Genomic DNA, 72089 nt, shown 5'->3' with positions numbered 1-72089 from the left:
CCAATGGATCATGGAAGAAATCAAAGAGGAAATTAAAAGATACTTAGAGACAAATGGCAATGAAGCTACGACAATCCAAAACCTATGGGGCACAGCAAAAGCAGTTTTGAGAGGGAAGTTTGTAGCAATACAATCTTATCACAGGAAAGAAGAAAAAACTCAAACAATGTAACCTTACACCTTTAACATCTATAGAAGGAAGAACAGACAAAGCCTGAAATTAGTAGAAGGAAAGAAATCGTAAAGATGAGTGCAGAAATTAAGACACAGAAACAGAGAAAACAATAGAGAAGATCAATGAAACCAAAAGGTGGTTCTTCGAAAAGATCAACAGAATTGATAAACCCTTAGGCAGACTCATCAAGAAAAAAGAGAGGGTTCAAAACAATAAAATTAGAAATGAAAAAGAAGTTACAACTGAGACTGCAGAAATACAAAGGATTTTGAGAGGCTACTGTGAGCAACTGTATGCCAATAAAATGGACAACCTAGAAGAAATGGACAGATTCTTACAAGATTCTTACAAGATTCTTACAGATTCCACCACGACTGAACTAGGAAGAGATAGAAAATATGAATAGACTAATCACAAGTGCTGAAATTGAAAATGTGATTTATTTAAAAACTTCCAAAAAACAAGTCCAGGACCTGATGGCTTCACTGCTGAATTCTATCATACATTCAGAGAAGAATTAACACCTCTTCTTCTGAAACTCCTCCAAAAAATTTCAGAGGAAGGAACACTCCCAAGCTCATTCTATGAAGCCACAATCACCCTGACACCAAAACCAGAAAAAGATACCACAAAAAAAGAAATTTACAGGCCAATATCGCTGATGAACATAGATGCAAAAATCCTCAGCAACATATTAGGAAATTATATACAAATATATACTAAAAAAAGATCATGATCCAGCAGGATTTATCCCAGGGATGCAAAGACTCTTCAATATCTGCAAATCTATGTGATACATCGTATCAACAAACTGAAAAATAAAAACAATAAAAAAAACTGTATTAACTTCTCAATGGTGCAAAAAAGCTTTGCATCTATTGAAATGCAAAATCCAACACCCATTCCTGATAAAAACTCTCCAGAGAGTGGGCATAGAGGGGAACTCCCTCAATACAATAAAAGCTGTTTATGACAAAGCCACAGCTAACATCATTCTTAAAGGTGAAAAACTGAAAGTATTTCCACTTTTTTACTTCCCAATCTCTTGAAAATTTGAGCAGAGACAGGATACCTGATTCATGACAGCCACCAGCTAACCTTGGAACCTTTCCTCTGTGGCCTTTGAATCGAACACAGAGATGCCTTCAGGTTGTGATGAACCCAGTCAGCACCCTCCGTGACATGTAATTCTGTACTTCTTGCTCTAGACTGACAGGTCTCTGCCTCTGTCTGTCTTCTCCCTCTGCTTTTACAATGTACACAAACTATACTTGATACTGTGAATCAGAGAGGCAAAATGAGATGTCTGGAATTGTAGAGCAAGTTGATAGTAGGCACAGGAATGGGAGACAGATTCCAACTCGATGAGCATCACCTCTGCACATATAATGAATCTTCAAGTGTCCCCAAATTGGCTCACGCTCTTTAATCTACCAGGAATGTCCTTCCCTGCATCCTTCCGGGCTCGTTATAAAGACCACCTCCTCAAAAGGCTTCTCAGATCTCCCCATCCCCTCCACCCCTTGCCCCACTGTACCAATCCCAGGAAGGATTAACCTCTTGCTTACTCTGTGCTCTTTAGAGTTTGTTGAGGCATCTCTTTTAGACTTTATCTCTCAGAGTTACACTTGTGTGATATTGAAACTATAAAAGGCTGTAAAGACTGGAACTCTCCCTTAGTTATATTGGTATCCTTGGCACATAGTAGGTCTTTAAGGAATCTTGCTAGATGATTCAACAAACAAATCTCAGCAACTCCTTGTCTTATTTGAGTCAAGGTACCTAACAGTTTAAAGCCCTCTGCAATATATATATATATATATATATATATATATATATATATATATATATATATATAATTTTTAAACCCTAGAGAAGGTCAGATCCCTTCTAAACAAGCCTTGACAGTGCTCATGGAGTCGGTTAGTCATGTGGACCTGGCTGCTGGGCAACTTGCAAACAGAAAACTCTGGTGATGGATGGGTGCTAGATTGCCATCAAGTACACAGACTTGATAAACCAGTATTTTTACAGAAGCAAATACAAACCATGGTTACCCAAGCAGATAAATCCAGGGAATCCTTCCCCTGCCTTAAGCAAGACTTCCTGTGTGAATTCTTTTGTCTTGCAAATATCACTGTGTTCTTGGCTGCTTTCAATTGCAGTTTTCAAATCCAGGGGTCTAAGTCTGGGTCCATGTAGCTCAGAGTCTGCAGTGGCTCAGGTCGCTGCCGTGGCTTGGGTTCGATCCCTGGCCCAGGAACTTCCACATGCCACAGGCGTGCCCCTCTCCCCCCCAAAAAAAAATCAGTATAGCAAAGCTTGTGGCTTCAGAACTGGATCCTATTCATGGCTCCACTATGGCAACTTTGGTCAAGTCACGTTTCTCATCTAGGCTTTCGTTTTTATATCTGCCAAGTGGGATGTTTTCCTGGAAGGGTTTTGGAGGTTAACTGTGCTGACATAGGGAGGGAATAAGATAAACCAGGTGTATACGTGGCACTTGATACAAAGCTGAGTTCCCTCTTCTTCTAGGGAAGTGAGGATGCTGAGGCAGACAAGAGATCGTGTGATTAAACCCTTTGAGAGTGCTCAGAGCTGCTAAAGGAAGGAGCACTGTACACCAAAGATCACTGGTTTGCACCTTTTTTTTTTTCCCTTTTTTGGATAGAGGCAAGGGTCAGTGTCCACCCCCGCCCCCTTGGTTCTCTCATTTCCCGCCCCCTCTCACCTCAGCTGCCCGAAACCACCAATTGTTCTTTTTCTGAATGGAGTCCCCACGGGGCCCCCCATCCCACCACCGTGGTTCTTTGGGCCCTCCCCGCAACTGTTGCACCACGCTGGGGGCTGTTCAGTGACCATTTCCCAAATACCGGGAACTCGGAGGGAGTACTGCGAACAGCGACCTTGCTATTACTCTGACCCAGGGTTTTGACCCCAGCAGCACATCCTGTTAGAAAAAAAATAGGTACCGAAAGCAGTAATTATAACACCGAACACCCCTCCCTGTCACATCCCCCACCTGTGAAATTCCCCAAGAGGTGTTAGAGGGGTGAGACTGATGGGAGGACCCTACTGGGGGGCCAGGAGGGGGCCCTCAGAGCACATGCCTTCCCCTGTCCCCACTCCTTGTTGGTGTGTGAAAACAGGACCGTTGTCCATATCTTCGAACTGGCCGTCTCTGCACAGAGATCAAAATGGAAAGGGGAGACATGGGATCCAAAGAAAATCTCCCTCCCACTCCTGTTTTCCACCCTCAATTCTCCACCACAGAAACAGTTTCCTGGTACCAGTTTCTTGTGTCTCACTGCAGTCGGGATTCTAAGCACATAGGTATTTACACTTTTTTCACATACACGTAGCACGATGTATACATGGTTTTGCACTTTCCTTTTTGCACTCAGTCCTGTATGCTGAAGCTCACCCCCGCATCAGCCCTCTCTTTTTCTTTTTTCCATTTTTTGTTATGGTTGATTTAGTGTTATGCCAATTTCTACTGTATAGCATAGTGACGCAGTCATATATATATGCATATATGTACAAATATATGTATATATGCATATATGTACAAATATATATGTGTATATATATATATATATATACACACACACTAGGATTCATTGCTTACCCATTCTAAATATAACAGTTTGCATCTACTAACCCCAAACTCCCAGTCCATCCCACTCCCTCCCTTTCCCACCCCCTGGCAAACATAATTCTGTTATCCATGTCTGCGAGTCTGTTTCTGTTCTGTAGATAGGTTCATTTGTGCCAGATTTTAAATTTCACATATACACGATAGCCTACTCTTTATGGCTTACTTCACTTAGTATAAGAATCTTTAGTTGCTGCCATGTTGCTGCAAATGCCATTATTTCGTTCTTATTTATGGCTGAATGGTATTCTGTTGTGTATATCTACCACATCTTAATTCATTCATCTGTTGATGAAAATTAGGGTGTTTCCATGTCTTGGCTATTGGGAATAGTGCTGCAGTGAATGGAGGGATAGTCATATACATTTATACGTATGACTCAGAGCTTACTCAAGAAGTCATCTGCTGATGAGCAGTTAAATTGTTTTCAAAACACAATGAATAATTGTGCATAAATTATTTATCCTGACGTAGTTCTTAAGTTCATTGAGAAAATGTAAAGTTGGCGGTACTGTTAGCTGGCTCAGAAGTGCACAACACCTAGAATTCCTGGAATATTCTTCTCCAGCTCCTCTGCTTCTCCTCCCAGAGAACTCACTCTCCTTTAAACACCCAGCTCATTTACTGTCTCCAGTTTTCTAGACTGGCACTAGCCAAGGAAAGTTGCTGCCAGATCTTTTGTGCTTCTAGACAGGGGTTCCCAAACTGTAGCTGTGTAAGGATGGGACCGAGGACTTGTGAAGAGCCAGACTGTGGGCTTTACCCAGCTCCAAGTTTTCTCTGCACGAGGTAGGTGGGGTCTGAGAAGGTGCACTTCCTACAAATTGCCAGGTGATGCTGTTGCTGCTAGTCGGTACCACTTGAGAGAACCACTGCTTCAGTGACTTCTCTGCCTCTGTAACCACTACTTAGTGCATCTTTCTACAGAGAAGCACCCCCCCCCCCACCGGACCCTACACTCTTAACATCTCTTACCTTTCTTTGCCAGGTGGACTGGCCATGTGTTTACTCCACACTGAATCTTCAGGGCTCTTTGGCAAAGCCCCCAAGGATACGGTACATGGACAATGTACATGTGTGTTAAATAAATGAATGCCTTGATATGATTATTGTGCCTCTCTTACTATGTTAACTTTCCAGGGACCAGGGCCTCCAGGTCCTTGAATATCTTTCTTCTCTGTCTCCTTTGCCACCAGCTGGTCTCTTAGCTGGTCTCTTTCTTGGTAACGAGTCTTCCCAGTTTTACCCTCACCCTTCTTCTGATGCCTTCTTCCTAAGGCAGACACACTGATATTTTCATAATGTTGATGGGAAATATTGGTACCAACCCTTATTTTCATCAATAGGGGGCTAGTTAAATAAATGAAATGATTTCTTAATTCTTTACTATTGTTGCATACCCTCTCTTACCAATGTCATTCAATTAGTTAAATGCTATGATTCTGGAGGGCAGGGTAGTTTGATATGACTAAGTCATGGGTTCCAAATTTCTATTTCATAGACCACACTTCCACCAAAGTTTTTTTTTTAAATTACCAGTTTTCTATTGACGTAAATTGTGTCCAGATCTTAGGTAAAGAAATTGAAGATATCAAGGTGCTTCCTGGTGGAGGATTTCTTGTGGAAACAGATGAAGGGACTTCAGAGTCAGGTCCAGGAGAACTTGGTTGGCCAGGCTGAAGAGCTTGAACTTTATCCTGCCAGCAACAGGAGATGTGGGAATGTACCAAGTGGGAGAACTATGGCTGATTTGCATTGGAGAGATAGGCTCCTGGTTATAAAATGGAGCTTGGATTGAAGGAAGGAGAGGGAACAGTCAGGGAACTCTCTCAATCGTCAGGTGAGCAATGATGAGGGCCTCAGCTCCAGGGCAATGGTAGAGAGGTTGGGGATATGGATGGATACAGACTGAAGTCAATTTGACAGGATTTAGCCTTTGACTGTGTACGGGGTTTATGTGTATGGGTGTGTACCTGTGTGCATGTACATGTGTGTGTAAAACAGAAAGCCTATGGGTGGTTGTGCATGTGTGTGCATGCATGATGCATGTGTGTGTTCTAAGTGTGCATGCATATGTGCACCTGTGTGTAAGAGAGAAAGCATATGTGTGGTTTGTGTGTATATGTTTGTGGGGTGTGTGTGTTTTGGAAGTGATGCTTGTGAGAATCAGCAAGGATTAACAAGGACTCTCTAGTTCCTGGCTTGAGTAAGGAGATAGTTACTCATCCCAGAGGAGCATGGACAGAAATCCCAAGGATTTGGAGATGCAAAGGGTTTTGTGGTCACCAGTGTTTGGGAGGCAGGCAGAGGATGTAGATTCCAAGAGAAGACACAGAAGGAAGAATGAAAAAGGAAGGAAACACTAGAGTGAAGGCAAAAGGAGGATTCAAATCCAGTGGATGGTTGACTAGGAGACCGGTATTTGCCAGATAGAAATTGCAGTGTTATGGAGCAGAAACTCAAATAGAACATGGAGAGGAAGGTGAAGCTGGGGTGAGAAGTGGGTGAGTTATATCAGTAAATTCAGATGCAGAAGAATAAAGGCAGCAACAAGCTGTTTCCACTCTGGATTAACTGAACATTACTCAGGTTTTGTTTATTATGAAAACCGAAGCCATTTTTGTAAGTCCTTTGATCATATCTCTTTATCATTTTACCATTGCAAAACATGGTTCGCTTTGTGGCTCAGCTGTAACGAACCCGACTAGTATCCTTGAGGATGCGGGTTCCATCCCTAGGCTCTCTCAGTGGATTAAGGATCTGGCATTGCTGTGAACTGAGGTGTAGATCGCAGATGAGGCTTGCATCTGGCGTTGCTGTGGCTGTGGTGTAGGCCAGCAGCTGCAGCTCTGATTCAACCCGCAGCCTGGGAACTTCCATATGTGATGCACTCCCCCATCACCACCAACGACAAAAAAAAAGCAAAAGAATCTTGAAAACATTAAAAAAGCGACAAACCCAAAGCTTAAAAATAGAAGGGAATAAACCTACTCTAAGGCTGTTCTTTGGTTTTTCGTGGCATTTTTCTTCCAAGCTGTGTGATGATCCTTGAAGGGAGGCAGGATGTGTGATCACTTTCAGCATTGCTGGCAGCATCTCCGGAAACCACTTGGCAGTCAGACTCATTCATTATCGCTGCAAAAAGGGACGGCATGGATTGCCTCCCTCACCTCACTCTGCAGCTGGGTCACCTTGGGCAAGTCATTTTACCTCTGAGGAAGCTGGTGTGGTTTCCCATCAGTATGAGGCCCCTGAAGGAGAACACATCTGACAAGGCTTATTCTGCCTTGACAGCTGGGGGTGGGGTGGGGGGCACCCTACTTCCTTCAACCTCAGCTGGGCACAGCTCGAGAAAGGACGAGAACTTGAGAAACCCTCTCCTAACCCACCCCCCTACTTATTGCAGCAACCTGCTCTTCTGGGCCAGATACCGAATGCAAGCAGATCTCAAGTTGTGTGGCTGGTTAGATTTCTGAAAGTTTGCTGGCATCTTACTTTTGCAACTATTTTCTCCAAGGCCAGAAGAAAATTGCATTCAGAATATTTGTAGTCCAAAGCAGCAGAAATTTAGAATAGATGGTTTCCAATATATAGATGAATTTTTTTTTTTTTTTTTGTTAATGAAAACCACCATAAAGCAATGGTTCTTAATCTTTAGCTGCATCAGAGTCACCAGGAGGGTTTGTTAAAATCTGGAATGCTGGGCCCCAACATCAAAGTTTCTAATTCAGTGTGCTTGAGATGGAGTTTGAAAATTTGCATTTCCCATCAGTTCCTAGGTAAGTGATGCTGATGCTGGTAGCCCAGGGACCACACCTTGAAAAACACTGGTGTAGAAGAAAGATCCTTGGCCCTTAGATCACAGATGACTCAGTGTCTCTGAGCCTCAACTTCCTCATCTGTGAAATGGGGACACATAGGCCCAAGAAACCCACTGCTTAGATTCAAAAGAAGGAAAGAAAACCAAGACTACCATTTGGGTTTTTGTTGTTGTTGTTGTTGTTGGTTTATTTGAAGCATTTTCTTCCAGGCTGTGCTCAGTAGGGTAGGGAGAATGATCTTTTCAAATGCTATTTCAAACATCTTCTAAGTGACCTGGCAGTTACAATTCCTTAAATCTCTGTGCTCAAATGAACTCAATGGATTTGCTTGCTTCAACCTTAATCTACAGCCAGATGACTCTGGGAAGCCCTTCACTCCCTTAGAAAGCTCTTCTACTTGCATCTCATTGGGCAGAAATGGATCATGTTGCTGCCCCTAGAACCACGTCCATTTAAGGAATCTGCCTTTTTGTCCTTAAGACTTTATGAAAGTGGAGGACTGGGACAGCCTTTTATCCATTTGGGGGTGTGGGCACAGGAATATGGAAGCACAGAGGTCAGAAATCAGACAGAACAAGGTTCAAATCTTGGCTATGCCACTTATTTGCTCTTGAACTCATTGAGACCCAGCATCTCATCCCTAAATTGGAAATAAAAAATACAATTCACCTTCCAGGGTGGCTGTGGGAGTTAATGAGATTAGGGATATACATGCTTGACAAGCTTTTGACCACATAGTAAAGGACCAATAAATGATAGCTACTGTGGACTAGGAACTGCCCAGAACAATGAAGTAGCAACACGGTAAGTCTGGAACCCACCAGAACTGAATGATGGCCAAGCAGACAGAGTACTACGGAAATAACCCAAACCATCGAGAAAAACAAAAACAAAACAGCCCATCTTTCTCTAAATAGAACCTCCTAAATGTTCTCTTGTGGGCAGCCATGCGTGGGTACCGTGCGGGTCCAGGAAGATGAGAAGAAACAGCAGGGGAAGCACCAGCCAAAGCTGTCTGGTCCACCTGCAGCCGCAGTCACTGCAGCTCCTCCTTTGCCAGATTCTAGAGGCAGAAAAAATTCAGAGAAGCTGAGAAGGGAGGGGGAGCCAGGAGAGGGCAAAGCAGACTTTGCAATTATCTCCCCGAGACTGTTTGGAATGTAATGTTCCTCTCCACCCCCTTTCCTTTTCGCCTTGTAATTTTCTTCACAGAAAGAACACAATGGAGAACATATCCCAGACTCTCCAGAGCTTGTTACTAACCCCAGCAGCCAGACACAGGAATAGATTGGGGCGGGGGGGAGAAGAAGCAATTTTTTTCCCCCGCGGCAGAGATTTCAGAGATGGAAGCTCAGAAATCCAGTTACGTTTGGACATTGCATGATGCTTCGTGGTTTCGGTATGATCTGTCCTGGATGCTCAGAGCTCAGCAAGTTTCAACAGCTGTTTTCCTTGCCAGGCGGTTGGGGCTCTACCATGGGATTCGCCCTCCACCTCCATCCACTGGAGACGATGGAGGAGTCAGCCTGGGTGTGTACCACCTGGATTCCTAACCGAAGAGTTTAATTGCCCACATTTTCTTCTCTCTGGGAAGTGAGGACAGACTCATGGCTCAGGTTTAGAATGACACGTGTCTTTGGAGGAGCTCAGGAAGGGGGCTTAGAGGGGTAGGAGGAGGCAAGATGCCTTCCCACATTTCTGCCTCCCCCCCACTGCGTATCCCCCATCTCTGCTCCCAAGCCTCTCCTCTTTTCATTCTCTCCCTGCCGCACTCTGCCTAGTCTAATTTCCCCCAGCCTTGCACCATAAGCTCAAAGGAGAAGCCAGGCTGCATTTTGACACACCTCACCTAGTTGCCCTGTAGAAAAGTTGTATATTTCCTCCATTGGAACATAGAGGAATGTGGAACCAGAACATCCATTTTCTTTGTAGTCCTGTGGTCCTGATGGAGGTTTTCCCAGGATAGCTGTCAGTGCTGTTCAATATGTTCTAGACTGCCCTGCTAAACCTTTGTTTTTATTATTTTTTTTAACCTAATTTTTAGGGCCACACCTTAAAAAGCTATACTTTCGTCTTTTTTTTTTTTTTTAGGGCTGCAACCACAGCATATGGACGTTCCCAGGCTAATGGTTGAATTGGAACTGCAGTTGCCAGCCTATGCCACAGCCACAGCAACATCAGATTTGTGCCACATCTGTGACCTATACCACAGCTCACAGCAAACTTAACCCACTGGGCAAGGCCAGGGATCAAACCCACATCCTCATGGATACTACTTGGGTTTGTTACTGCTGAGCTGCAAGGGGAACCCCCAACCTTTCTTTCTTAGCATCATCTCAGAGCAAACTGCAGTCATCTGAGCTGAGGGCCTCCTGGACCAAACAGTCCCCAGTCGACTCACTAGCTGATTAGTGATGTGTGCTTGGGTTCAGTCAAGAAGAGCTGAGCCCAGACTATGTTAGAACAGTACATCCAACTTTCTGGCTCAGGAGAAATAAGAAATGTTTGTTGTTTATGCCATTGTCATGTATTGACCATGTACTATGTTCCAGAAATCACTAAATGCAGAGAACACGATGAATAAAATATGATCCCTGCTTTTGAATGGGTCACAAGCATTCACGGTGAGGTTAAGATGGGAAAATACCAGTGTCTATTTTACCGATGGGAAAAGTGGGCTTGATAAAGTTCTGTGGTTTGCTGAAATGGGCACCGTGATATTTTGGCTATGCTAAAAGAAGAATCCTAGATCTTGACCACCTTTAATTAAGCATTTATTTACCGGGAAATTGTTAATCAAAGGAAAAGTGGAAAGGACCCTTCCTTTCCAATCCCCACCTTTCTTTTCAAATCATGTAAAAATTTGCTTTTATTTTTCAACGTGGAAAGTATAAAAAAATTGCCATAGCTTAGCTTACAGTTTATTTGGAGAGAGGAGAAAAATGCCCAGACTTTCAATAGCAATGCAAAAATTTAAGGGCAACGTTCATCAGCTAAAGTGCAATTATACTTTCAAATTAATGGTATCTCTTATTGATCATAATCATACCTACTAGACTTCAAGCTCCTTGAGCCTAGAGCCTGTGCTTACTCAAAACTGCATCTCCACACCTAGCAGATAAATAAGTAGTCCAGGGGAGTTCCCACTGTGGCTCAGGTGAAACAAATCTGATTAGCATCCATGAGGATCCCTGGCCTCACTCAGTGGGTTAAGGATCCGGCGTTGCTGTGAGCTCTCGTCTAGGTTGCAGACACGGCTCAGATCCCGCATTGCTGTGGTTGTGGCGTAGGCCGGAGGCTACAGCTCTGATTCGACCTCTAGCCTGGGAACCTCCATATGCTGAGGATGAGGCCCTAAAAAAGACAAAAAAAAAAAAAAAAAAGCAGTCTAGGTAATTAGGTATATCATTTGCTTTTGCTTGTACTTTAGGATCATTTCTGAAGGGCATTCCTTTACATTTTTCTTTTGAGTTATTGGTTTGTTTTATTTTAACTCTATATGATTAGAAAAATCAGAGCACTTCCTATCTATAAAGGAGGGCAGGACTGATATCTGTCCAGTACTTGTCATACTCCAGGAACCATCCTAGACCTGCTGTATTCCTAAGACAGTGACCATACAAGGCAGAATTTGTTACTAATGTTGTATAGCTATAGACACTGGGGCTCAGAGAGGCTAAGTAGCCTGCAAAAGATCACACAGCCAGTCTGCAAAATAGAGTTTTTGCATTTACAACTTTCTCTTCCCCTGACTCCCAGTGCCAACTTTCAACTTTTAATATCATCCAGATCAACCCCTTTCCCACTGACTTGTACATTTTCACTGTGGTGATTATTTCCAAAGGTCTTCCATGGAGGGAGGGAGGAGGGAAGCCCTGGTCCAGAAGACTCATGCATTTTCAGCTGGAGAACAGTTAGAGTCACACAGTTTATGGAGTCTAGTAGGATAGATTAGCACGCGGGGTATCTAATGACAGGGTCCACGAGCATTCCTAGATTGAAGAGTTTATGTGTGTCTTCCTACTTTCACCAGCTGTATTGGCCTCTGATTTAATTATATGCTCAGGGTACAGATTCTTCTAGAATTGCAGGCCATATCTTGCTTCCCAGGAAGGGTTACGGGTTAGATGACACTCAGCTCTTGGAATGCAGGAGAGAAATGTTGTTGGCTTGTCCCTTACCAGTGCAGATCTATTTGAATCATTGTGAGCCAAGATTCATTCATTCATTCATTCACAAATATTTGTTAATTACTCTAACGGACATTTATTGTCTTTGTTCATCTTAAAGAGAAGGTAGACAATCAGAGGACTTTATTTTCCTGGGCAGAATAATTAGCTCAGGGTTTAGCAGATAATCTAAGCTGAACACAAGTCCAATATCCAGCATTAACATGGACAGCCAGAGAGGATATGGCTCTTGGATCTTGAGCTCAAAGGCTCTTGAAAGTCTTGGGTTGCCAGGGGCCATTTTCTCCAACTTGCTGAGACAGGCCATCTGATACAGAAGCCAAGACACAGGAAAGCAGAACTGAGATATGGAGAGAGAGGAAATAGTTGAACATCTGGATTGTGCCATACCTAAATCCCAGGACGTTTTGTAGCTTCATTGAGTAGATGCTCTTATGCCCTCATGCCCTCAACTCTAGAGCTGGGAGCTGGCTGCGTGAGGGATGTGAATTCCTTCCCTTTCCCTGACTTTGACTTGTGTAGGGCAAATCCAGAGTAGTCTTTCGGAGGCAGGGTTGATATTATAGAGCAGGCTTGGAGTCAAGCTGTGGGTTTGAGGCCCAGTCCTTGTCTTGGTTCCTTTAACATCTAATTAGAGTATCCACTTCTCTGGTCCCAAGATGCCTGCTATCTTCTCATCCCACAGTGAACTCCCAGTCTAGTGGGGCATGCAAGCTGACTAACTAGTTGCATAATTTTAGAAAATGAGTTGACCTTTCGGACCCTCAGTTTCCTTATCTGTAAATTAGGGCTACTGTGAATGCCCTCCTTCAGAGGTTGCAAGAATGAAGTGAACTAGTAAACGAATCGAAAGCACTTTGTAAATTGTGATGGGACCACACCCCAAAGTTCTGAGGCAGGGCCTGTCCTGGTCACCACAGACCAAGTCCTCATCCTGAATTTAGCACTAAGGGCCTAGTCTCCACATGGTTAGCACTCAACATGCTTGTTGAAAGAATAAAATTAGTCGTCTGGCAAATCTCTTCAGCTAGATGCTCAAAAATCCTTTTTCTTTTTATGACATGGTTGACAGTGTATTCACTGGACAGGCTCTGACTTCCTTGACCATGAGAAACTCTGATCTAGAGGTGCCCTGTGTCAGTTAACTCTCGCTGCCTAGCAAACCACGACAACTTTCACACTAAATAAAAAATATCCCAACCATTTATTATTATTTTTGAATCTATGTGTCAGCCGGGCAATTCTGTTTATCTGGGCTGGTCTGGCCTGGCCTGATCTGTTCTCACGCCGTGGATGCCAGCTAGGGGGTTAGCTGGTGTAGGATGCCATTGGATGGGATGTATTCCGTTCGATTCTTCAGCTGGCTATCCTGGGCTTCTGTTCATGGTGGTGGCATGTTTCTAAAAGTCTGCAGAATTGCTCAAGGCCTCTGAAAGTCCAGATCTAACACTGGTTCACTTCCTCTACCTTCTACATAATATCTCAAATCAGCTTGGAGCTAAGCTAGGAAAATCATTTAATGCTGAAAACCAAGAAAAGGAAAAACGTGGATTCTCTCCTCTCTTATCTCTTTGCCCCCTGACGCTGCCTCAAGGAAGCCTTTCATGATCCCTGCTGCCTAGAAAATTATGGTAGCTCCGAACTGATCCACCTGCCTTCAAATCACTTTGGCACACATTTGTTTAATGCCTTTTGTCCTCACCCCCCCCACCCCCCAGTGCTATGCTAAGCTCAGAAGAAGAAACAGGCATTCCAAGAATATCATCCTTCTCTCTGGAACCTCATCCTTGAGGGAGATACAGATCTATCCTGCCTGTAAGGATGATTGATAAAGGCTTTTACATCTCATCACTGTAAATTCCTCTCCATCTAGTCACCAAGGTTATTTTAATAAAGTTCTCTGTATTGCCTACACACTAATGTCCCCTTTTCTTGGCCTGGCATTCAAGGCATTCGCGAATGGCTCCCAATCTCTCTTCCCAAGCTCTTGCCCCGTTATTTCTGGGAAAGAAACCAACTCCTCCATTACATCAGAATCTTCAGCACTTCCTAGTTTCCTGAGCATTTCTTTGCAGATAACATTTTTCCTGTCTGTGTGCAGCGGAAACGAATCTGACTAGGAACCATGAGGTTGCGGGTTTGATCCCTGGCCTTGCTCAGTGGGTTAAGGATCCAGCATTGTGGTGAGCTGTGGTGTAGATCACAGATGCGGCTTGGATCTGGTGTTGCTGTGGCTGTGGCGTTGGCTGCAGCTCCGATTAGCTCCCTAGCCTGGAAACCTCCACAGGCCATGGGTGCAGCCCCAAAAAGACGACAACAACAACAACAACAAAAACAACAACAAAAACCAAACCAAAAGAGACCCCCCAAAACCCTACTCAATTGTCAACCTCCTCCATAGAACCTTTCCTTCCTAACCTATTTAAAAATCAATCTCTTAAAAGGGAAGTATATATATATATATATATGACCGAGTCAATTTGCTAGAGAGTAGAAATTGACAGAACCTTGTAAATCAATCAGACTTCAATAAAAAAAAAAATCAATCTTTTATTTTCCTCTGTTTCCCTAATCATTTTTTTTTTTTCTGCCATGATGCCATATTCTTGTGTTTTGTACTACCCTGGATTGCAGTCCCCTGAGGGTGGGCCTCGATATTCTTGTCTCATGCTAGGTGCTGAGCCGATGCGCTTGCCCTGACTTGAACCACTTTGCATTTCCCTCCCCAGGCTCAGCATCTCTGCTTTGAATCTCAGAGCTGCTGAGGGTCCCGGTCAGCTGCCTCGATTTAGCCAGTCGTGGAAGCTGAACTTCAGCTGGGCTACGTCCTAGGCCACTGAGTTGGCATGTGCTACGGGCCTAAAAAAAGTCCTGCTCTGTAACAGGGTGTCAGGTTCTAATTGTAATTCCTCCTCTGGCCACTTTTCTGAGGCTTGAACTCACATTGCTCGAGGACTTTATTTTTAGGCATCTGGCAGTTTAAAAGAGGGCTACAACTGTCTTGGGTTTATTATTATCTTATGAATGGCCCTGGGAAACCCAGAGCCCTGGTGATGATAATAGGACCAGCTCTGATGAGGACTTTTCTTTACTCTAAGTTAAAACCTCTTGTTTTAGACCAATGGCTTTCAGACATCAGTGTGAGTAAGGACCTTTGGAAGCATATGAATTCCTGGGCGTTATCTCCAAAACTTTCTGAATTCCTAAGCCTGGGCTGGGCCTGGGAGTATGTCATTTTCTCAGGCTCCTCAGAGAATTCTGCTGCTGGCTGGCAATTACTTTGAGAAAAACTACCGTAGCATCAGAAGCATCAGACGATGACGACAAACGTTAGCTGCGATTGGGCAGCTGTGGGGATGCCAAAGTGATCATTATCTCAGGTCCCAGGGACCAGGGAGGTCTCTACATATCTGTCCTTTGGCCTTGCTCCTCCTCTGCTCAAAACTCCAAAGGGGGCGTTCCTCCTATGACACAGTGGGTTAAGAACTCAACAAGTATCCCTGAGGATGCGGGTTCGATCCCTGGCCTAGCTCAGTGGGGCGTAGGTCGCAGATGTGGCTGGGATCTAGTGTTGCTGTGGCTGTGTAGTTGCAGCTCTGATTTGCCCCCTAGCCTGGGGAACTTCCATATGTTGCAGACGATGCCGAAAAAAAAAACCTTTGCAAGGGAGTGTTCCCACTGTGGCACAGTGGGTTAAGAATCAGACTACAGGAGCTCAGTCACTCCAGAGGCATGGGTTTAATCCCTGGCCCAGCACAGTGTGTTAAAGCATCTGCTGCTGCTGCAGCTGTGGCTTGGATGCAGTCCCTGGCCTGGGAACTTCAACATGCCCAGGATGTGGCCATTCAAAACAAACAAACTTGCAAGGGCTCCCTCTCCTCTTTCTGTCAAGCCCAGACTCCTCCCCTCTTGATTCTAGTCCCTGCTGCTCAGCTGCTCCTTCTGCAGGCGATGCATTATTCCATCTCCCCTGCTTGGCTTTCTGCTTGTTTTGTGTCTCATCTCTTCCCCGTTAGGCTTCACCAAACTTTTCTTGAGTGTCTTCAATACATCAAAAAATCTCCTGTATATCGGTTTAGTCAATATTCAGATGCCTGGAATAAAGGTGATATAGTCCCCATTGCTGCTGCAGTGAGGGTGTTTCTGAGACTTGCCCTGGGTCACACAGCTGACAAGTGGATTTCCAACCTAGAGGGACTGATCTAAGGGCCATTGCCCATCCCCTTACACGATGCCATGCTATGTAGGGGAAGGCTGTTTAAGTTGCGTTCTTCCTTTGAAACTCCAGTCAAGTCCCCTCTTCTAAACACAGAGGTAAACCCTCCTTCCCTCCTCTGTGAATTGGTTGTGCCTGCCTTGCTCTAAGGCCATTGTGAGGATAAAGGCTGATAAGCTCTCTGATGCACCGTGCTGGGCATCTGGCACCATCTCGGTGATTAGTGGTCCTACCAGCTGGACACCGCTAGCCTAGAAACTCACACCACGTCTCTGGAGGCAGGAAAGGTGAAAATCACATGACTGATGTGGAATGTTGAGATGGAATGACTGGAGTAAACTTTCTGGCATCACTGCTTGATTTACCCATTTACCTGCAGATCAGGGGTTTCCTTCAAGAATGAAATTATTAGGAACCCTTCTTCCTGTTGGAATGCTTTTAAAAAATCTCCTCTTCAAAGAGTGAGTTCGGGGCAGCCACTGCCATGGCAACAGGATGTGGCAGGTGTAGTCATGCTCTGGATTAGAACCTCGTGTTCCCTGGTGGGGAGGAGAAAGGCTATGGTCGGAGATGATCAGTGGACGTGGCTGTTTTGCCACGGTCTGCAGAGTGCACCTTCTCCCCATGCCTCCATCAATCTGGCCCTCGTAGGGAAGACCCTCTGCTCTCACGTCTGAGTGACTCGCAGCCCTTTTGTGTCATCCACGAGGAACTTCTCATCTGCTTAGGTGACCCGAAAGTATGATGCAGACTGCAGCAGGCCCACAAGAAAGAGTAGATGTATCTGTCTCTTTGTTTCTCCGTGGTGGCTGGAAGCAAAGGGTATTTGGAGTTTTCCCTAAGAAGAGCCCTCGTTCCTGCTCTTTCAGTTTCCGAGATTGGTCAAGTGTGGACGCAGTTGTTACTTAGGGCCTTCCTTCCACAAGGAAAGGATGAGATGCAATGTGGGGAGATGCCGCGTGCCGACTTGACCAGCCCTCATTGCTGGAGGGTAAGTGGTAGGCTTTGAAGTCAAGTCAGTGGGGATTCAGACCCTGGCTCAGTGAAAAACTGCTCTCCTCCTCAGTTTTCCTATGATACTTGGGAGATTATGGGTACATCACGAGGGTGTGGCGAGGATAAACAATCGTTACCAAAAATGTCGGATGTGCAGTGAGATTATCGTAGGTCGGGAAAGAACAAAAACCAGATTCAGAGAGTTCCCATTGTGGCTCAGTGGGTTAAGAACCCAGCATAGTGTCCATGAAGCTGTGGGTTCGATCCCTGGCCTTGCTCGGTGGGTTAAGGGTCTGGTGTTGCCGTGAGCTGTGGTGTAGTTCACAAATGTGGCTTGGATCCAGCATTGCCATGGCTTTGGCGTAGCCTGGCAGCTGCAACTCCCATGTGACCCCCAGCCTGGGAACTCCCATATGCCCCAGGCGTGACCCCCAAAATAACAAAAAAACTGGCTTCAGGATCTCTTGGCATTCACAATGCTGTGCAAGCCTAAGGTGGCTGGTCCTTCACTTTAGTTCAACCAACATTTATTTTTTACCGAGAGTCTTGGGTGCGTTAGGATATTAGGTTTGCTCCCGAGGACATAAAATAAGATGGAGATCTGATTCTCGTGTGGGGTTTACGGTGAATCTATGACAGGTGTTTAGACAGCACCTGTGTGTCGGTAGAAACCAGAGCCCAGATAATTCAGGGGACACACGTGGAGTCCCAGAGCCAGTTTTATGTGTCTGCATATGTATATAACTTACCCATAACCAGGCCTCCTGATAGACTGTACCTCCAAGGCTTTGTCCCTGGACCGGCAGCTCTTGTTTTAAGAAAAGAACAGGGCCAGTTACATCATTTCAGAACAAAGGCTACCCAGAGACCAGACCGGAGGGGATTATTGAATATAACTAACCAAATAAAAGCTAACTGGAGGACTAAATCTGATCACATTGAGAATGGAGTCATCGTTTGCCAGGGCTGAGCTTCTCATTTGCTGGCTTGGGGAGCTCTTGGCTGCTTCTTCTCCCTTCAGGCCCGAAAAACAGGTCACTCTAATGATCCAGGAAGATGAGCCTCTGGTGATGTCAGCCTCCCCCTGGGCACGCGGGCCCATCATCACATGCACTTGACTTTCACTCCCTGATGCCGCTGGGTCAGGAGTGAGCTCAGGAGTGACTCAGCAAGGGTGAGACACTGCTCCTCCTTCAGAGAGGGGCCTGGTTCTCTGGGGACAAATGTTCCTGCCGCATCCCTTTGCTGATCCAGGCGCATAAAGTCACACCTTTCAGCTGTTTCTGACCCAATTTAAAATTCTGTTTCCTTAAGAGAACTAGGATGAGAATTTATCTTTGCATCTGTGGATTTACTTTTTGCCCCACTAAATTTCATTATGAAAATGGGCATAGCTACAGAAACGTTGAAAGCACTCACACACCATACACCCTGGTCCTACCACAATCATCTTATATTACTGGCTTGCATTTATCCAGTCATTTCATTGATCTAGGCACTTATTAATCTATCTTTTTTAAAAATAAAATTAATGGTAAATTGCAGCTATCAGAACACTTCCCCGTTAATACATCAGCATTTTAGTTATTGTCTAGAGTTCAATATCTGCTGCATTTAAAAAATGTGATAAAATGCACAGCTCTTTGGTCAACGATTGATGATTTAGACTAACGTATATAATGCGAACCCCTTAGGAGATCAAGAACTTTACTGAGACTCCAAAAAAGTTCTTTCAAATCTGTCCATCCCTGCACCCACCTGTACTCCCCATCAGAAGAGACCACTGTTTTGGTGTTTTTTACTATATAAAGGAGTTATTCCTATTCAAACCTTCATACAAATTGAATCAGACTGTATGTTCTTTTTTATATAAGGTTCCTTCAGTCAGGAAAGTGTTTTGAGATTTGATTTCTATGCATTTCAAATAGAGCCCATGAAGATGACAGCGACGACTGAAGAAAATATGACAGGTAAAGTGATTAAAAACAATGCTTAGCACGTAATAAGTATGCCATAAGTGTTAACTATTGCCACCATAGTTCCTATTTATTATTGTTTATTATTCCTATTTTTATTTCATCACACGTGTTTATGTTGGCTTTAGTATGGATGCCGTCACCAAAGCAAGGCTTTTAATCTCTTTATTCAGGAAATTGACTTCAGAGCATATTCTAGATCTTAAGATTCTATTGTTCAGAGCTCTTTGGGATTATTCTAGAGCAACTTTCTCATCTAGATTGTAAGATTTTCAGTGGCAACCTCCACTGTGAGTGCTCCATTTAAAAAATTCATTTTAGTGCCTTGTAACAAACCAGGCATGCAGGTGATAATTGATCTATGCATTCAATATCATGTCAAAACCAAGGCTCCACCACACAGCTGTCACGTGCTTGGGAAAGGACGAGGAGGCCCTGGAAATGCGTTAGTTCTGGAGGAGGTACCCTGCTCAGGTACACACCACTGATTTGGGCAGCAAGATTCTTGAATTCTGGTTCTGCGTGTGAGCCTGTCCTTAGTGGGATGGTTTACATAGGGCTTATGTTTGATTCCTATCACAGCTATTCCAGAGCTGTAGATATTACAATTTCCTTTTTACAGATGAGGGACTAAGACTGACAGTAGTAACCCATCAGTGATCGAACTTGGATTTGAACCCAGGTCTGACTTAGAAATTGCATGTTCTATTCTTGGACTACGGTTTTTCTGACTTATTTTAGGTGTATATGGAGGTGAGAAGTAAAGGCCAAAGAGTTGATGAAGCTGCTGGTGGGAACAGTGAATGGGACTTTTTTTTTTTTTTAAACAAGTATGTGTCCTTTTTTTTTTTTTTTTTTTTTCCAAACAGCGAACGCAATGATAAATAGCTCCAACAGGTATGCCCAGTATGACTGACATGTATCTAGCATCATCACCTTGAGCGATTTTTTTGGTTCTATAACAGCCCAGTAAGATAGACAAGCAAAATTATTGTTGCTACTTTACTGATAAGGAAACTGAGGGTCAGAGGGGTTAAGTGACTTCCATAAGGTCACAAAATGAATACATGACAGTGGTTAGTGGGGGTGAGGAATGCTTCCATTCCACTTAGGGAATTTGCAAATGGTTTTCCTGATTTTAAAGTAAAAGTGTCTAGGTTGTGCTTTTCCATTTTAGAGGAAGGTTTTTTTTTTTTTGTTTGTTTGTTTTTTTTTTTTTTTGCTTTTTAGGGCTGCACTTGTGGCATATGGAGGTTCACAGGCTAGGGGTTGAATCAGAGCTGTAGCTGCTGGCTCCACTACAGCCACAGCAATTCAGGATCCAAGCTGCATCTGTGACCTACACCACAGCTCATGGCAATGCCGGATCCTTCACCCACTGAACGAAGCCAGGGATCGAACCCGCAACCTCATGGTTCCTGGTCGGATTTGTTTCTGCTGTACCACAACGGGAACTCCAGGAAGCATACGTTAATAAGAGAGATTGGTTGGCAAATACATTTGAAATAAAAATACAATTAATTCTTAATATTCCAAATGATGTTGTTAAAACCATTTCCAAATCAACATATTTTAAAATATATTTGTTGATTATTTTCTCTGTGCCAGGTACTGGGATGGTTGACCATGCATTTTCAGGGGAATTGATGAAATGAACTCCTCTCATAAGTGATACTGTGCCATTTCACATCCTCCTTGGGAGCAACTGAAAAAGCTGACCCATTCACTTCCTCTCTTCTCTCAGCTCAAGCCCTGAGTTGTTTCATTAAACGAGTATTCTGCTTTGGCCCTCACCCAGCCAACAGCTGCAAGGTACCAGATTGACATGAAGCAGGTGAGTGAAGTCGGCTTATATATAGCATCATAGAAATCTGTTCCTGTGGACTCCTGGGGACCACTCTGCATCCTCAGGACAGGGTAGTCACCTACACAGTCACCAGTCCCAGGAGGAAGACCTTCTTTCAAGGATGAACAAAGGCAACATGGTTTTCCTTTAGTCATCATCTGCCCTTGTTTAGCAAATAACATCGATCAATAGGAAGACCCAGGGACCTATCGTGAACAGAAGGAAATGAACATGCATTTCACATACACTTTCATAGAACCTCGTGGCCATTCTGAAAGGAAGGAGCATTTATTATTTGCATTTTACTTTGTGGTAGTTGATTAGGATAACTAACTCATGCTGGTTTATCTGGGAATTTCTTAGGTTTCACACTGAAAGTTTCACACCCTCAAAACTCCCTCAGTCTTGGACCAGCTGGAACATCTGGTCACCTGAGGTGGATCTGAGATTCTACGTCTACTGCAAAGAGCATCCCTATAAACTTGGCATTCTCTTGTCTCTCCTCCATGATGTCTCCTGATTGTTCAACCATGTTGTAATTTTGGATCTTATACCCATTTTACTGTTGGGAATGTAGAGACTTAGAGAGATTAATGACTTGCCCAGGGTCTAATGACTAAGTAGTGACAGAGGCAGGTTTGGAATCCAGCTTTCTTGGGCTCCTCTACATAAGTTCGGTTGAAAGGTAAAAATGGACAGGTGTGAATAAGATGCAGGAGCTTATTGAGGGGCTTTACCATTTGTGCTTGGGAGCCCCAGTCCAAATATTTCCAGCCCTTTAAGTTTTTATTCCAAAAGACCTTTATGGCTTCCTGCCCCTGGGCATGATGCAAAGCATAGGGAAGGGTAGAGTGAAGGATGCCAGTAGGAACAGCTGGATCCCAGGGGAGGCTGTAAGGAACCAACAGGGGTCCAGTCATTTTCATCAGGTGGCCAGCAAAGAGCCTGGACCAAGGCCAAGGCCTTGCAAAGGAGGGCCAGGGGACACTGAGCAAGGAGGGACCAGAGAAGCAGGGTTGGACCTCTCTTCATGCAGTAGCCAGTCTGTCAAAGGGAAAGCCTTCCTTCATGTGAGTCTGATTTGACCTGACAGCTCAGACTAGCTGGTAGGAGCTGCACACACTGGGAGTGTCCTCTGTCCTAAGAATGTCCTTCACAAGCATGTCTAATCTTTTTTTTTCTCCCTCCCACTGCATTTAAACATATCATATTTGAAATGGGTTGCTGATGCCCTATATTTATTCATCATCTCATCCAACATTTACTGTATACTCATTGTCTACCAGGGTCTTGTACAGAGTACTGGAAACTGAGAGATCAATAAATCATGGCTTTTTCTCTTAAGGGGTGATGATTCATTGAGAAGAGAGCTTGGAAGAAACTCAGTGCTGCACGTAAGAGCAAAGGGCTTGGGATGGTCTCATGCTTGAGCTTCCATCCTGCTCTGTGACCTTGATTAAGTGACTTAACTTTCTCTGAGCCTCCATCTTTTCATCTGTAAAATAGGGCTAATGCTTGTGTCTTACAATTGCTGTGAGGATCACCTGCAAATATAACGTGTCTAGAGCAAAGTCTAGTGCCTGTTACATAGTAATTACTCAATTCTTGGCAGTTATTTTTCTAGCTTTACCACTTACCAGCTCTTGTAGGCTAGTTAATTTCTCTATCCTTCAATTTCCACTCTGTAAAATTGGTATTGTGGCAGTAACTATCTTATAAGTATGTTGTGATAATTAAATCAGGTGACACACGCAAAGCACATAGAACAATGCCTGGCATACAATATAAATGGAATGTATAGTAGTGATGATTACATACTAATCGTCATAAATGCATCAATAGATGTGGACAAAAACTCTGGTTTTTAGGAAGGAATTCTAGGAAAATGGGTGGGAAGGCATTTTAAGGAAAGAAGTAGCATGTTTAAGACCTGAGGGGGTGTGTGGAGGCACAGCATTCTAAAGAACTAGCTCAAACTGGGAGGTCAGGGTCAGACAGTGGGCAGAGGGCAGCCTGGCTCTAGAATGAACCAGAACCTAGGTTCTGCCAGTTATTAGCTAGTGACTTTGGGAAAGTCACTTAACTAGTCCAAACTTTAGACTCCTCACCAGTAACAGATAGCTCATGGTTTCTGCTTTTTAATGTTAGTTTCAGGATGAAGTGACATAACTTCTGTAATTGCTCAGCCTGTGCCTAGCACAAAGCAGGCCCTTAATAAGAAGCAGCTTCTTATTATGATTTTTTTTTTTCACTAGAGAAGATGACAAAGGGCGTGAGGGGACCAACAGAGGGAGACCACACTGTGGAAGTAAATTGTGATCAGGTTGGAGGGAACAATCTAAAAAAATGGAGACCTTTTTCTTGGAAGCCGTGGGAGAACACAATAGTCACAGCTTTCACAAGCTCTGTCTCTTTTTAAAAATTAGTATTATAAATCAAAGTGCAGTTGATTTAAAATACTACATTAGCTTCCAGGGTACAACAGAGTAATTCAAGACTGTTATAGATGACACACCATGCAAAGGTATTCTGATATTGTTGACTATATGCCTTGTGTTGCGGATGACATCCTTGTGACTTATTTACCTGACAGCTGGTACTTTGTAACCCTTAGGCTCTTTCTTAAGGCTGCAGTGGCTCCATTTCTCCCCAAGCCCAGCTTCTGAGCTCACCTCCCCTGATTTTGTCAGAGTCTAAATTTACCCTCATTGTAATTATTCTCACTGTGTCTCATCAGCTTGTGAGCAGAAGAACTCGTGGAGGCCAAAACTGGGAGGAGGGAGGGATGAAGGAAAGAAAAGAAGGGAAGAAAGAAAACTTCAGGGAATAGGGCTGCTCAGTGTCGACTGCAAGTTGCGGGCATTGGCCAGTCCCCCTGAAATAACTCCTAAGGGCAGAGTTGGCTCATGTGTCTTTGAACATTAAAATTAGAGTGAACCAAGATTAAATGCTCCCGAGAAACTGACCAGCCTAACATTTTTCTCCTCCCTCTCTCTTTTTATAACTATGACCACAGTAGTAATTCAATTGGAAACATATTCCGTCCCTGATTGCTCCAACACTGGCACTAGATCATTCCCAGGGCTTGATATTTTTATTAAATGCACACGGCCGTTATTTTCTGCTGGGGCTAAAAATACATCTGACGGAGCAGCAAAGACTCAGTTGGGGCCTCCTCCCTGTTCTCTTGGAGGCCAGGACCAGGCAGGACAAACAGATTGATGGGCCTCCCAATTAATTTAGGCAGCACCTCGATTCCAAGGAAAACTGCCCCAGATACTAATATAAGTGTAAAAATAAAGATGGAGCTCCAGCCTGAAAGGATGAATGATGGGAGCCTACATTCCTACCCTCATTTACGACCTATCTTTCTTCACTTCCAGCTACCTCCTATCACCCTTTTAAGCTGCTGCATGGACTTTCAAGCTCCCTAGTCTTTGGGCATGCTGTCCTCTCGCCGGGAAGGCTGTTCCTCCCCCTCCCTCTGTGGATTTGTGATAGTCCCTTATTTCTAGCTCCAGTGTCCTCATAGTTTCTGAGCCCATGGTCTGAGTGAGGTGTTCCTTGCCTGATTCCTCTGCTCCTTCTACTTACTCCTGCCAAAACTCATCTTCTGCACTATAATCACTGGCTTTAAGTCCATGCGTCCATTAGACCTTGAGGTTCTTGAGAGCAGGGTTGGGTCATTTTTTTTATGCTTTAAAAAATTTTTTTATTCTTTTGTTCTGCTGCACCCATGGCATAGGGAAGTTCCCGGGCCAGGGATCAAATCCGAGCTGGAACTGTAACCCACGCCACAGCTGTGGCAATGCCGGATCCTTAACCCACTGTGCTGGGTCAAGGATTGAACTGGCACCTCCACAGAGACAAGCCGAGATCATTAACCCCCTGTACCATAGCAGGAGCTCCAGGGATTGTGTTTTAAGGACTAGCATCCACCTGGTGCCTAGCCCACTGCTGTTCCCAACAGGGCTGGGGTAGCGTGAGGCAAGTGAGGCACCGAGGACACACAATTAAGGAAGTGCTGCTTTCAGATGCTGACACTGAACTTGAATGATTCTGACATTGAGGGCCCCATTTTTTAACGTTTACATACAAGTCTCCTAGCTTGTCTCACCCTAGTCCCCACCCTTGGGCACAGAGTAGTTGATAAAAATGATTTTGGGGTGAAGGTGAGTCAGTTGCCTTTTCCTTTTGGAAGAGCTGTCCTCTGTTGGCTTTTATGACAGCGCACCCTTCTGGTTTTCCTTCCACCAAGATCCTTCTCTGCTTCTTCCTTGAATTCTTCTTCCATCTGCTCCTGAAATGTTGCTAATGAGATGCCACCCCTCCATGCTCTCACAATATTATCAGTGTTCTACCCATCTGTTCATTCAGTCACTCATTCACTTACTTTGACACTAGTGGTGAACTTACCTGGTGCCGGGCACTGTTGTAGGTATTTCAGAAGGAAAGACAGAGAATGACCCTGCCTTCATGGAACTTATATGCTAATGGCACATGCAGACATTAGAATAAAGCATGCATAATAAAATGTTAGTTTTTATATTGTTCTATAGTTATTGAGAGTAAAGCCTTTGCTTTATTCATTCCAGCCTTCCCCAATGCCTAGCAACCAATCACAGTGCACAGTACAGGGATAAATGCGTGATCACTTGAATGAATCAATGAATGGAGACCCTGTTCAAGCACAAATCTTCGATAAAGAGCGTCCCTAAATTTCTCAGGCAAACTCTAATTGATTAATTGGTTATTTCTTATTAGTTAATTTGTTAGTTCATTCATGCATTCAATAATTATTTATTGAGTGCCTCCTCTGTGCCTGGAAATGCTTTCAGAAGTCCCTGGGCCAGGGATCCAACCAGTGCCATAGCACTGACAACATTGGATCTTCACTGAGCTACCAGGGCACGCCCATGTGCCTGGAAGGGTTTGAAGACCTTAAATATATCTGTCATGCTGCCTACCACAGTTTTTTTCAATTATTTATTTATTTGCCTGTCTCTGACCCTCCTCAAGGACAAAGTCCTTGCCTATGAATCCTCTGACCTAGCACAGAACCTGGCATCTCATAGGTGTTCAGTAAAAGTTACATGAATGAGAAATAGATGCTCCATCATTTACAAAGGTGTGAAGTAACCACACCATACCAAGGAGGGTGGGTGGCCTGTACTTCTCTGAAAATTCCTGGGTTAATGGTTTATTTATCTTAAAGAATAATAACATGCAGAAAATACCTCGGTTTGGAAGGAATCTTCATCCTCACTCCTAATTCCTTCTCACAACTTTCCCTCTTCTGTGATTTTAGAACTTCATTTTTTTCCCCCTTGGAATGACAATGATTTTAGAGGACAACTTTGCAAAAGGGAGATTCTAAGCAGCTCTCTTGGTCTACAATGCCTGCAGTGTGATAGCTCAGTGAGAACTTCTCTCTGATATCAAAGAAAGTCATTTTTAAATGGTCTATTGCAAAACTTTTGACAAGATTCTGTACCTACTCCATGGATGAGACTTAGGCTCCAGGTGTAGAGTTGTCCCTAACTCAGTGCTACCTTGCAAAAACCACTCTTCTTTTACCAATGTAGCTTTACTTTCTAGAAAAAGAGATGATACTAGTTAACTGCACCAAGTCCTTTACAACTGTGATCCTTAGAGGAATCCACGTGGCTTTTCCTCCACTCAGGGGACTGGTTCGTGAGAATCCTTCTTTTGCCTTATAAGCGCTTAATGGACATGAAATAATGCTCTTTGGAGGAAATCTTTCTTGCTGTTCCAAGATGGTCCATTCACAGGCATTTATTGAGCATTTACTTTGTACCAAGATCTGCTATAAGTGGATGTTATTGCAGAGACTGTGTTTCTACCCAACAAAGCTGTTGAAGTGTTTCAGTTATTTCACCAATTCCTGAGTATATGTTCTGATGTAGTTGGTGTCAAGTGGAAGTGAAAGAAAAGTCAGGGCAGTGAGCTTGAATTAGGGGATCGCAGTCTCATTCAGAATCAAACACCATAGGAGGAGCTCAATGAAAGCTCCAAAGAGGCTCCATGATGTAAAGTCTCATTCTGAAGGGCATCCCACATCCATTATTTAGGAATTGAGAGGGAAGAAATCTCTGAGCACTTGATTAATTGGGAGAAGGGTTTATGAACAAGGTAGAACTTGAACTGGATTTTGCAGGATGGGTGAACAGGGCTGGTGAGGAGAGAAAAATCTCTGAAATGAGCAGGGTTTGAGATGTCTTCCTGTTCAGCCTCCACTCTGTGCCCCTGTTGATTTGTTCATCAAACCCGTGATCAGAAGGACAGAGCTCCTCTGAGTTCTTGGGTAGTTCGGAATTTGGGATCTGGGTCCAGTATCTGGGACTGGCTGGAGGCCAAGCTCGATGTCTTATAGCCATAGTGATGTGGTCGTATGTATGACATCCATCAAGGTCCTGTGTGGGCAGGTGCCTACATGACCTCTTTGCCCCTTCTGACTGAGCTTTACTGAAGGGGAGTCTCTCACAGGAGGGGAAGAGAAACAGCTTTTCTCTCTGTGAGACCAGGAAGAGACGTAACATTCACTGCCCTTTTCTACCTCACTCTTAGGCTTATTTCTGCTTTTTGAGTCTTGGTTACTCAAAGGATGTGGAAGATCCTGCCAGAAACCCTTGCAACAGAGAAGGAATAAACTCTGCCTGCTCACTGGGAAGATGATTAACTGGGAGGTCTTGAAGGTAAGATATCTTGGCTTCTTTTACTAGAGTCAGCAATACACTTTTTTAGAGTGTATAAAAAAGCCTTATTCTAAAGTAATGTGTGTGTGTCTGTGTGAGTACATTGTGGTTGAAGTGTTTGTGTGGGTATGTGTGTTGGGGGGGAGGTCATATGTGTTCTGGTGGCCATTAGTTATTTTCTCCTACAACTGATTGAAAAGGGAGATATTCAAAATGGTAAGCCTCTAGTAAGAGTGACTTACCCATTTTTTTAAACTTCTGCTGGTAAGATATTTTTTAATTGTGGCAAAAAGTAAAGAACATAAAAGCTACCATTTTAGTGACTTTAAGTGTACAGTTCAGTGGCATTAAGTACATTCACATGGTTGTGTGACCATCTCTAGAACTTTTTTTCATCTTCACCAAACTCAGACTCCGTGCTGTTGAGCAATAACTCCCTATTTCTCTCTACCTCCAGCCAGGGATGACTCTTCTGCTTTCTGTCTCTGTGATTTGAATGCTTCAGGCACCTCAGATAAGTGGATTCATATAGTATTTGCCCTTTTGTGACTGGTTTATTTCACTTCGCATGATGTTTGCAATGTTCATCCGTGCTGTGGCATGTGTTAGAACTTCCTTCCTTTTTAAGGCTGAGTAAATATTCCATATTTATTTATCCATCTATATGTTGACAAACGCTTGGGTTTCTTTCAGCTTTTGGTTATCAGAAATAATGCTGCCATGAACATGAGTGCTCCAATATCTGTTCAAGTCCTTGTTTTTACTTCTTTTGGGTATACACCCAGAAGTGGAATTGCTGGATTCTAAGGTAATTTTATTTACAATTTTTTGAGGAATCACCATACTGCTTTTCAAAGCAGCTGTAGCGTTTTACATTCCCATCAGCAATGCAAAGTATTCTAATTCCTCCACATTCTGTCCAGTATTTATTATTTTATATTTTTGTCCTTATTTTTATTTTTTTGTAATATCCAAGCTAATGGTATAAAGTGATATCTCGTTGTGCTTTCGATTTCTATTTCTCTAATGACAAGTGATTTGAGTACCATTTCATGTACTTACTTCCTTTATTTCCTGTTTCTATTCTACCCTTGATTTAAAACTAAACTCTTCTTTTGAACCACTAAACTATTTGTACAGAAAAACAATTTATTTAAATTTGATGTTATTCAGTGCAACTCCAAAGGCGCTTATGCAACACTTCCTCTGTGTAAGATATGACGTTCTACTTTTGGCTGGGACTTGTGGCTGCTTTTTTGGGACAATAATATAATTGAGAAGACCCATAGATACCTAAAAGCAAGTCACAAGAACTGCACAACCAAAGAAGGTCAAATAACCGTATAAGTGCACAGATTATTATTGGAGTATGTAGGTCAACTCTGAGAAGACTCTTTACTTGATTGATTGAGTCAATCATTTGATTATTTGGTAAATAGTTGTCAAGTATCCAATTTGTTTCAGAGAGTATGCCAGGCATAGGAAATGGAGAAATGAACACTCTCTAGTCTAACTCTGCTCCTTTACAATGGCCAACTTTCTCTTTGGCTCTGTGTCATCACCAGAGAGCTGAAGACCCCTGGAAATGGCCCCCTGTTCTGCCATTCCACTTTACCTCCGTCCAATACCTTTCTACCACATTCTAATTCATATTTCACTTTCCTGCAGTTCTTCATCACCCAGGCCTAGGAAATCTAGTCTCAGTCTTTTACCTCTGGATTTATACTCTTTCTTTGGAACTAGCACTGATTGTGTCCCTCTCATCGTGGTCTTGCTGTGGTGGCCCTCCTTGGCTCTGATTTGCATTCTCCCACTTACCCTTTGTATAGTGTCTGCTGCGGGTAACCACATGGTCTTTTCCAGCATCCAAGGAATGGGAACTTCCTCAAAACTGGGTGCCTCTTGTCCTCCAGAAAAGATAATTTGGCCATTCCTGCCTCTAAGTGGATCACAGCTTGTTGTAAAAGTGATAAGTTAACATATCAGCACACAGTGCAACATGAAAGTACTGGCCTCGAAGGATATTTGAAGAACAACTTATGAACATAGAGGCCAGTTCTGGAAGCTCTTACCAAGAAGACTTTTAAGCTGAGTTTTAGTGGTAGAAGATTCACTTTAAGCTAGTTGTAGTATTTAGTACTAATGACAGGCTATTGGAACATTTATAGCATGGCATTTTCTGCATAAAATAATTTATAACTTTTATGGGAAGTTGCAAAGTCATACCTTCTGACCCGACATACCTTCTGACTCCAATCTAAGACCAACTCATTGAGTATTATTTTGGGTTAGTGTTCAATGACTTCTGTTTATAGGGATTAAGGGGGATGAGCCTATGATCTATATTTAGGCATGTGCTCTGCAACATAGGTTGCAGAGCCTTGGGTATCAGCTGGGGAGTGTTAATGTCAGGATGAGTTCCTCTGATGATGTGGTACATAGCTTGGAAATTTCTGATACCAGAATATCAAAGCATTCTGTACTGTTTCCACACTAGTTCTGGTTGGTTGATTAGAAGGTGCAAGGAAAACATTGTGAGCCAAAAAGCACCACTTCAAACATTTGCATGTGGGTTGCTGTATAAGATTTCCTATATTTAATGCAAAAATTGAAGGAAGCCATTAGAATATGTATCTGACTCATTTGGAAAGTGAATGCTGTAGATTTGCCACATGCCAGTAAACACCTATGCATTCCTGTATCTCTTCAAGTAGATGCTTCAGTACTTGCTCTATTTAGTTGGCACACTTTAATAGGGGTGGAAAAAGCCATTTCATGGATGTGAGTGGTCACCATCCTGAAAATAAGACAATCTGCATCCCAGGTCCTGCCTCACTGGCTGGTAGTTGTGTGACCTTAGACAAGCCCCTACAAGTGGACACTGTGAATGACTGCACATTACTATTTTCTAACTTTGTCCCCAGAAAATGGAAGGTGAGTTAGGAAAGCACGAAGCAGGCTAGATACAAGCAAGCTGTTGATATCACAAAAATTACACCCTTATAGTATATAATTATGAGGACTCAAATATGACAAAATAATCATGAAAGGAAAAAAATTAACCTTATTTGTGACCATCCTTCAACACATGCTCCAAAATCTCATGAGAAGACTGAAGAAATTAGTGTCTTTAAAGCTGGTTCATTCATTCACAATCTTAACAAGGATAAAATGTTAATTGTGATTTCAAGTCTAATGTTAATAGATAATATGTTTTGACTATTTACTGTGGGTCAGGTACTTAGTAAACAGTTGACATTCACCATCTGATTTAATCCTTTCCGCCAACCTTATGAGGCAGATACTATTCTTATCCCCATTTTGCAATAGAGGAAATTGAGACTTGGTGAGGTTAAATCCCTTACCCCAAATCTCACGGCTGTTAGGCAGCAGATTTTCTCTGTCTGATGTCATAGTTGCTGCTCTTTGGCATTGTCTGCTCAATTCATTGCATGAACGGAAGGCTGAAGCACTGGTTTGTACCTATGTTCCCAAGGACTTCTGATTTGAGAAGGGTCTTTTTATTCAATATCTAACCAACGAATGTTTCCCCCTTTGTGATCCACGATGAGACATTGTTCTTCCTAAAAAATAGCCTTGATCTATCGCTCTTTATGTCAAAGCTTCTTTCTGTGGTTTACTTTTACCTTTAGGATAAAATTCTAGCTCCATAATGTGGAACTTTGTGTCCTTCTAAGACTTTTCCCAAAGCATCTTTCCAGAGTGAATTCTGTGTCCCAACCCAAACTCCCCATTCAGGGCAGATGGCTTTGGTCATTGCCCTTGAAACACTCCTCTTCTCCTGCCACCTTACTTACTTAAGAAAGTTCCTTCTTATCGTCCCTATATATCTAGAATATGTCCATTTGAGGGTGCCCATTTGCAAGGTTCCTCTCAATTCCCAGTCCTTTGTGTAGCCCCATCTTTGTGTGTCAAGACATCCATTCCAATGCTGTCCATGGAGTCTTTCACTTATACACTTATTTTCTCAACATGCTCTGAACATGTACTATGTGCTTTTATGCTAAGGGTGTCCTGGTAAACCAGTTTATATGTGTGTGTGTGTGTGTGTGTGTGTGTGTATAATATATGTGATATATACATATATATGATTAATTTTTGTGAAGGTACAGCAACCTTCTTGATAGCAGATCACTTTTTTCATCTTCTAGAACCAGACATTTGTACCTTTAACACTGGCACATAGTAATTTTTCAGTAAGTGTTTTTTGAATAAATTTCAGAATCACATTTTTTTCCTACCTTATTCATTTATAACATACTTGGGGGATCCAAAACCTGCATAAATCATTGGAAAGAAATTTATGCCAACAAAATATCATTTGGGGGGAATTTACCAGGGTTTCCAAAGGTGCGTTTTGGTTCAATATATTCAGCACATTATATACAGAGAACCCAAAAATAAGTTGTGTGAATGTAATGGTGAGAAGCTATTTTTGACACCCTTTTCTTCCCTAAAGATGAAAAGAGTAGAAGCTAGGAAAGTTGGTACTGCCATTTCTTTTGTTTTTCCACGGAAAATGTGCAAGATGTTTCCAGGTCAAAGGTCCAGGTGGATTTTTTTGGAGCTTCAGAGAAAGAACTTTGCAGGAGTGTCAGCCTCAAAGTTGACTTGAAGTATTCTTGAGTTTAACTCAACTCAACTGTTTGGGTAGGTGTTGTTGCCTTACACATGGGATTTATAGCTTATATACTGATAGGAAATATACTCTGTTAATGGTTTTACCCTTAAGGAGATGGTCAAGTTGGAGATGTCTAAAATTTCATCTCCTGAGTAGCACTTCTGGGAGACATTAACAGAAGCACCCCCCACCACAGACACACACACACACACACACACACACACACACACACACACACACACACAGAGTGTTCCATGGATGGGTGTGTTGGGAAATACATCTTGACTAAATACTTAGTAAATATTACATCCTTGGATATAGACTAAGCACAAATGCCTGTGAAAGTCTCTGAGAAGTCCATGTGTAAGGACTAGCTGACTTTGTTGCTCAAAATTATTGGGAAACCTTTACAATATCATCCTCCACTCCCCTCATATTTGAGTCTGATTTCTCCCCAAAGCTCCACTTTTTCATCCATTCAGTTGGCATGCCTGCATTCCCTGACACTGGGCTAGACACTGAGGTGTAGGTCACAGCCTGTCTCCAGCAGCTTGTGGTCTTTGGGTGGTGGGATGGAGGGATAGCTAAGTAATGATGGCTGTGCAGGACCAGAACGACAGCTGTAAGGGAGGTACTCACCAGCGGCTATCAAGCAGCAACTCTTTGTAGGATATTCAGGGAGAAGTACCTCTGCACCAAACTCTTCAGAATTGGGAATGGACCAGGCCAATGGGCCAGTAAAGGAGATCCAGGAAGCACAAATCATGGGTGAGACACCAAGTCAAAATAAGGGAGAAGTTGGCTTGATTAGGAGACAGGGTTTGCACTGGGTACTAGAGAGAGGGAGATGGCATGAGAGAAGCAAGGTTATGGCATGAAAAACCTTATTGCTAATCAGGTTTTGCTTCTTATTTTCCAGAACAGAATTCTGAGAGTGGGGCTGGTGGTCCTCATTTGACTCTTCATTTCTTCTTCCTAACAGCAGGGAGGCACGTTGGGATGAGTCAGAATATGCGAAACCAGTTTCCAGAGTTGTAGGTGTTGGTCAGAATAGGAGGCGGCTCTAGATGCCTCTGGAAACTCCCCTAAGAATGAGGAGTACTTTTTTTTTAATCATTTATTTATGTGTATATATATATATATATTTTTTTTTTCTACTGTACAGCATGGTAACCCAGTTACACTTACAGGTATACACTGTTTTGGCAACATCCATAGAATTTCCCCTCTGGTGGAAAATACAGATAAGACTGTTACAATGTTATCCCTTGATAAGGAGAATGTGTGATGGCTAGAATTCTCTCCAGGGCTAAGTGAGATGAGGACTAATCTTCTCTTTATTTTTGCTCTGCTTGTCTGTAGGATACCCAGGCTTTGGGGCTGGTTCCAATCAGTTTATTGATCCATCTCACAAATATTGATTGAACACCAAGTTGTGTGATGGTTATTGTGCTAGGGGCTGGGTACTCTTGGCTGAATAAGAGCTTATGGTCACAGGGTAATACAGGTATGCAGTCCATTCAGCAGACATGTACTGGGTGCCTGAAGTGTGTTTGGTTCTTGGCAAACATAGACTAGAATGAGAAAAAATGATAACTGATGCACTTATTCAAGTTCTGACCTTACTAATCCATGGCACCAAAGACTTGGAAGCTTCATAGAAGAGATGACATTTAAATAGGATTTGAAGAGAACAGTCAAGATGAAGGCTGAGATGAAAGCTATTACAGGCAGATAGAACAGCATTCCCCAATGTCCAGGGGTATAAGAACACGGTGTGGTGAGGGACTTGTAAATTGCTGTGATGGCCTCTGGTGGCTGGAAATAAGATGTAGAGGCCTGAGAGAGCCTTGTAGACCAATCTGGAGAGCTTGTGAGCCACTGAAAGATTGTGGCAAGAGAATGGCTGCTCCAGTTGCTCATCTGTAACACAGAGCCAACAGTGCCAACATTTAAATAATTTGTTAAGAGCATCAGTAATGAAAATAATAGCAAATATTGATCAAAGATGGCCTATATACCAGGTACTGCTGTCAACATTGTACATGTTTTATCTCATTTCAATGTCACAATAATCCTACGAAGCAAGAGGTGTTATTGTCCCCAGGTTATAATGTGGAAACAGAGGCACAGAGAGGTCAAGCAGCCCAGCGTCAGACAGCAATTGAATAGAAGAGTCAGGATTCAAATCCAGGTGCTCTGAATCCAGAATCCAGCCCTCTTTTAGAATTTATTAGATTTTAAACTTAAAAAAATTGAATAGTGAAATACATGCAAGAAGTGAACAAATCATAAACATAACAGCTCTGTACATTATCATAGGGGTGAGCCGACTCCACCTGCAATAAGTGAACAGATCATAAGCACACAGCTCTGTACATTATCATGGGGTCAGCCGACTCCAGCCTGCAGGCTCTTTCCGGGCTCCCACCTGTTGTGGTGAAAACGGTTTTATTAGAATGCAGTAACACTCATCATTTATGAATTGCTGACGGCTGCTTTTGTGTTGCAAAGGCAGGGTTGAGTAGTGGAGACAGAGATGTATGGCCCCCAAAGCCTGAAATATTTCCTATCTAGCCCTTTACAAAAGATATTTGCCAATCCCTGTGTTATCACCTTATGAGTAGAACTACCATCTAGGTCAAGAAACAGAACAAACTAGCGCCTAGAAGTCCCCCACGGGTTACTCCCAAACATTATTTCTTCCCCCTAATGATAACCTTCCACTCTAACTTCTAACCTTGTGGATTTGTGTTGCCTGTATGGATGCCATCATACAGTGTGTAAGCTCTGCCTGCTCAGCCGCTTTGTATGCAGAAGTGCTTAGTAAGACCACAAGAACAAAAGAAAAATAAAGACAAAACGGCAGGTCATTCTCATTTTCTCTGGCCACACAGTAGATGCGCACCCGGGAGAGGAGGCATGCTGGCCCCTGTCTTGCTCCTTCTAGGATGAGGACACTCGGGGTCCACCACAGTTTTGTTCCCACTTGAATTACGGTCCTCTGTGACTACCTGTGTGTGTTTCCTATTGCTGTCGTAATAAACATCCGTAGACTTGCTGCCTTAAACAACACGATTTGTTCGCTTTCTGTTCTGGAGGTCAGAGGTCCGAAATGGGTCCAACTGGGTAAAATCAGCGTGTCCATAAAAGGGTGTTTCGGGAGGCTCTTTGATCCTCATTCTACACGCTCCTCCCAGATGGGACTCTACTTTCAGGACCTCAGTTACTGTCACTAGACGGACGACTCCCAAATCTCTACCTCTGGCCCGCTCCCTCTTCTGAGTTTTCAGCTCGCATCTTCACGTTCTCACTGCCTATCAGAAATATCCTCTTGAATATCCCCCCACACCCTGAGTCCACCTCTCCTGTCTTGCCCTGGCGACCCCTCCATGTGTTACCTAATTGCTGAAAGCTAACTTTCTAAAAAATATGTCTTGATTTTTAACTCTCACTTGATCACCAAATTCAGTCATTTATCTCACTCTGTCCATTCTGTATCCTCAGTTTTTTCTCAGTGTATCCACTTCTCTCCTTTATTTATTTATTTTTTATTTTTTTGTCTTTTGTCTTTTTATTTTAGGGCCGCACCCATGTCATATGGAGGTTCCCAGGCTAGGGGTCAAATTGGAGTTGTAGCTGCTGGCCTACGCCACAGCGGTGCCAGATCCGAGCTGCGTCTGCAACCCACACCACAGCTCACGGCAACGCTGGGTCCTTAACCCGCTGAGCGAGGCCAGGGATAGAACCAGCCTCCTCATAGTTGCTAGTCAGGTTCATTAACCACTGAGCCACGACGGGAACTCCTATTTCTCCCCATTTTCACTGCCATTGCTGTAGGTCAGTCTAACTTTTGCTTACAGTACCTCGATCCTAGTTATCAGCTTGTCCTTCCACGCAGGAGCCAAAAGCGTCCTTCTAAAGCAAAATCTGGTCCTCTGTTTTTCTCAACAGAGAGTTAACTCTTTCAAGACCAGCCTAGGGCCTTGTTTCCTATGGTGCTCCTGAAACCTAACGGAAAGCCTCTAACAGGACTCTCTCAATAAACACATTTGATTAAATTCAACTCTTACCTCTCCTTCTGTTGTATTTCTTTTAATTTTTTTATTTTTTATGGCCACATCCATGACATATAGGAGTTCCCAGGTCTGGGATCGAATCTGAGCCACAGCTGAGAACTGTGCCACATCTGTGGCAATGCCAGAGCCTTTAACCCCCAGGGCCCAGCTGGGGATCAAACCCGTGCCTCTGAAGTGACCTGAGCCACTGCAGTCAGTTTGTTAACCCACTGTGCTATAATGAGAACTCCTTGCAGGCTCTTCTTTTGCATCCTACCTCTCCAGGGTTTCTCTAATCCTAACATCCTCTATTCTGATGTGGAATTCCCTTCTCTCTCTCATCTTTACAATTTGAGAGCATCATCTTTCTAAGAGAGCAGCCCTCTGCCTTAATCACAGTGCCTAGCCCATAGCAGATTTCTAATACAAGTTTGATGAATAAAAACCTTACATGAATACCTAAGGGGAGCCACGAGGATGTCAGAGAACATTTTGCAGAGTTTGCAAACATCCCACAGCCTATTTGTAGTTTCCAATTGAATTTTATGTGGTGGGAAATGTATTCATTTGGGCTGATTTGGGCCAGAAGGGATTTGGCAAGTTAATCCGGTCCATTCCCCTGACTCCAGGCAACATTTCCCAAAGTCCTCTAAGCTGCTCTAGGGAGCCAGTGAATTTGGGCAATGATTTATCTTCTACTAGAGACTGAGATTCTAAAGATGAAACGACTCAACAGTAGAACGAACTCTTTAATTTTTATAGTAGTTTTAAGTCTTACCTTAGTCTTTCCAAACCCAGGAATCCCGGGGCCATTTCGTCCCACTAATATCTGTTAACATCCTATAGATCCAATGTGCCAATTAATCTAATTTGGAAAATATTAGCCTAAGCAAACCTTTACTTTTTGTGTAATACAACTTTTACAAGGTGAAGATAATTTATTGCAATGAATATTCTCCCTGCTGTAAGAGTCGATCATATTTAGAGGAACCTTAAAATGACATATTTTTTTTAACCTGCCAGAGCAGAAGCAGGTTTTAACGTTTCCTTTGTCAAAGTAAGCCTTTGCCTTTCAATGGGGGGAGAAAGAAAGTGGAGGTAATTATACAGTGATGGGAACTGTTCTTTATTCTCTCATCGAGTGCCAGTGTCAGTCTTCTCAAACAAAGGTGCTATTGAACTTGTGAATCATACAATTGGTTTTTTCCAATTTCTGGGCATCACCTGGGCTCAGTAGGAAAGGGTCCCTGGTACAGAGGAAAGCATTTGTAGCCAGAGGTCTATTATTGCGCCTTCAAGCACTTCATGTAGTTATTCTGCACTTGTTTATTCCCTTCTGCTTAGTGTAGACAATATCTGGATCTACGAAACCCATTTGTGGCCTCCGTGAGTGAGTGAAAGTGGAATCAATACATATGCCATTTTTGCCCTCCACTATTAGGACAATCATTTGGCACCATGCCCCATGCTTTGGGCTTGCACTGTCTCGATAAGTCTTCACAGTTACCTGGGAGATGGTTTGCACAACCAGATCATAATTCGGGAAAATGAGGCTAAGGGACTTGGTCGCATGCTGCTGTCATCAGAGGACAGTGTCATAGTTCTAACACGGGGCATATCCACTCCGTGGCTCATTGCTCTCACCATTGGACAGGGTGATGTCATCGGTAGAATGTTTGAAGGTTGAACTTTTGCTCAGGGTCAAGGGCAAGCTGGTCTGGAACAAACAGCCACCACGTCCTTTGTGTATGTGTGTTTTAGGAGCTATCACTCAGCTGCAGCAGCAGGAGAGGAACTTTTCCATCCTATCTTAGGCCTCATGCAAATTCCCTCCTAGCAATATAGCTTTGTGGAGAATTACATTTCCTGCTGCAGTGATTAGATAGGCGGGCTCATTTAAGTCCTATCAGCCAGAACTTAGCCCTGTACTTTGCTCGTAAGTTTATGAATAAGCTCTTCATGCCAGCTTTCTTCTCTCTCTCTCTCTCTCTCTCTCTCTCTCTCTCTCTCTCCTTTTGGTAGGGGGATAATAATTCAGACTCTTTGTTTCCCATTTACTTCCATCAACATCATTTCCGTTGGGATGTGCCTATTGTCTTGTTTGCCAGGCAGGTGGTTTTATCTGCATTTGTGGGTGGCAGAACTGACGACCAGAGGCACCTAAGAGCATGGTTGAAAGTCACATGGTTTAGCATTTTATAAACACCTCATCCTAGTGCTTACTAAACGATATGGTATCCCTTTTTTGTTTGTTTTTGTTTGGTTTGAGGGGCCATGCCCATGCAATATGGAAGTTCCCAGGCCAGGGATCAAATCTGAGCCACAGCTGCAACCTATGTCATAGCTGCAGCAACACTGGATCCTTACTTAACCCACTGCACTGGCCTGGGGATAGAATCCATGCTACCCCAGAGACAACGATGGCGCTCTTGTTTATCTGTCTCTTTTTCCCATGGTAAAAATAGTGAGAGTATCTTGAAGGTAGAAATTATGTCTTTCAGCTGAGTTTTCCTAAGATGTAAGAGTCCAGAACATATAAATACGTAATACGTTTCAGAGACGGACCCTCAAATGGAATCTGGGATTCCAGGTACTCTCGAATTTTCACCTCTTCAGACTTTGATATCTAAATGCCAACCTGACATCTCCACGAGGATGCCGGAGGCATCATAACAGTAACATGACCACAGCAGAACTCTTGATTTTCTTTTGCAAACCTACTTTTCCTTGGATTTTGTCCGCTAGGTAGCTTTACCGTTTTGCATGCCAGAACTCTGAGTTATCTTTGAATTTTTTTTTTTTCCTTCCACCTTCAAGGTCTAATGGGTCATGAAATCCTCTTGACTTGCCATTGAAACACATCCAGAATGTGCTAACCTACCTCCCTGTTTCTACCCCAGTTGAAGCCACCATCTCCTCTAGCTTGAACCACTGCAAATATTTTCCTCCCTGGTCCTCTTTCTACTCTTGTCATCCTATCATCCATTGCCTACAAAGCACTTGGAGTGATTTTTTAAGAAGGCAAATAAGACTTAAATGACTCTTCTGTTTAAAACACCTTGCTGCCTCCCTTATCACTGAGGGAAAAAAAACCTTCAAAAAATTTCCCATGGTTTGTGGTTTGTGAAACCCTCTGTGATCTGCTTCTGCCACCCTCCTTGACTGGATGCTCTAGCAAGCTTCATAATCCAGCCCTGCTGACCTTCTTGATGTTCCTTAAACTTTCTAAGTTCAACTCTGGCCCAAGGGCCTTTGCACTGGCTCTTCCTTCTGATGGGATTGTCTTGGCCCATCAGCCTGGTAATGTGGCTGTTCCTTCTCGTCACTCAAATTTCAGCCTAAATGCGACCTTTTTAGAGAGGCCGTCCCTGGCCACCCAGTTTTAAGCAGTCACATAATTATTCTACTCAAATCATCTCATTTTAAGTCCCTCTTTACACAACAATTATTTTGAAATCCGCCTTGCTGTTTCTTTTGTCGGTTTCTCCCTCCACCACCTACTTTTAACCCTCTGGATTCTCAGCTCCAGGAGAGCAGGGGTGCGCCCATCTTTTTCATTGCCATGTCCCTGGTGTAGTGCCTGGGATTCAGCCTGAGCCCCACGAATGTTTATCCCATGGATCTCAGAGGTGTCACTTTATACTCAATGCTGATTATTGGTATTTCCAGCAGGATGGCTGGTCAAGGACTAGAAGGATGTTGTCTAAATTAATTATCAAACAGCCTTGGATGAGATACATTAGTGTCCGTTATTTTTCAGAGGAGGCATCTGACGCTCAGGGAGGTTAAGCAACGTGTAAGGTCAATAGGACATAATGACCAGTTGGACTTAGAAGGTGAGTGAAGAAAAGAATCAACAATAATTCAGATTTTATTTTTATTAACTTTTTTTTTTTCTTGTCTTTTTGTCATTTCTTGGGCCGCTCCCGTGGCGTATGGAGATTCCCAGGCTAGGCGTCCAATCAGAGCTGTAGCCACCCGCCTACGCCAGAGCCACAGCAACGCGGGATCTGAGCTGAGTCTGCAACCTACACCACAGCTCACGGCAACGCCGGATCGTTAACCCACTGAGCAAGGGCAGGGATCGAACCCTCAACCTCATGGTTCCTAGTCGGATTTGTTAACCACTGCACCACGATGGGAACTCCTAATTCAGATTTTTGAAGTGAGACACCATGGAGTTACTTCCTTAAATTGGAAAATCGGGGGAAAGCAGGTATTGAAAGGGACATCAAGGGTTATCTTTTGGCCATAGTATTCTCATGATGCCCAAAGGTTTCCTCTTCATCCTAGTGAGGGGGCCAGGATCTGAGCTTCTCTTTTTGAATTCCACACATCCTGCTACATTCCTCAACAGCGGTTTCAACTTTCACAGTCTCTTCCCTTCTCTGCAACTAGGATGCTCCATCTAAGTAATTTTCCATACAACTTAGAGAGCTTGTGGCCCATGCATTTCTGCAGGCTGCAGATAAGAAAGATAATATTCCAACTGGGAAGTGTAACTGATACCCCTTAAAGGAAGCCCAGGAGGCAGTTTGCTTTGTGCTCTGACGGCTGATAAATGGGGCCTTTGAAGGTTCAGGGGGAAGAAGTGAATTTCAGGGTCCGAATGGGGAAGAGGGACAGCACAGGAAGGGCAGCCTTTCCCTTAAGCCCAGGTCTCTGATAATAACGTCACCCCCTAACGTGGACAGGGCTTTACAGTTTCTAAAGCATTTCATGTAACTTTTTTTTTTTTTTTTTTGCTTCTTTAAGTGTTTTGTTGATGGATTGTTTACCAGCACAATAAAGTGTCAGGTGTTTTTCTATTTTGTATACTAAGCAATTAAGAAAAGCTTTGCAATCAAAATATTGAACATGTGTGAGCCTGATGACAACCTGAAAGGAGGGATGTTTTATTCCTGATAAGCAAAAGAGCAAATTGAGGATCAAGAGAATTAAGTGGTTGTCCAAGGTTATAGAGTTAAAAGTGAGGTGGGGTCGACCTTTAAGGCCAGTCTTCCAGCTAAAGCTCCAGGCTCCACCTGCTGCTCCTCCCACAGAACCCCTGTGCTCTCTCTTCTTGTTTTCCCTATGTAGGACCACTTCCCTCTCTGCCTTCTACTCACCTCTGTTTTGCCCACCTCAGATCTAGAGTTCCATTTTTTTTCCCCGTTTTTGCCCTCCCCCGCACCCCGAGATGTACGGGAAGTTCCCAGGCCAAGGATGGAACCCACGCCGCCTCAGAGACAACACTGAATCCTTACCCTGCTGCACGGAAGGGGGGAACTCCTGGATTTCACTTTCTTGCCAAATGATCTGCAAAGCTGAGTTTATAATAGCAATCCCCTGGGCTTCTGCTAAGTGGTTAGCTATCAGTCAGCTTCTGGAAAAGGTTATGGAGACAGCACATCAGTGGGGCTGGTCAGGGAGATGGGAGTGAGTTGGGTGGACAATTCATAGCTCTGATTCTTGTGCTTTAAACTGATGATTCTCAGACTTTAATCAGCATAAGAATCATGTGGAGAGATTGTTAAAACCCAGTTTACTGGGTCCCACCTACCAGAGATGCTAATTGGGTAGGTCTCAGGGGGAGGGCCTGAGGCTTCGCATTTGCACGTAATACTGATGCTGCTGGTTGAGTAGCAGCTGTTCCAAAGCCAGGCTTTCTGCTTTCCTTGGTAAGTTCTGATGAAGTAGTAGATATTCTCGGGTGGTGATAGAAGTGTTTCTGGTACAACATCTCTGCGGAGCAATTGGCAATTCCAATTAAAATCCAAAAAGTAGACTTTGACCAAGAGTTCCGCTTCTGGGAACTTTATGTTAGAGAAGTAATTATGAAGATGATCAAACTATTTAAGGACTATGTGCCTGGCATTGTAGGAGTCCAATAAATCTTTGTGGAATGTGTTGCTGAATGGAAGATAGTTCATTGCTAAAGTGTTTATAACAGGGAAAACTGCAAGCAAGCAAAATATACAGATGTCAAAAGGGATTGATAGATAATATTAATACATACCATTTCAGTTGGAAACCAGGCAACTTCAAAATATTAGAAAGGATGATGGCAAAATAGCAATATGTGAAAACATTGGTATCACCTCATCTTGTTGGATATTTTCCTCTATTTATTTATTTATTTGTCTTTTGTTTTTTTTAGGGCCACACCTGTGGCATATGGAGGTTCCCAGGCTAGGGGTCAAATTGAAGCTGTAGCTGCCGGTCTACACCACAGCCACAGCAAGGAGGGATCTGAGCCATGTCTGTGATCTACACCACAGCTCATGGCAACGCTGGATCCTTAACCCACGGAGCAAGGCCAGGGATCGAACCTGCCTCCTCATGGATCCTAGTCAGGTTCGTTAACCACTGAGCCAGGACGGGAACACCATTGTTATATATTTTCAAGGGCATTAATAATGTGATATCAGTCAATTCTTTTTGTTTGTAATGACTGGTGTTTTTTGATTGTGATTTTGTTTGTTGGTGTGTCTGTGAGAAGCATCTGTTACCTGTGTCATTAAACAAAACCTCAAATAAAATCAGCATAAAATGTTAACTCTTTAACCTGGGGCTCCCTGGTGTGATTCAGGACCTTTTCCTGGATCTACCACCGTGGAGGAAGCAGGAGATTTTTGGTGTGGAGGGAGGAGTGTTCTTCGCCTTTGAAGAGACTGTTGCAATCCCAGTTAATGGAAACCAGATGCGTTTGAACCTCGGCTTTCCGGCTGGGTTACTCTTTATCTTGGAGCCCTCCTTTAACTCTGGCATGAGCTGTCCTTCCCCGTGGGGCTGATGTGCAAGGCTGGTTTTTAGTGGAGGTGAGCGCCTCGTGGACGTAAACATTAACCGGATTGGGCATCGTTTCCAAGTCAGCTCGGGCAAATTGTGTACAACTCCTTTGAAACTTTTAAATTAGTTGGTCAATATTAACCAGCAAGGATTGTTTGATCAACATGTCAAGGCAGGTTATTGATTACTCTTTGGTGATTTCAAAAATAGCAAGAACACTGGTATCTGCTTTTTCCATGAAATGAAATGGTGCCACTGATAATGTCTACAGTAGACGTGACGTTATGTGCATGTGACTTTATTTATCCAGACAGTTAAAATGAACAATGTTCCCTCTGGCTGATTGAATAGCAGGTTAATACCTCTTTACTTTGCAGGAATTTTCCTGGAGTAGAGTAGGTAATTGATTTTATAGTCACTAAAATGGGATTAAAAAATGAACTTGTTAAGGAAAAAATGGGGAGAGAGGCAACTGGGTCAGTTGAAAATTGAGTATCTAGAGATGAGCCTGTAGAAGCTGATAGTAACTTAGGTCATGACGGATCAACTGCTACAGGGATTTGCCTTAGTTTCTAAATTTGTGTGATGTGTGGATTTCAAAGTGAGACTTTCCAGTTTGGGTTATTTTTATAAGTTGTGTAACTTGCGGAAAAAATGCCTCAATATTTTTGGACCACAGTTACCTAATTGCATAAAAAAAATGCATCACTTCGCGTAATATAGATCCATGGTCAGTAAATGTTTGTTTATGCTAATGATGTTGACAGTAATACAAAATCTGGGCCAACCTTTTACCTATCACAAGGATTCAATCCTATTGACTATATAAACCAGAGAAATGAAACTGAATTTATTCATATTATTTTCATTATGAGTAATAAAATAACAATTAATTGGAAAATTGTTAAGAAAAACAAAACTTCAATTTCACCAACAGATTTAAAAAATTTTTTTTATTAAAAAATGTTTTTTTAGGGCTGAACTTGTGGCATACAGAAGTTCCCTGGCTAGGAGTCAAGTTGGAACTACAGCTGCCAGCCACAGCCACAGCCACAGCCACAGGATCTGAGCTGCATCTGTGACCTATGCTACAGTTTGTGGCAACTCCAGATCCTTAGCCCACTCAGTGAGGCCAGGGATCATACCCACATCCTCATGGATCCTAGTCAGATTCCTAACCCACTGAGCTACAATGGAAACTCCCAGATACTTTTATAATGAAACTTTGTCCCAGTAAAAGATAAAAAATTTTTAGTGACTTCCAATTCTAGGTTGAAGAGTAGATGAGAAGGCTTTTCATTTCCCTTCAACTCTGAGTCCCTTGATTCCAAGAAACTAGAAAAATCAACATGGAGATATGCTCTTTTCTAAGTACATTTGAGGTTCAACTCTTAAAAGGTAATGAAATATTATTAACTTTAAACTTTAGCATTGACTTTTATTAGAAATCATTGAAGATACAACAACTTCTTTCCCTTATTCATGCAACAATTTAACAAGTATTTCATGATATTAAATATTTGTATGTATTTGAAGTAAGGGCTGGGGATATAACGGTGAACAGCAATAGCAAAAAGAAAAAAAGAATCTCTGCCTTTTTGGGCATTGCCATCTGATAGAATTCAAACAGGGTATCGTGTACATAAACACGGAGTTTCAAAATGTCCTTGGGATCCACAACAGGGGGTGTAATTGGGGGCCTAATTTAATGGAAGAGTCAGGGGAGATCTTTTGAGTGATATTCATGATGGAGGATGGGTAGATATTAATCAGCCTACAGGATGGGGTGGGTGGGGTCAGATCGGAGGAATAGGTGCATATGGAAATGAAGGTTCTGAAGTGAGACATAACTTGGTGTGTTTGGGGATATAGAAGAAGAGCACTGTGGTTAGGCCCAGGAGTTAGCAGGAATCTGAGACAAGAGGCACCAGGGCACAGGGGCCCTGCTGGCTACAGTAAACTATTTGGATCATATCTGAAATGCAAAAGGGGACACTGAAGGGCTTTTAGGGGGCAAGTGACCTGACTGACTTACACATGCAGAGAATCTCTGCTGCTGTATGGAGGTTAGAGTAAAGGATGTGGGGGGACAAGAAAAAAGGAGGGGGCCACTTAGGAGGCTCCCAGAGGGGTCCAGGAGAAAGATGGTGACGTCTTGACAGGAGAGGGTCAATGCAGAGTTGAAAAGTGCATGATTGGCGTATTTTGGAAGTCAACCTGATAAGAATCGGTGACAAATGCAACTGAAGGGCAAGGCAGAAGGAAGCTCAGAAATATCTCTCAGATTTCTGGCTTAAGAAACTTGACAGATGACTGCTCCTATCACTGGCGGGAGGGGACAAGGGGAGGGTTAGGGGGTAGAGGAAGCTTTCAGTTTGGAACAGGCTGAGTTTGGGATAGTTGTGAGATGTCTAAGTAGAGATGTCAAGTAGGCAGTGGAATACGTATGGTAACAGCACATATCTCATTTCTCCCGCAGACCCTGAGAGCCAGTGAACCTCTCTACTGCTTTGGTAGTTTTTAATTATTTCATATCTAATAGGCATCTATGAGGCAATACAAGATAATTTCTATATATTATCTTATTTAGGCCTGATATGAAGTAAAATTTTCTTTTCTAACTTCGGTGGAGCAAATTGGGTACCAGAGAAGTTAAATATGTGAGATAATGTACAGATTTTGGAACAAGGTAAAATCTGCTAATAACAGGTGAAACGAGGATTCAAACCTGGGACTTGCTCTTGTCTGGATCCAAATCTTCTTATGCCATTTTTGCTATGAACTTCCTTCTCTTACTCCCTCTTATCTCATCTGTCTGTCTGTCTGTCTGTCTGTTTGTCTATCTATCTATCTATCTATCTATCTGGCATCATCTATCATCATCTTTATTATCATCTACCATCTGTCTTTATGTAATTTAGGTTTCTGTTTTTTAATCCATCCATCCATCCATCCATCCCATCCATCCATCTCCCCAGGAGTAAATATATCTGCCCAAACCGAAGGGCACTTAAAAGGTCATTAATCCAGGCCCTATATTATGGATAAGGGAATTGAGACCTAGTGGAGAGAAATCTCTAGCCCTGGGCATCCAAGGCTGCTTTAAAGCCTCACTTCTGTTCACTGCTTCTGGCCCCCACTTTATTTCACCAATACTTTTCATCACTGTGGCTCCTCAGGGAAGGGTCCTGCCAAAAGCTGAAAGAGAACACACCAGGCCGCACTAGGTTTGCATCTATTTCCAGCATTTCTCCCCCCACTGTGTTTAAAAGTCTGGGGCTCCTCTTTGAAGTCCTGGAGAGTGAAGGTATCAGCAGGTGGTTTCTTCCAAGGAAGTTGCAGTCAGTCTGCTCACACAGAGCTCGCCTCCCCTGCTGCTGGGGCAAGACAGGGAATGGGTTTCTAACAGGGGACAAGACAATGATCAAAGGAAAACTTAGCGTGAGGGTCCCAGAAAATCTCACGTGATTGACTGAGAGGTGGAGAAGGAGGCCTCCAAGCTGCAGACTGGGCAGCCTGCCAGGGCTTAACTCCTCGGGAGCTGCTGTATTGTGGGCTTCAGAATACGAGAGAGGGTGCATCAGCAGGGAGATTTCAGAAGGGTTCACTCTCTTGACCAGCTCTGCCTGTTCCTGACTCATCTCTGCCTTGAATTCCCCCCAAACTCACTGATATGGAATGACGAGAAAAGAAGGAAAGGGAAGGAAGAGAAATCATTATTTATTTTTATATCGAATACTTTTTGTATAGACTACATTTAACCCAGGAGTCAAATTGATACTAATGAGTTCAATGGCTGTGTGTCTTGGCTGATTATGATGGTGCATATTTATCAAGTGCCTGCCAAGCACTAGGCATCTCAGGGGCCCTAGGGAATCAATGGTGAAAAAGAACATTTTCTCCCTGATGTGCCCCTGGGCTCCATGTTTAGTCCTGTTAAACTGCCATTCTCCCCCTCATCACACCACATCCTCTGGCCTCTGGCCTTGGTGTGTGCTCTGGCCTTTGCTGAGAAGTTCCTGTTGCATCCTGGTCTTCCATTGGAACCTCTCTTTACCCTTCCAGTTTTATCTCAAGGAATGTCTATCCGGTCTTCAGGGTATGACTGGCTGCCTACTTAGCAGGGGTGAAGGCTGATATTATGGAAACCATGTGGAGAAATCCCCTTGGAAGCTTGACAAGAGAGGCCTGGTATTGGAAAGAACAGCTCACGGGCTCAGGTAGAAGAAGCACTCTTGGGGCCAAAGGCAAAAAGGAAGAGGGGACAGGGCTGCGTGGAGAGAGGCTTAGGCTGCTTTGTGGGTGGGTGCGACCCCTGGGAAGCAAGAGAGGGAAGGAGGAGGAGGTAGAAAGAACTGAGACCACACACCAGCTTGGATGAAGTCTTAGCCAGCAGTGGGGACACCCAGTGCAAAGACTGCCTGCTGGGGGCATACTGCATTGGGCAGAAATGGTCTGGCTCTGGTCTCCTTGCTGGCTCAGTCATTAGTTGGGCATAGCTGGGAAGCATCCTCCCAGCATGGCAGCTGGACCCTCTTCCCAGCACTTTCTCTATGGAGGGCACCTCTGAGCAGCTTGCTGACATAGCTGCCATACCTCTCTTTCTTCTTTCCTGGTTCCTATTTTGGGGCTAAAGATTTCTACCACTTACTGTATTAGTCTTTTAAGATTACCATAACCAAATACATAGACTCAGAGGCTTAAAAAAAAACAAAAACGAAAACAGTACTTCATTTTCTCCCCATCCTGGAGGCTGAAAATCCAAGATGAAAGTGTTGGCAGGGCTGGTTTCTCTGAAGGCTTCTCTCCTTGACACACGTGGGGATTCCTCCAGTGTTCCCACATGGCCTTTGTCCCCATGCCAGGTATCTCTCTTCTTATGAGGACACCAATCATATTGGAGAAGGGCCCCACCCTTTTGAACTTACTTAGTTTTAATTATCTCCTTAAAGGCCCTGTCTCCAATATAGTCACGTTGGGAGTAAGGGCCTCAACAAATGATGTTTAAGGGAGACACAACTCAGTCTGTAAAATTCATAGTCTTCATTCAGTATATGTTTCTTCCACCTCTTCCTTCCTCTCCATATATCCCTCTGATGCTCATTCTTCAAATTATGTCTGCCATGTTCCACCCAGTGCTAGGAATGAAGAGATAAAAGATATAATTCCCCCCACCAAAGAGATGACAATTATTGGGATGGAGATAACTGGCACTGTATCACAATAGGCACTGTGTTGGGAGTGAGCCTTCATGTTGGAAGAATACAAAGCAGTGATCCCTAATCCAGTCTAGGCTTTCAGGGGGTAGTCAAAGGATGCTTCCTGGAAGAGGCGTCATCCAAGTGAATGATATGCAAAAGGTAGAATTTAGCAAGCAAATAAGATGGGAATAGTTCCTGTGGTGTCTCAGCAGTAACTCATCTGACTAGTATCCATGAGGCCTCGGGTTCCATCCCTGGCCTCACTCAGTGGGTTAAGGATCTGGGATTGCCGTGAGCTGTGGTGTAGGCTCGGATCCTGCATTGCTGTGGCTATGGTGCAGGCTGACAGCTACAGCTCCGATTCGACCTAGCCTGGAAACTTCCATATGCTGCAAGTGTGGCCCTAAAGACACACACACACACACACACACACACACACACACACACACACAAGATGGGATAAGAGCATGTGCAAATATGAGGGGTCTATTTAGGCAACAGCTGTCAGTCCAGCGTGGCTGGGGCAAAGGGTGAGCATAAGGGGAGGTAGAGAGAACCAGGAATGGAGAAGGAGGTGCTGAGACTGGTGGAGTGTAGATCATAGACATTCTGATGCCTTTCTGGAGTACAGATTTATTCTAAAGGCTTGGGACAGCATCCCTCTTCCCTCCTCCTTTCTTTCTGATGATCAAATAGATTAGCAAACCAACTGCCCCCCATCTTCGGGTGTCTGAACTAGAGCTAAGCTTTGTAGCTCTTTTTCTCTTATCTTTACAAAACCACAGAGGTGAGCAGCATTCACACGAAGAGGGCACCTTTCCTTACCCTCTTGTGCCCTCTGCCCCACCTCACAGCTCACAGAGATGCAGCTGTCCCTGTGCTATACACCATGACACGCCACCATCCCCCTTTTGTTAGCGTAGCTGCTGGGCATGCCGAGCAAATGCCTTCCTCTCAGGAGCGTCATGTGAAACAGCAAAGAAACATCATATTAAGACCACAACGAGGCAATTTAAATCTCCTGAGGCTGTGAGATGCCAGTGACATGGTGATTATGTATGCTGAGCAATGCATTGCAGCAGGGTGCCCTGTAATTGATGATACCAGGCGGTGGGCAGTAGATAAAGGTACAATCTGTAAAGGGAGCACACATTGCTGGACGGGGCTTGTGCGTCACAGGCACCTGGCACCTTTTCTAGGACTTGTTCATTGCAGAGGCAGAAGGGCTGAGCAAGCAGGGAGTCCAGAGAGGTTGTTGCTGCTGATGAGGGAGATGAGGCTCAGAGAGAATTTCTGGCCTAAAATCATGGGGTCACACTGCTACTTTGTGGCAGAGTCAGAACTACATTTCAAGACACCCAAATACAAGTCCAAAATGCCACTCATTTGTTCAGGGAACATATTTTGAATATCTACAGATGTCCAAGGGCTGTGCAGAGTATTTGGCTGAAGAATATGAAAAAGGAGTCTCCCAGCCAGGAGTTTTACAGTTTGACTACATCCTAGAAGCACCTTGGTATTTAATAAAAATACCAAAGCCTGAACTTAGATCCCAAGTTTCTGATTTCCTGAGTCTTTGGAGGACTCCAGGCATCAGTGTTTTCCACAGTTCCTCACGATGCAGAACTGCTGGTCAAGAGCTGTGCTCTCCCACATAAGGCTAGGGAGCCCTTTCAAGGAGGCTCATCCATGGTGTGATGTAACATGAGCAAAATAATTGAAAATATCTCGGGGATGGTTTTTTATATGGATTCTGTGTGGAAATGATAACAGTTTGGATATGTTGTGTTCAATAACGTATGTTATTAAAATTAGTTTAATTACCTGTTTCTTTTTACTTCTAATAATTGTGTCTACTAGAAAACTGAAAATACATATGAAGCTCATATTATAATTTGTTGAATGGTGCTGGTCTAGAAGATGATAAAGAGACATTTACAGCTTTCTTCCATGTCTATACAATCTCTTTCTCTGTTTCAGACACACAAGAATCCAAATTAATTTGAAGGGGGTGGTCCAGATAGATCGTACCCTGGGCAGTATGTATGGCAAACCTAGAAAGAATCTTTGTCCTTGAATCATACTGCCTGAGTCCTAACCCCAGCTGCAACAATTATTCGTTGGATGCCCTTGGGCAAGTTAACTCTCTGTGCCTCTATTTCTCCATCGGCAAGATGGGGAGAAGAGGCTGTTTGAGGTTTCATTGAGATAATGTTAGCTATTCTTCTTCTTCCTTCTCTGGATCTCTTCTCTTGAGATTTTGTTCAGTGACCGTCTGTCACTGAACACAAACCTAACTTAGTCACTTACAAAACACATAATTGCTCCCACCTAGGGCAATCCACGAACCTCAATTTCATGTTTCATTGTCATAACTCATAAAATGCAGCCCCTTCCCCTTCTGACTATCTTTTTGTTAACTTCCAGGGAAAAGAGAAGCCAGATGAAGACAGGATGGACTACTACCTCTGGTGAAGCAGAGATGACATCTTTGGTTGGTTCCTTCTCCCAGACTTTCCACCAGCTTCAAATGACACTTTGAGTTGGGAGGATAACCCGTGGGAGCCAGGCCAAACTATTCAAAAGGATTTCTTTCTGAATAAGTGTCATTGACTTAATGACTCAAGAGTGGGGATGAGTGCGTAAGGACAGAGCACGGGGCCGAATGGACAGATCCTTGCCCGACCTGTGGTGGTATTTCTTCCAATTGCAGGTTGATGAGCTCAAAGCAGAAATGGCCCAGTCCCTTCAAGAGATGGCACTGCCCACTTCACTCCACATTAAGAGAAGTCTTGACACTATCACTTGCACTCCCATTATTGCCACTATCTCTACAAAATCAAACATTACAGACACACATTCTTGTGGGAGGGCAGTAGGCATGAGAAGGAATTATTTCCTCCATCAGAATCTTTCTTCAGATGTTCTGGCTTGGGACTTGCTCTGGTGTGAAGGGGATGGATTTTCTATATACCTGGGGGATGAGCTTGGAGAGAAGAACTCTCTTTGGAGGCTTTCAGTAGAAGAATGTATTCTGTCTTGGGAATATGTTCAGCATATTCAGAGCTAGTGAATGCCTGGCACCTGAAAATAAGTGATCCCCATTGAGGGTCACCATGACGATTCAACAGCTAGAAGGGTCTGGAGGAGATGCACATGAGACCTGAGGTTGGTACTAACTATGCGAAAATAGGGAACTTTCTCATCTTTCCCAGCATCCTTTTCCTCCTGTGTAAAATGGGAGCAATTGCCTTTGTTTACAGGGCTGTTAGAAAGTTTAGATGAGACAATAGGCATAAAAGTACTCAATCAGAGGCTAACATGAGTGCTATAAAGACAAAAGAGTGCTGGTAATTCTGAGCAGGCAGAGGTTAATGTGATGGAGTCATCAGAGAGTCTGGTGGAGAAGATGAGCTAGACACATTGAATTCCTTGAATTGTTGATGATTTTTCAGCTTTTATCTTAACGTTACAATAATAATACGTGCTCATTGTGAAAAATTTTGGGTGGGGAACATAAACAAGAAAATTGAAGTCTTTTCTAGTCTTGTCACTCTAGTCAAGCACTCTTATCAATGTTTGTTAACATTTCTGGGAAATCTTTACCACATGTAACTTGGGTGAAAGAGAAGAGAGAGAAAATTCTGGTCATTTACTACTGTTTGAACATAGAGGCTTGGCTTAAGCAAGGAGAACATTTGGGTCAGGGGTGAGAAACTGTAGCAGAAGATAAAGTTGGAGACAGATCAGACAGGTTCTGTATGCAAAGGCATCAATAGTTTCCCTTCTGATTTTTTTAAAAGGAAAGTCGTAAAACCTTAACTTTCTGTCTCTCTTCCTGCTCTTTCACCTTCTGATCTTTATCAATGCTCTCAAACAAATTGACACGAATTGCCATGGGAAAGGCTATTACCTAGCCAAGAGAACAATGGGATTGAGGTGCCAGAGTCAGTTGTCCTCTCTTATGAAATAAATTGTGGGTCTGTGCTGGATTCTTGTATGGGTGGCCTCTTGGTTTATTAATGATTGGAACACTTTGGAAACTTCAATCCCTGAACCTTGCTGGAACTGGGACATGCTCCCCCAACCTCCACATCTTTTATTTTCTTTCGAAACTTTATTTTTATTAAAGTATAATTGATTTACAGCATTGTGCCAATTTCTGCTGTACAGCATAGTGACCCAGTCATACATATACATGCATTCTTTTTCTCATAGAATTCTTTTTCTTCCATCATGGTCTGTCCCAAGAGATTGAATATAGTTCCTTGCGCTTATAATGGGCTTTGTCATATGTGACGTGGGGCTGACAAGTCAGTGGCTTTAGATACATTTTGATTCCAAAGGAGCAGGAGAGAAAGGAGTGTGTGTGTGTGTGTGTATGTGTGTTTGTGTATCGGTGGGGGGTTGAGGGGGGAACTGAATGAGCAGAAAAGTATGAAGGATGGAAAGAGAGGAAGTGAGAAAGCCAGAAAGAAAATCAGAGAGGTGGCATAAAGAGTGAACAGGGAAATAGAGAAGAGGGAGGGGAAGATGATGAGAGACAGAAAAGGCTGCTTGAATGACAGACGGAGTGAGTGCAAGGGAGACAGAGACAGTCATTACTACTTAATGATTAATACAGGATTTACATGAAATATTCATGAAAGGAAATTGGAGCTATAGACAAATCCAAACGCCGCTTCCCCAGCCCCTCACCTCCCCCTTCCTACTCAACACTAAATTCTTTGGAGATCCATGCCCTCTATTGTCATTATCTGGGAACAACTGATGGATGTAACTGGGAGGGAAGCTTGTTCCTTTGATGGTATTTGACTCCATTAAAAACATGTCTTCGGGTCTGCTCTGCTGGCTGTCGAGCTTCTGTGAGAGTGAGGCACTTTAGGGAATGCTCCTGGCATCTTGGAGGTGAGCCAGATGGCTTCTGCCTTCCTCTGAGCTCTGTCTGTGATGGAAGGCTCCAGGTGCTTCCTGAGCCAGGACCTGCTTCTCCTGCAGGTGACAGTGGAAAGAACCTCTAGGGTGGTGGGTGCCCTGCAGACCTGCCTGCAGAGCCCAGTGGTGATAAGCAACAGAAGCTCAATATATCCAGGTTGCTGCTACTTGCCATCAGATCAGCCCAGCTCAAACAAGAAAGCAGTCTTGTTACAGGAGGTCCTCTCATCTCTCCAAGCCTTCATTGCTCATTCACGTGTGTATAGGAATATCTGCTTTGTGGACCGTATTGCCCAGTGACCGGGGAGGGTTCACCCAGGGCTTGGTGTAAGACGAGGACCTGGCGCTTTCCCCTTCATTTCCTCCCACCTCCTCTCTCCCTTGTCACACATCAGCAGGGGATGAAACTCATGTCACCACGGGAGCTTGTCCCCTGGGGTGTGATGCCAGAGCTGAAGACTGGGAATTAGGGTCCTCTACTGCCTGCCTCCTGCCCCTGTAGCAGGTGATGCATGAGAGAGGTTCACCCTTGGGAAAGTTTTATAGCTGCTTTGATTTTCACACCTCCCCACACCCCTATATCAACCTGCCCCCCAATTTTTCATGCTGAAGTTATGTATGGGCTAAACTGTAGCTTTTGCCTGGTTTATATTTTTTTATTTTTTTTTTTATTTTTCCTTTTTGGCCACTTCATAGCACATGGAAGTTCCTGGGCCAGGGATCAAATCTGAGATACAGCTGCGGCAAGGCTGGATCCTTAACCCACTGCACCAGGCAGGGGATCGAACCTGCCTCCCAGAGCTCCAGAGGAGCCTCTGATCCCATTTCGCCACAGTAGGAACTCCTGCCTGGTTTTTAAAGCGCCATATTTCCTCAGCTCCAGACGAGAAGGGAGATCAAGTCTCTTACATAAAAATAACGAGCACTGTCATTTTCCTATTATAATGATACCTTAAATTTTCTCCTTCTTTTCTGACTTTCTTTACTTAGTCTTTGGATCTCAGTTACTTCGTTTAAAAAGGAGAGGTAACATTTGTGTCCATAGAGCCATTTGTGGATCAAGGAAGTCTTCTAAAATGTTAAATCTAGGGTGTTCCTTCTGTGGTGCAGTGGGTTAAGGAGCTGGCATTGCACGGCTGCAGCCCACATTCCCTCCCTGTCCAGGGAACTTCCATCTGATGCAGGTGAAGCCAAAAAAAAAAAAAAAAAAAAACCAACCCAACAAAGCTGAATCTCCTCAAATGTAATATGTTGTTGTGACAGCGTGTGTTCGATGTTGCCTTCGTCTGAAAGCTCAGGGAAGATAGGAAACACCTCCATCATTTCACTGCCGCATACCCAGTGCCTCTGAAAAATGCCACCCACGTAGAAGATACTCAGTGTTTTCTGAACAACTGACTAGCTTCAGATCCTCAAAGGTTAATCTTTACTGCTTCATATCTATTATCATCCCTTTTATTTTTTTAAATTTTTTTTCTTTTTGTCTTTTTAGGGCTGCACCCTTGGCATATGGAGGTTTACAGGCTAGGGGTTGAATCGGAGCTGTCACTGCCAGCGGATGGCACAGCCACAGCATTGCCAGATCCAAGCCTCGTCTACCACTTGCACCACAGCTCACGGCAATGCCAGATCCTTTGTCCACTGAGCGAGGCCGGGGATCAAACCTGCATCCTCATGCATACTAGTCAGATTTGTTTCCACTGAGTCATGATGGGAACTCCTCGTCCCTTTTAAAAATATGTTAGAGCTTGTAGCTGCTGACGTTCCCACTCCAATCCCCTCAACTCACCACTCCCAGTCCCTTCCCTGGGTTCTGGGGTAGAGTTCAGAGGATGACTTGGGCCAGCCAATACTGGACCAGAGGATTGCAAGGTGCAAATACAATGAAATGGGACCACTGCCACCCATGTCAACAGAGATGCAACAGCTGTGCTGCCTTCAGGACGAGGAGGGTTTCTGTCTAACTTCAGGGAGAGGGTAAGAGGTAATTCCAAAACAGCATAGTGGTCTAAAAATGGCACTGGGAGTTCCTGTTGTGGCTCAGTGAGTTAAGAACCTGACTAGTACCCATGAAGATGTGGGTTTGATCCTTGGCCTCACTCAGTGTGTTAAAGGATCCAACGTTGCTGTGGCTGTGGCGTAGGCCAGCAGCTGAAGCTCCAATTCAACCCCTAGCCCGGGAATGTCCATATGCTGCAGGTTCAGCCCTAAAAAGAAAAAAAAAAGTTAAAAAAAAATATAAATGGCACCATATTGCAGAGAGATGCATATGTGACAGGCCAAGATGGCTGGACATATACAGTTTGAGCTTGTAACACGTAACCTCAGAAAATTCAGCCACGGCTAGTCCCATCTTACAAAGAGGACCTATACACATTTCCCATATTATCTTATTTATTCCACCCAACCAGGCCATGTATTTCTATTTAACAGGCTAGAATAGGAGTTCCCGTCGTGGCGCAGTGGTTAATGAATCCGACTAGGAACCATGAGGTTGCGGGTTCAGTCCCTGCCCTTGCTCAGTGGGTTAATGATCCGGTGTTGCCATGAGCTGTGGTGTAGGTTGCAGATGCAGCTCGGATCCCGTGTTGCTGTGGCTCTGGTGTAGGCCGGAGGCTACAGCTCCAATCTGACCCCTAGCTGGAACCTCCATATGCCGTGGGAGAGGCCCAAGAAATAGCAAAAAGACAAAAAAAAAAAAAAAAAGGCTAGAATAAGCCTAACTTTCTATAGGGCTTTAGCAGAAGTTGGTTGATTAAATGATTAAATGCAAGAGATAACCTACCCCCCTTTTCCTGTGTCATCTTTTTTCTCTAGCTTTTAATGCTCTCTGCCATGCCACCCATTTTCCTTGTTCATCTTGGTTATTACATGTTTCCTCTCCAAATTTGTAAGTTCCATGATAGCAGAAATATTTCTCTTTTTTATTTTTGTTTTTCCTATGCTCTGTGCCTGGCACATATTAAGCATGCACTAATTATTCTTTGTTTACTAAGTTAAACAACTAATTGCCTACATAAGCGGTGCTTATTACTTTATGTAAAACAAAACCGAACAAATATATTTAAGTGAGCCTTTTTTTTGGTGATAAAAATGCCTTACACTATATTAGTCAATCCCTTGAGTTCCTAAACAGAGCTGAAATAATAATAGGTAACAGTTTTAGTACTCATTTCTCTCAATAGTGAGTGCTTTATTTAATTTTCTCATTGAATCCTTGTGAGAAGCTTTATCTATAGAGGAAGGAAATGAAGCACAAAGAGGGTCACTGATTTGCCCAAAGTCACATAGTAAGTAAGTTACAGACCTGGCATTTGAACCCAGGCAATCTAATTTCAGAGTCTGAAGGCATAACCATTATACAGTTTCTGAACATGGGTTGTTTGCAAAGAGTCAATGTCTCCATTATATAAGCCAAAGCTTTTTTTAAAATTTAATTTTATTGGAGTATAATTGACTTACGACGTTGTATTAGCTTCAGGTGTACAATGAAGTGAATCAATCATACATACAAATGTATCCATTCTTTTTTCCCATACAGGTTATTACAAACTGTTGAGTAGATTTCGCTGTACTACACAGTGGGTTCTGGTTAATCATCTATTTTATTCAGTAGTGTGTACATGTTTTCCCACCCTCCCAATTCTTCCCTTCTACAACGGTTTCACTTACAGTAACCATAAGATTGGCTTTGAAATCTGTAAGTTTATTTCTTTTTTTAAAGTTCTTTTGTATCATTTTTTATTAGATCCCACATGTAAGTGATATCATGATATTTATCTTTCTCGGTCTGACTTTCTTCACTCAGTACAATAATCTCTAGGTCCATCCATGTTGTTATAAGTGGCATTATTTCATTCTTTTTTATGGCAGAGTAATATTCCATTGCAAATATGTACCTCATTTTCTTTATCCATTCCTCTGCCAATGGGCATCTGGGTTGCTTCCTTGTCTTAGGAAGGCCGAATCTTCTATCACAGGGACTCCTCAATCCTGAGGTGGAATGCTTCTTGCCACTCAGCCCAGAGTATTGTACTTTCTAATAGACATTCCTAATCCTTCCTTGTCAGCTGTTCCTAGGAGATATTGTCAGGACTTTTCGGGGAGACCCTGCTGCCTTGACGCTCCTGGTCCACAATCTCAAAGAGAAAATCAGATCTTAAGACGTTTTATATCTCAAGGGGAATAACTTACTCCATCCTACTAGCAAGCTTCCGGAGAAGAGTTTATAGAGTATAAATTGTGGAAAAATCAACACCCTCTGCAGTGCAACCTCTCTATAGACTGACGTTGCGGAGAAGATGTTCTCCGCAGACTCTGAGTGTCCTGGTGTTGGTTGACCTCACTGAGCACTGACTCATGGCCTTTATCCTCCAGCTGTGATTGTGTTAATGTGTGCTTGGTTAATAGTGTGTGTGTGTGTGTGTGTGTGTATGAGAATCATTGCTCTTCTACCCTCATCGCATTCCTAAAGAGCAGTGATAAGTAAAAGCAAATCAGTGTGTTGCTTGCGTCACTCTCATGAGACGCAAAGCCCTCCCCTTCTCCTTGGTGAACCAGAAGAGAATTCTCATCTCAGAGACTTGTTAGATCCCGAGAATTCCATAAGTATGCATCATTCTGTCCTAAGGCAATACTTTAGGCCTTGAAGCTTTCACTACAGTTGGTTGACGTGAATTAAAGGCAGTAACAGGCATGGGATTTGTGGTCGCCTAAAAGCCTTTGCCCTTGCATCTGACTGTGTGGTGGGAGTGGAGCAGCCTACCATCTCTATAGATGAGGAAAGTTTATATAAACCAGTTCACAGGAGTTCCTGTCATGGCTCAGCAGTAATGAATCTGACTACTATCCATGAGGATGCAGGTTTGATCCCTGGCCTCGCTCAGTGGGTTAAGAATCCGGCATTGCCGTGAGCTCTGGTGTAGGTTGCAGATGTGGCTTGGATCTGGCTTTGCTGTGGCTGTCGTGTAGGCCTGAGACTACAGCTCCAATTTGACCCCTAGCCTGGGACCCTCCATAGGCCCAGGCTGCAGCCCTAAAAAGACAAAATGATAATAATAATAATAATAACTAAAAAACAAACCAGTTCACTGTCTTGACATTACGAAGTTCATTCTCCAACCAACAAGTAAATTGCCAAATTCGTGAAATCTAGGTCAAATAGATATATGGCCACCAAATTTTCTTCCTCTTAAAAATAAATATTGACATGTATAGGAAGAAATTCAGTGATTATCAACATCTTCATCAGTCAGAATCAAAGATCTATCCAATAGGTAACATTTTACCATTTATTTCACTTTAGGTATGTATAGTACTAAGCGCTTTATTGGGTTAACTCATGTAATCCTCAACTATGAATGTAAAGGATGGAGGTAGAGCATGTGGAAAGCCTTTAAGACAAACTTCTCCCTCAGCCCATGCTGGAGAAGCCAGCCTTGGGGACACCTGCACTTCTTCCCTCTAAGAAACTCACTCCTAATTTCTACTTTAAAACCTCTATCTCCTCAAATACTGCCTTCTCCACTGAAGTAGTTCTCGTTTCTCCTGAAACATAATTTTTCTTCCCATTTATATTCCAAAGCCATCTGGCTGTAATGTAGGCGTTGATCCTATTCTGCCAAGCACCATGGTTTTCTGAAGATGTGCTGTGAGCAAGGGATATGGAGTCAAAAGACATCAGTTTGACTTTTCCCAGGCTCACTGGAAAGTGGTACTAATAGCAGTATTATCTTCTTCAGCGATCTTGTGAGACCTAACCAGAAAATATACAGAGAATACTTTGTTACTGGAAACACAATTTACAAAGTGTGTGACTTTGGTGTGTAAATGCGTCAAAACAAGTTGGGGGGGGGGTTCCCATCGTGGTACAGCAGAAACGAATCTGACTAGGAACCATGAGGCTGTGGGATCGATCCCTGGCCTTGCTTAGTGGGTTAAGGATCCAGCGTTGCCCGGAGCTGTGGTGTAGGTTGCAGACATGTCTGGAATCTTGCATTGCTGTGGCTGAGATGTAGGCTGGCAGCTGTAGCTCTGATTGGACCCCTAGCCTGGGAACTTCCATATGCCCTAAAAAGACAAAAAGACAAAAAAGAAAGAAAGGAAGGAAGAAAGAAGGAAAGAAGGAAAGAAAGAAAGAAAAAAGAAAGAAAGAAACAAAGAAACAAACAAACAAGTGGAGGGTTAAGCTCATTCATCTCTGTGACATATTGAGCATTGCCTGGGAACTGGTGGTCTTACCTGATGTGTTTGGAAGGAGAATTTCTAGGAGATGCCAAGTGTCTTACTTGTAGTCAAATATCTCTGAAACATACAAAGAGCATATTTCCCCAGTCTCTGAAGTAGGCTGGCCAGACTCTTACTTGGTGCTGGGTTCTTTGAGGTCAATGAGTTTCCATGCATCTTTTTAATGGCTGAGAAGAGAGAAGACTGATGGGAGATGCTTTTTTCAATAAACGGGAAACTATTCTTTTTCTAAAATCATTTCCTTAATGTGACAAAATCCTTGATCATGAGGTCAGAAGGCTCAAAGTGAGAGAGGCAAGTGGCATGCCCTTCAAGGGGCAGAACAAACAACCTTGGCCAAGTTCGAGTCCCAAATGCAGACATGCTTGCTTGTTCTGCACCTCTGGAAGGAAGACTGCATTTGCAAGACGACAGAGTAATTTCCATGGCAACAGACTGTCTGGTGTCAGGTCAGAAATGAAAGCTTCACATGCCAGCTGTGTATTTATGTGATCCTTATCATGCCATCTCCTATGACGCAGAGGGCTTGATCTCTCAACAGACAACGATGCCAGTGTAGAAATCGTGCCATTTCTATCAGTATTCTCACATCTCAAGGTTGCATGCACTATTTTTGTCTTGTAAAGTTTTTGATCCTTTGAATGGAGCTGTCGGGGTCCCTTATAAACAGATCTTGCTGGACTTTGGGGTGGGGGGTGACAAAGAAATGATGAAGAAGACAGGGCTCAGATTTTGGCCTTCTAGGGAATGTGGCATTGTCACTGACCTGTCACCTTGCTGCAGGATGAGGGGAGTGAGAAAGCACAGTCAAGAGACCTGGGATGGACCCTTGACTCCAGGAGGCTGGCCAGGCAGTGTGGGCCTGAGCCGAGAGGCTGGGCTGCCCAGCTGGTTTCCTTTGCTCGCTGTTGCTAGAGCATCTTCCTGCAATTGCTAACCCTCCTCTCACCCTTGGGTCCTCGCCTTCGATGCTTTTCAAGACTTTGTCACCACTATCTGTGCTCTGGAGACCTCAAACTAAAGACTTGACTCTTGGCTCTTTTCCTGACCTCAGGGCTTCTCTACAAACCACAAAGCCCTCTCTTCTTGCTCCTTAGGACTTAGCCCTTTCTAGCTCATTCCTGTCTGCCTGAATTGTGGGACAAATGCATTAGGACATGCCCAACCACTCCTCCCTTGTTCTGTACCCCAGAGATTGAGCACCAAGCCGTGTCCCCAAAAGGACAGGACTATCTGTCACTGTTACTCAGCAAGGTGCGCACAGGGCATGGAGATGAGCATTTTAAAAAGTGAGATATCTGTGAATAAAACATTCTCCACTTGCTGTAGTAATTGTTGCACATATCTGTGAATGCACTAAAAATTTTTTTCTTTTTTTTTTCTCATGGGAGTGAGCTGTCTTTTTTATTGAATGAAAAATTCTTTAAATTTTATTGTGCTTATAATTTTTGAGTTTCATGCACATGATTTCATATACTCCCATAATAACCTACCCCCCCGCCCCATTTTGCTCTTACCCCTTCCCTTCACCCACTGATGGCCCCTAATTTGTTCTCAATATAAGTGAGTCGGCTTCTTTTTTGAAAAAATATTTAATTGTATACCTTACATGGGCACATTCATATGATATGTAAATTACATTTCCATAAGGCCATTTTAAAAAATTTTGTTTTATTTTATTTTTGGTTTTTAGGGCCATATCTCCTGGATATGGAAGTTCCCAGGCTAAGGGTTGAATTGGAGCTGGAGCTGCCGGCCTATAGCATAGCCAACAGCAATTTGGGAATCAGGCCGAATCTGTAATCTACACTGCAGCTTGCAGCAACACTGGATCCTTAACCCATTGAGCAGGGCCAGGGATTGAATCCATATCCTCATGGAGACAAGGTCAAGTTCTTTTTTTTTTTTTTTTTGTCTTTTTGCTATTTCTTGGGCCGCTCCCGCAGCACATGGAGATTCCCAGGCTAGAGGTCTAATCGGAGCTGTAGCCACCAGCCTACGCCAGAGCCACAGCAATGTGGGATCTGAGCCGCGTCTGCAACCTACACCACAGCTCACGGCAACGCCGGATCCTTAACCCACCGAGCAAGGGCAGGGACCGAACCCGAAACCTCATGGTTCCTAGTCGGATTCGTTAACCACTGCGCCACGACGGGAACTCCAAGGTCAAGTTCTTAATCTGTGGAGCCACAACGGGAACACGAAGCTCTTTCTTGCTGGATTAGGCGCCACCTCTAAGGTTCCATATACTGCGGACCTATCCTGAATACATCAGTTACCGCAAGCTGTGGTTGCTGTTTATTTGTTGATATTGTCTTTCTCCCTCCTAAAAGCTTTTGTATCAAGCACTGATCCTAGCTGGTTTGTACCACATCTGGTAGGCAATTTATGGACTAAAACCCAGGGTTTCTCAGCCTCAACACCATTGGCATATATATATATATTTATTTATTTATTTTGTCTTTTTGTCTTTTTAGGGCCTCACCTGGGGCATATGGAAGTTCCCAGGCTAGGGGTCTAATCAGAGCTGTAGCCGTCAGCCTACGCCACAGCCACAGCAATGCCGGATCCAAGCCGCATCTATGGCATTACACCACAGCTCACGGCAATGCCGGATCCTTAACCCGCTGAGCGAGGCCAGGGATCGAACCCGAAACCTCATGGTTCCTAGTTGATTCGTTTCCACAACAGGAACTCCACCACTGGCATTTTGGGTTGGACAGTTCTTCATTGTGGGAACTGATCTTTGCTTTGTAAGATCCAGACACCATCCCTGGTCTCTACAACCAAATTGGTGCCAATAGTGCCCATTCGTTTTTTTAAAAATTTATTTATTTTGCTCTTTTTTTTTGTCTTTTTAGGGCCAAACCCATGGCATATGGAGGTTCCCAGGCTAGGGGTCTAATCAGAGCTACAGCTGCCAGCCACAGCCATAGCCACAGCAACGCCAGATCTGAGCTGCGTCTTTGAACTACACCACAGCTCACGGCAATGCCGGATCCTTAACCCACTGAGCAAGGCCAGGGATTGAGCCGGCAACCTCATGGTTCCTAGTTGAATTCATTTCTGCTGCGCCACGACGGGACCTCCCCATTCAGATGTGACCGTATAAACTATCTCCAGATACCAACAAATATCCCCTGGCAGGCAAAATCCCTTCTTTGAACATTCTGTGTGTATTTTTTGATGATCCAGGTCCCCTTCTAGGCAGTGGGGACACAGCAGTGAATGATGAACAAAGTTCCTGCTCTCGAGAAATTTATAACCTATAGAGGAGACAGGCAGAGACCCAGGAAGCAAATTCACACACCCACTGATTCAGACGGTGGTGGACGATCTGGAGAAAATTAAATAGGGTGATGGGATTGAAAGTCATTGATGGTCAAACATAGCCTTTCTTTTTTTTTATGTGTCTATTTTTTTTTTTATTACTCAAATGAATTTATCACATCTGTAGTTGTATAATGATCATAACAATCTAATTTCACAGGATTTCCATCCCACAGCCCAGGCACATCCCCCCACCCCCCAAACTGTCTCCTCCGGAGACCATAAGTTTTTCAATGTCTGTGAGTCAGCATCTGTTCTGCAAAGAAGTTCCATTTGTGCTTTTTTTCAGATTCCACATATCAGTGAAAGCATTTGATGTTGGTGTCTCATTGTATGGCTGACTTCACTTAGCATGATAGTTTCTAGGTCTATCCATGTTGCTAAAAATGCTGGTATTTTGTTCTTTTTGATGGCTGAGTAATATTCCATTGAGTATAAAACATAGCCTTTCTGAGGGGGTGACATGGGACGAGTGTCCAGAGGGGCCAGTGTAAGAAATGAGAGGGTTGGCCCAGAGACAGTCGGAAGGAGCGACTACTGGAAAGGAAGTCCCAAAGAGGGGAATGAGGCCAGAGGATTTGGGGAGCAGGAAGCAGGCTGGAGTGACACAGCCTAGGGAGGGAGGTGGGGAGTGGTCTTGGGTCAGGTTAGGTTTGCAGAGTTCAGGGCAAGATGCTTGAGTTTTGTTCCAAGGGAGGTGAGAAGCCATTGCTTTGAGTGGGCATGGTGTAATTTGTGTTTCTAAAGGTTTTCTCTGTCTGGCTGCTGCAAAGTGTCCACAGGGGTGCCCAGGTGGAAAGAAGAAGAAGGTCAGTGAGGCGACTGCAGCCTCATCCAGGGAAGCACTTTTGAAGCCTGGACCAGGATGGTGGTGGCAGCGGAAATGAGAGAAGTGAGGCTGGGTGATCATAACTGAGGGAGGGTAGTACTAGCAATAAAAAGATGAATGGATTCCTGGAAAGGACACAAGAGAGAGAGACAGAGGATAGAATTTCTCTCTGGGATGGGGAGGGGGGAGGGTTTATTGAGTTTATGGAGAGAAGAAACATGACGGGCTAATCAAATTAGATTCTACACCCACAAGACTTTCCAGCCTGCTGTTCAAGTTAGGTTTCTTTTATGGAAAGACCATTGTTTTGTTCCTATAAAGAGGGGTTAATAGACTGTAACACCAGCTTAATTATAGCTGTTTCCTTGACCACTTCTTTAGTTTAATATTTACTCAGCTTCGTATTTCTCCTATCTCTCAGTATAGGGTGAGGCCATTGAAAAAAATCCCTGAACGTGAACTTCCAATAGTTTAAACGTTGCGTGAACAACAGGCCAGTCTTTCATAGCCTATCTTGGGAAAAGAAAAGAAAAATTCTCCAAGCCTTCCCAGGTCTCTGATTATTACTTCCTTCTATTTTTATGTAATTCATAGCATTAGTAACAAAAATGTGATAACTATAACTACAATCTTTTGAGCACCCACTAAGTACCACTTTTTTAAATGTTAGATTAGGTTTAATCCCCATTAAAATCCTATTGGTAGGTGTGCCTGTCCTCATCTAACAGCTGAGGGAGAAACAGTGGCTCAGGTTGGTTATGTAACACATCCAAGGTCACACAGATGGCGTCTCAGTTTCCTAGGGTTGCTGTGTTAACTCACAACCAACTGGATGACTTCATATGAATTCATTCTATCATAGTCCTGTAGGTCAGAAGTCCAAAATCAAGGTGTCTGGTGGGCTACATTTGCTCTGAAGTCTCTGGGGGCTTGACTGGTCCAGCTTCTGGTGACTCCAAAGGTTCTTCAACTTGTGGCTGCAAAACCCCAGACTCTGCCTTCGAACTCTCCTTTTCTCTCTCTGTCTCTTATAAGGACACTTGTCACTGGTTATAAGGCCCATCCAGATAGGCCATGATGATCTCAGCTTGATATTCTTTTACCTTTTTTTGAAATTAGAATATAGTCGGTTTACAGTGTTGTATCGACCCAGCCATACATACATACATACATATATATATATATCTATGCATTCTTTGTCTCATATTATCTTCCATTGTGGTCTATCCCAAGAGACTAGATAGAGTTAGTTCCCTGTGTTGTACAGTAGGACCTCATTGCTTATCCATTCTAATACAATAGTTTGCATCTACCAACACCAAACTCTCTTAACTACATCTGCCGAGACCCCTTTTCCAGTTAAGGTCACAGTCACAGATTCCAGAGGTTAGAACAGGGTCATGTCCTTTTTTTTGGAGGGGGGGGATGCATTCAACCCATTATACTGGTTACTTGTAAGCCTTGGGCCTTCCTCCTAGACTACAGAGCCCAGTTCCCATGGCATTTACATCATAAAAGAGGTAGATGTGCCTTTAGAGCCTCAATCATTCTTCCAACCTGTTTTCTGTGACTCTGGACCAAGAGGCAAGGATTTTTTTTTTTTTTTTTCATTTAAAATAAACTTAACAGCATAATACCTCCAAAGTTATAATTATAGGTTTTGCAAGTGGGGAAGCCCTCAAAATGATGGCAGGTATTTTCAGAACATTCTCTTGTTAAATGGTGACTGTCTTGCTAACTCTAATTATAAAGGAAGGTAAATAATGTCAAAATAGATCTTGGGAGTTTTCAGAGCAATAAAAAATACACATTAACAGCTAAATGGCTTCTGGGTGAATTGATGATACAGCTTTTATCTTTCTTTCTTTTTTTTTCCTAGGGTTAATTAAAAGTTAGCTGTACCATTAGAGAATTAGGCCAAATTTTTAGTCCTTAACAGCTTCCCAACCATTTCCTTCGTTCATGCTGAATCTCAAGTCTAAAGAAAACCCAGAGCAACTGATCCATGTATGCATGGTGGAGTGAGGCAGGGAGAAGATGAAACTTTTTTTTTTTTTGATCTTTTGTATTTTTAGGGCCACACCTGAGGCATATGAAGGTTTCCAGGGTAGGGGTCGAATTGGAACAACAGCTGCTGGCCTACACCACAGCCCCAGCAACTCAGGATTGGAGCTGAATCTGTGACCTATACCATGGCTCATGGAAACACTGGATCCTTAACCAACTGTGCGAGGCCAGGGATTGAACCTGCGTCCTCATGGATGCTAGTCAGATTCATTTCTGCTAAGCCATGATGGGAACTCCAGACGAGTCACTTTCTAACATGACAGGATATCTGAGCAAACCAACTGTTCTTGGTTGAGTGGAATTCCAGGTGGTCAACTGCATAGTGCTGGCTGGATCAATCTGCTTGTAGTTTGAGTGGTAATTTTAAGACAGTTGATTGAGTTGGCCATTAGTTGCTTGCTCTGAAAGGCTTCCCTCTCTCTCAGGAATGTGAATGGGTCTCTCTTGGATGATGGATGGGGCTGGAATCTCTGGGCAACGAAGAACCATCCTCTTCCCTTCCCTGGCAAGAATGCCAGCTCCCAGCTGATGTTTAAATGAGAGAGGAAGGGAAGGCACTTAACACAGCTAAGAGGAACCTGAACTCTTGATTGACTGACCTCCAAGCTCAGTGATCTAAATAGGGTCCAGATGGAAAAAAAATAGGGTAAAATGATATTTGGAAAATGTAAAAAAATAAATAAATAGAAACAAATATGGTTCCTTGGACACATTATTTGCTCAGTTTAATAGTCTGCTTTTAAAACTGTAATATTACTAACATCTTTTTAAAAATGTTGCTGCATAATCCTAAGATACTTTTTAAATTGCTCTCTACAATACTGCAGAGGAGTTAGGCTACAGTTTTATCTACCTTAGCATAATATGTTGATTATGTGGGTTGTTGCTCTTTATTTATTTAATTTTTTTTTAATTTTTTGCTTTTTTTTTCTAGGGCCACACCCGCAGCAGATGGGGGTTCCCAGGCTAGGCATCAAATCAAAGCTGCAGCTGCAGCTGCCAGCCCACGCCACAGCCACAGCAATGCGGGATCTGAGCTGTGTCTGCACCACGGCTCATGGCAACGCTGGATCCTTAATCCACTGAGCAAGGCCAGGGATTGAACCTGCAACCTCATGGATGCTAGTCGGATTCGTTCATCACTGAGCCATGTTGGGAACTCCTGCTCTTCTTTAATATTTTAAGTAATGCCAACAAGAACATCTTTGTGCCTGAAGCCTTAATAAAAAATCTCTCTCTCTCTCTCTCTCTCTCTCTCTATCTGTATCTGTCATGGATGGAGAATGTCCCTTTCCGTATCAGTAAACAAAGGATATTGCAGCTATCAAGACACCAGCCACTGCAACCACCCTCAACTGTGCACACTGAGAGGATTCAGGATGGTGAGAAACAGAATACTGGCCCTAGATAGTTGCGATAACTATCAAAGGAATGGTTTCAATAAGCCCAGACTCACTCTTGCATCTTTCCATACATAGATAAACACTAAATTCATTAACTTGAGATGTCTTGTTTTCTTTAATTAGCAGTAATCTTTGGTGTCTGACTACCTGGGTTTTTTGCCATCATCATTGTTTGTTTTTTGCAAAATTCCTGTATATCCTGGCTCCCCTGTTACCTCTTTTGGAGCCATCACTCTAAATCTGAGAAGCAGCTTCTTAGGCTTAAGTTCTCAGCAAGTCCACTGAATAAAACATTATTCCCAGGTTTTAGGTTGTGCATTTGTTCTCTATCATCCATCCATCCATCCATCCATCCATCCATCCATCCATCTTCTATCTATCTATCTACCTATCATGTATCGATTTTTCTAGAGTAGAGTCTCAGGTCAAAGAGTCTAAGCAACATTTTAGGACCCATTGGATGGAGCGAGAGCTTCTATCCCTCTCTTTCTTGACTCTTCCTCATTTCTTCCTTTTCTCCCTGTTTCCCTTCTTCCTTGCTATCTCCACTTAACAAATTACTGAGACAATAACCTCTTCCTAGTAATCCTGGAATGTAAGCTGTTAGGTACTTCTAAGGTTTTCTGAATATGATAATCATGAGAAGGATGTATTTTTTTTCTGCATCGATGCTCATGAACTTATGCAAACAAATAATACAAAGAGTCTTTGAGTTAGATCTAGATCTGGCTTATCTTTTCTTTTTCAGATGGGAAAGTGAAGACAGAAGGAAGAAGAATGTTTCTTAGGGCGCCCCTGGGCCCAGACTCCCAACCCAGCCCAGTACCCTCTCTTCTTGAGGGCTGCCTCTACCCTAGACACAGTTATTCTGGGCTCTGCTTTAGATGCCTCAATGTATTTATTTCTCCATCACACTTTCTAAGAGGGATTCTGTTACCACATCCACTTTACAGATGGAGAAACTAAGCAACATGGAGGTTAGGTCAAGTCCCTTGTCTTTATCCCTCCCAGGCCTTTCTGGGCTGCTGTGACTGACAGATGGAGCTGTCTGCACTAAGCTTGTGGGGAACCCTCTCTCATCCCAGCCTGCATGGAGGAGGAGAAGGGGAGGTATTTCTTGCCTTAAATGGGACATCATATTTCCAGGGACTAGGATATCAAACTTGGAAATTAGCCTTGAAACAATGCTAAACTCAACCCACAGCCAGCTACACTAGCTATTGAAGGGAAGCTATTATTTGCAGAAGCTTTGCTTTCATTATCTCACTTAATCTTCCACGATAACTTTAATGGCCATTCTACAGATGAAAAAACTGAGACTCTGAGGACTGTAGCAGAGCTGGTAGTCACATGAGCTCTATCTGGCTCTAAAGTTCAGGGTCCTTCAACTACAGAACCCTTCATTCACCTCTTCATTTATTCTAAGGTTTATTTATTTATTTACTCGTTTATTTGGAATGAACACACTAACTTGGGTCAAGGTCTACACAGAGATCTGAGGATACAGAGGTACATTGAAAAATGTTCCGGAGTTCCCGTCGTGGCGCAGTGGTTAACGAATCCAGACTAGGAACCATGAGGTCCCTGCCCTTGCTCAGTGGGTTAATGATCCGGCGTTGCCCTGAGCTGTGGTGTAGGTTGCAGGCACGGCTTGGATCCCACGTTGCTGTGGCTCTGGCGTAGGCCGGTGGCTACAGCTCCGATTTCAACCCCTAGCCTGGGAATCTCCATGTGCTGCGGGAGCGGCCCAAGAAATAGCAACAACAACAACAACAACAACAACAAAAGACAAAAAGACAAAAAAAAAAAAATGTTCCGGATATCATGAAACTCACATTCTAAGAGGGGAGACAGGCGGGAAACAGATAGATTAATAAACGTATGATTTCATAGAGCCATAATGCATCAGAGGAAAGTAAAGCAAGAAGAGTTTTTTCCTTTTAGGGCTGTACCTCTGGCATATGGAGGTTCCCAGGCTAGGGGTCGAATCAGAGCTACAGCTGCCAGCCACAGCCACAGCCACAGCAACCCCAGATCCGAGCTGTGTCTGTGACCTACACCACAGCTCACAGCAACACCAGATCCTTAACCTGCTGAGCGAGGCCAGGGATCGAACCCGCAACCTCATGGTTCCTGGTCAGATTCGTTTCCACTGCGCCATGCCAGGAACTCTAAGCAAGGAGGCTCTAGAGCAAGGAGACAGGGAGTGAAGACTCTTCCTACTACAAGTGACACCATGGGGAAGCATCTGGAAACACTGCTGATGAAGTGGTGTGTGTGAGCTATTCTCAGATCCTGAGTGTCATGGTCTAGCACCCCTTTGGAAAATTGAAGGGCAGGCATATGCTGACAACATTTTGATTTGGCAATTAGAAAATACATGAATACATTAAAACACCCAAGCTACTGCCACATCCTATCACTATGAATTCATAAAGGACACTTTAACATTCCCCCAAATGTCAATATATTTAACTTCATGAAAAATGAACTTCACGGAACTTATTTTTCTTATTTTGTGCAGATAGGAAAATGCTTGATCATGAAAAAGCTTTTTAAAAACGTTAGTTCTGCCCATAGGGGTTCTGTGCGCAGAAGATAGGCTGGAATTCCTTCCTAGTAGTTTAGTGGTAGTGACAGTATTAGCCAATGTTTGATGAATTCGTTTAATGTTCTAGGTGCTCTGCCAAACAATTGTGTTGAAGTCCCACAGCAATCCCATAAACTGGGTGCATGGACTAGGTTCTAGCGCTTCTTCCTGGTGGAGATATTGAGGATTTAAGAGGTGTAGTAGATTCCCAAAGACTTAGCTGGTAAGTGGGAGAACAAGATTCAAGTCCCAGTTCAAGCGAGAACCAATCCTTTTGCACAAAGGAGGGATTTGAACTTGGGCTTTGCTGAGTGAAGTGAGAGAAGAGAGTTGTGTTTTGGCCTTGCATTGCTGCTATAGCTTTTGGAAGGTTGGGAATAGACCACACAGTTCTTCTGCATCCTGTTATGGAGAACATCTCTTGTTCAAGCTTTCCAGTATCCCTTCCCCCTCTTTTTAGTAATAGCGCCGCTATCTCACCTTGGTGATTACCTCATCCCACTGACTATAGCTTTGGGGGGACTATCACATATGGTGGCCCACCCTCCCCTGGCCAAGGAGTAGGCAGGTGACATGACTAAGGCCAGTTGGCGTCTGGTCTCGCCAGGACATTTGAGTCTTGCCCAGAGTAACACAATCACTGAAAAGAGATGGAGTGAAGCATTCAAAATCCAGAGTCCCCTCTGAAGAAGGGGCTGTTTCTCAGTCCTTACTTCCTGGATTCAAGGAGCTGCTTTGATCCCTACCTGCTCCTTCTTAGTTTTTTTTAAGTATTATCATGCTCAAATTTAATCCTTCTCATAAATTTCTTTTCTGGCTTAGATTACTCAGAGTCTGTCTCTGTTGTTTGCAACTGGGTGGCAGAGCCTGGATATTGGAAACCCGGGTGCTTAAATCAGATGAACTTCTATTCTCAACCCAATTCTGCTATTTACTAAGTATGTGACATTGGACAAGCTGCTTAATCTTGCTAAGTATGTTTTCTTACCTATGAAATGGGGATAATGGGGGTACTGAGAAAAGAGCCCCTGGATGTGATTTGTTTAGTAGAGTGCTTTTCTTATCAATTCCTTAATAAATATTAGCTGCCTAGGCAAAACAGTGAGAAGTATGTTCTTCCCACCTCAAACCAGGATCAGACAGTGCGTACAATATTAAATATGGATAGGTATCAGAAAAAAAATCACAAGAATGGAATTTTTCAAAATCAGAACTAAGGATAAACTGGAAACATACCAAACCAGGAGATTACAGAAGATTTATTGGACTAGAGCATTTATAGATTTCAGAGCCTTAAGAGGTCACAAAATCATATGATCCAGTGTCTTGATTTCAAGCATATCAAAGATTTGATTACCATTTTATAGTTGAGGTAACTGTTGACCTTTCACTCAAGAATATTTCTTGAGTACCTGTTGTGAGTCCGGATGATGCTGGTTCTTGGGACAAAGATGAGAAAGATGTAGCCAGGACTGGAATCTGGGTTGCATCCATAAACAATAGGACACATGGATGCTGCCCTGAGTGGGCAATCAGGAAATCTGATTTCTAGTTTTGGATCTGGTACCAATAACCTGTGCTGCTGAGCCTAACACCAAGCCACAGGAACAAGCAAAATCCCCCAATTTTCAGTGGTTTAGCAGAAAGTTAGTTTTTTGCTCCCAGAACTCTTCAGTATGGGTATTCCCGGTTAATGGGGGAATGTTTTCCATTTGATGATTCAGTGATGTGGGTTTTTCCGTCTTGTGGAATCCTCCTCCTCGAGGGCCACAGGAACCTCTGTGTCCAGTCAGGAAATGGGGGAAGGGAGATGGGGAAAAGCACAGCTGCTTCTGAACCTGGGGTGTTTACGGTGGCTGAAAAGCCTGGAAGGGATAGGGATGGAGTAGGATAGTTAGGAGGTAGTTGTAGGAGTCCCAGTAAGGGGCCATAGATAGAGAAGGAAACCTTGGGGACTTGGGGAGATCACCCTAAGTTAATAATTGTTCACGAAAGCCATCAGAACGAGGCAGGCTTGCTGGACTAGAGGAGGCACAAGATATGCCTCAGGACCTTGGGTGTGGGATGGGGTGAGGCCTGCCTTCAGGTTCAGATGGAGGGCAAGAGTTTAAGGACCGCCCTTCTGCTGATTTGAATAAGCACCATGACAGCCCTCGTTTGAAACTTTTTTTTTTTTAATTTTTTTCCCACTGTACAGCATAGTTTGAAACTTACAGGGTCAAATACTCTCTTACAGGATACCAAGGAGGAGTGACTACTGGAAGAAAGAGGAAGAGGCAGTCTTTCCCCACCCCCACTCTCCTTGGATTATAAGACTGTAGCCCACCTTGTCTTGGGCAGAGCCTCTGTGCCTGCCTGCTGGCATCTCTCACAAGCGTTTTATCTTAATGAATCTATTTCCTGCCTATCGCTTTGTCTCTCACTGA

General features: G+C 43.4%; 1 long non-coding RNA gene across 4 annotated transcripts; it reads left to right on the top strand.

Annotated features, from left to right (window-relative positions):
* The first annotated feature begins 20773 nt into the window (after positions 1-20773).
* Positions 20774-52410, top strand: LOC110260223 (uncharacterized). Of its 4 annotated transcripts, XR_014842972.1 has the most exons (4): positions 20774-20863; positions 27464-27591; positions 40052-40127; positions 50691-52410. It is a non-coding gene; the product is annotated as an uncharacterized LOC110260223 (long non-coding RNA). The 4 variants fall into 4 exon arrangements; XR_002343086.2 differs by lacking the exon at positions 20774-20863 and having other exon boundaries at positions 27341-27591; XR_002343087.2 differs by lacking the exons at positions 20774-20863; positions 40052-40127 and adding an exon at positions 28285-28399 and having other exon boundaries at positions 27465-27591.
* The last annotated feature ends 19679 nt before the right edge of the window (positions 52411-72089 follow it).

This window comes from Sus scrofa, chromosome 4 (genome assembly GCF_054392235.1).
Source record: "Sus scrofa isolate SSC_HxYL_T2T_F1_AM1 chromosome 4, Sscrofa_HxYL_maternal_Yorkshire_Landrace_v2.0, whole genome shotgun sequence".
Lineage (NCBI taxonomy): Eukaryota > Metazoa > Chordata > Mammalia > Artiodactyla > Suidae > Sus > Sus scrofa.
This window is presented reverse-complemented; position numbering and strand designations above follow the sequence as displayed.